Raw genomic sequence first — 70557 nt, 5'->3', positions numbered from 1 at the left:
AGCCCTCGCACTCTGCTCCTCTAACACCGACCCACCCGACCTCCAGTTCCCATCCGGCAGACCTCTGGCCTCCCCATCTTCGAGGCCTTCCTAAAAAAAAATCACACCTCCTCCAGGGAGCCTTCCGCGATTAACCTTTCCTCTCCTCATTCTATGCCCATCCCCCCACCTAATACCGCTCCCGCACTTCGGAAATGCTCTCCCACCCCCAACATTTACGTACCTGCCTTTAAGCTTCTTTGCCTTCCCCCTATCTGTAATTTATTTCTGTGTCCGTCTCCCCCGCGAGACTGTAAAACTCCTCGAAAACAGGGATCGGGTCTGCCGGCTCGGTCGTACACTCCCGAGAGCTCAGTACAGAGCTCAGCACCGAACAAAGCTAGTCGATACGCGCTATTGATTAAAAATCGATAATAGTAAGTACGGTACTTCTTCGGCGCTTACTCTGTGCCAAGCACCGCGCTAAGCTCTAGGGTAGATACGAGATCGTCGCGTTGGACCCACTCCCTGTCCCACACGGGGCTCGTCGTGTATACATCTACGATTCTATTTATCTATTTTGTTGGTATTTGTTAAGTGCTTACTATGTGCGGAGCACTGTTCCAAGCGCTGGGGTAGATACGGGGTCATCGGTTGGTCTCACATGAGGCTCACGGTCTTGATCCCCGTTTTCCAGATGAGGTCACTGAGGCACAGAGAAGTGAGGTGACTTGCCCACAGTCACGCAGCTGCCAAGTGGCAGAGCCGGGATTCAAACCCGTGACCTCTGACTCCCAAGCCCGGGCTCTTGATGGAATTGATGCCTGTCTATGTGTTTTGTTCTTTATCTGTCTCCCCTCTTCTAGACTGTGAGTCCGCCTTCGGGTAGGGATTGCCTCTATCTGTTGCCGAACTGTGCTTTCCGAGCGCTCGGTACAGTGCTCTGCACCCAGCAAGCGCTCAATAAATACGATTGAATGAATTTAGGTAGGAGGAAGTGGGATTTAAAATCCCCATTTTCCAGACGAGGAAACTGAGGCCCAGAGAAGAGAAGTGACTTGCCCGAGGTCCGATAGCAGACAAGCGGCAGAGCCGGCATTAGAACTCAGGTCCTCTGACACCCAAGCCGGGGCTCTTCCCATCAGGCCGTACTGCTTCTCCATCGATTGAATGGAGAAGAAGTAAATTGATCGAATTTACCTTCAGGGTAGGCAGTAAAGCACCAGATTCGTCTCGGCTGGAAGCTTCGAGGCCAAAGGGACCCTGATTTCTGGTAAGCGGTGGTGGGAGTAGGGGTAGGGAGTCACCTTACCGTGTACGTGCGTGTGCGCGCACGTGTCTGCGTCTCCTCCTGGGCCCCGGGCAGCTGGGCTTTCCCCTCCTTCCCTCCCTCCCTCCAGCCCCGCAGCTTCCAGAAGCGACGGGACCCCGTCCCGATTCCGAAAGAAGTCAATTTCCCTGGAAAAACTGACAGGATCCAAGCCCCTCTCTTGCAACGCCTAGGTCATGCACCAAGCTCCTAGGGTTAGCTGAAAAATGTCTGTGTGTGTGTACTCGGATTGTCAGTGGTAATAATAATAATAATAACAATAATGGTATTTGTTAAGCGCTTAACTATGTGCCAGGCACCGGACTAAGCACTGGGGTGGACGCAAGCAAATCGGGGCGGACGCCGTCCCTGTCCCACATGGGGCTCACGGTCTCAATCCCCATTTTACAGCTGAGGGAACTGAGGCCCGGAGAGGCGAAGCGACTTGCCCGAGGTCACACGGTAGACAAGTGGCTGAGCCGGGATTAATAATGTTGGTATTTGTTAAGCGCTTACTATGTGCACCGTTCTAAGCGCTGGGGTAGACCCAGGGGAATCAGGTTGTCCCACGTGGGGCTCCCAGTCTTAATCCCCATTTTACAGATGAGGGAACTGAGGCCCAGAGAAGTGAAGTGACTCGGCCACAGTCACACAGCTGACAAGGGGCAGAGCCGGGATTAGAACCCATGACCTTCTGACTCCCGGGACCGTGCTCTAGCCGCTACGCTATGCTGCTTCTCACAGGGGAATAGGTGTGTGTGCGCGTGGACTCGTATATTCAGCGGGGGACTGCGTGTGCATTTGTATATTCATTTAATCGTATCTATCGAGCGCTTACTGTGCGCAGAGCACTTGGAAAGTCCAATTCGGCAACGGATAGAGACAATCCCTACCCTACAACGGGCTCACAGCCTAGAAGACAATGGGCTTTGTGTGTGCATGTGTGTGTGTGCTCAGTGGGGGAGTGTGTGCACGTCAAGATTAGACTGTGAGCCCATCGTTGGGCGGGGACGGTCTCTACCTGTTGCCGCATTGTCCATTCCGAGCGCTCGGTCCAGCGCTCTGCACATAGTAAGCGCTCAATCAATACTATCGAATGAATGAATGAAAGATGTGCGTGCAACGGGCCGGAATTAGGCCGTGGACATGGAAACGTTGTCCCGCCCCGCTCCCCTTCGAAGCGGCCCGGCCAGGTGTGGGTTGAGGGGTCTTCCCCGGCCGCAACCCGGCCAATCCCACGGATTCGTCCCGGGCGCGGGGCCCCGCTCCGTGCCAGGGGCTGGAAACCGGCGGGGCCGGCGGGCAGCGGGGGAAGGAATGGTGGGGCCCAAGCGGGGCAGGGCCCGGAGCCAGGGGAAGATTGGGTTCCCACTGTGACAAAGAGGGCTCTGTGGGGAGGAATCGGTGGGCCTCTGTCCTCCGTCTGCACACACAAACCCCCTCTGTCCCAGCCCATCCCCTCCTGCCGAGGGCACCGACCCGAAAACCCTCCATCCGGGCGCCGCGGACGATGTAGCGCCCGCAGCCCGTCCCCCCTGGGGCATTTCCCTCTGAAGTTGGCTCCGTCGGTCAGCCGGCCGGTCGTACTTATAGGGCGCTGACTGCGAGCAGAGCACTGTGCTAAGCGCTCGAGAGAGTACATTAAAAAACAACAGACGCAGCCCCCGCCCGCAATGAGCTTACAGGCTAGAGGCTTGATGATGGTCCCTCATTCATACATTCAATCGTGTTGGTATCTGTTAAGCGCCTGCTACGTGCCGAGCGCCGTTCTAAGCGCTGGGGGAGATACAGGGTCATCGGGTCGTCCCACGTGAGGCTCCCGGTTAATCCCCATTTTCCAGATGAGGGAACTCAGGCCCAGAGAAGCGAAGCGACTCGCCCACGGTCACACAGCTGACAGGGGGCAGAGCCGGGAGTCGAACTCACGACCTCTGACTCCGAAGCCCAGGCCCTTTTCCACCGAGCCACGCTGCATCTACTGAGCGCTTACCGTGTGCAGAGGGAGAGCTTATAGCCTGGAGGCTTGATGATGGTCATCCATTTATTCCTATTTATTGAGCGCTTACTGTGTGCAGAACACTGTCCTGAGCGCTTGAGAGTACGATTGAAAACAACATAGACACATTCCCTGCCCAGAATGAACTTAGAGTCTAGAGGGAGAGCTTAAAGTCTGGAGGCTTGATGATGGTCATCTATTTATGCCTATTTATTGAGCGCTTACTGTGTGCAGAGCACTGTACTAAGCACTTCAGAGAGTACAATGAAAACAAGATAACAGACACAATTAAAGGAGCAGCGTGGCTTAGTGGAAAAAACACAGGCTGGGGAGTCAGAGGTCGTGGGTTCTGATCCCAGCTCTGCCACTTGTCAGCTGGGGAACTCTGGGCCACTCGCTTTACTTCTCTGTGCCTCGGTTACCTCATCTGTGAAATGGGGATGAAGACAGTGAGCCCCAAGCGGGACAACCTGATCCCCTCGTATCTACCCCGGCGTTTGGGACAGTGCTTGGCACATAATAAGCACTTCACAAATACCATCATTACTATTATTATTCCCTGCCCACAGTGAGCTTACAGTCTAGAGGCTTGATGATGGTCATTCGTTCATTGGTATTTGAGCACTTACTGTGTGCAGGGCACTGTACTAAGCGCTTGGGAGAGGATGATACAACGATAAACAGACACATTCCCTGCCCACAACGGATCTGAGCTGAGTTTTCAGGGATGGAGGATGAGGGCATCAGTGGGAGGGGGGGGTATGCCGCGGCTGCCTGGAGAGGTCTGGGAGGGAGAACAGGGGAGTGGGAGAAGCTCAAGGGTGGGGGGTGGCTCAGGGGGGTTTTAATTTTAGAAGCAGCGTGGCTCAGTGGAAAGAGCCCGGGCTTGGGAGTCCGAGGTCATGGGTTCGAATCCCGGCTCTGCCACTTGTCAGCTGTGTGACTGTGGGCAGGTCACAACTTCTCTGGGCCTCAATGACCTCATCTGCAAAATGGGGATTAGGACTGTGACCCTGTATCCACCCCAGTGCTTAGAACAGTGCTCTGCACATAGTAAGCGCTTAACAAATACCAACGTTATCATTATTATTATTATTTGGGGGGGGGGTAGGGGGTATGATATTTTGTAAGTATTTACTGTGTGCCAGGCACTGTAGTAAATGCTGAGTAGATACAAGGTAATCAGGGGGTTAACAACCCACCGGGGGCTCACAGTCTTATTCCCCATTTTACAGTCGAGGTAACAGAGGCACAGAGACGTGAAGTGACCTACCCAGGGTCACGCCGCGGCCAAGTGACGGAGCCGGGATTAGAACCCAGGTCCTCCCGGCTCCCGGGCCCCGTGCTCGCTGCTGTTTGGGAAGAGGTTGGAGATGGCCAGGCAGGGACTGCCCTACTTTGGGGGTGAGTCTCCCAGCCCCATCTCACTGAGATGGTAATAATAATAATAATGACGTTGGCATTTGTTAAACACTTACTTTGTGCCAAGCACTGTTCTAAGCACGGGGGGAGATACAAGGTGATCAGGTCGTCCCACGTGGGGCTCACAGCCTTCACCCCCATTTTCCAGATGATGCAACGGAGGCCCAGAGACGTGAAGCGATTTGCCCAAAGTCACACAGCCGGCAAGCGCTGGAGCCGGGATTAGAACCCATGACGTCTGACTCCCGAGCCCGGGCTCTTTCCACTGAGCCGCGCTGCTGGTGAGACTCTGAACCCCCTACAGGGATAAAGACTCCTCAGGGAGGGTGGAGTGGGGTTGATGGGGGCAGGTGTGGCTAGGAAGGACAGGTACCAGAGGGGAAACGGAGGAAGGGAGGAGGAGAGGGGTGTCGGGGAGAAGTTTGGGGGGGGAGGACAGAGGGCCGACTCTGGGGAGGAGGTGTCCCAACGGGCCAAGAAGCCGGGATTGGGGAGAAGCTTCCCGCCAGGAGCAGGAAAAGAGGAAGCGGGGAGAGGGACAGATCCCTTCCACCTGCCCCTTCCTCCGGAATCCAGAATTTCCTACCATTCCCAGCGTCCTACAATCAGGGCAGAGAGGTCTCCCTTTAATAAACAGTGATGGCACTTGTTAAGCGCTTACTACGTGCAAAGCACCGTTCTTTGGGACCCCCCCCCCCGCCCGAGCCTACCCCTGCCCCTCGCCAGTTCAACCCATACCGCAAGCGTCGTCATCATCCGAGATCTTTTCATCCCTCCCAATCCCGCCTCCGGACTCTTTCCGGATTCATTCATTCGATAGTATTTATTCATTCAACGGTATTTATTGAGCGCTTACTACGCGCAGAGCACCGTACTAAGCGCTCGGAATGGACAAATCGGCAACAGATAGAGACGGTCCCTGCCCTCTGACGGATCCAGATCCGCTCACCGGGCAGGGAAGTTGAGGTGGATGGTATTTGTTAAGCGTCTACCATGTGCCAGGCACCGTTCTAAGCGCTGGGGTAGATACAAGGTAATTTCAGGTTTGTCCCACCTGGGGCCCACGGTCTTAATCCCCATTTTACTGAGAGAAGTGACTCTCCTAAAGTCACGCAGCTGACAAGGAGCGGAGCCAGGATTAGAACCCACGACCCCCGACTTTCCACTGAGCCACGCCGCTTCTCACGAATCGGGGAGCCGCCCGGCCCACCAAGCCCTCCTCCTCCAGGAAGCAATACTGGAAGCAAACTGGAATCGGCTTCTACTCGGCCTCGATATGAGGAAAAGTCCCGAAATGGGCTTCCTGGGTGATGGGGCCTCTAGACCGTAAGCTTGTTGGGGGCAGGGAATGTGTCCTACTAATTCTGTTATACCGCTCTCTCCAGGACAGTGCTCTGCGCATAATAATAATGTCGGTATCTGTTAAGCGCTTACTACGCGCAGAGCACCGTTCTAAGCGCTGGGGGAGATACAGGGTCATCGGGTCGTCCCACGTGAGCCTCGCGGTTAATCCCCACTTTCCAGATGAGGGAACCGAGGCCCAGAGAAGTGAAGTGACTCGCCCGCGGTCACGCGGCCGACGAGCGGCAGAGCCGGGAGTCGAACCCGTGACCTCTGACTCCGAAGCCCGGGATCTTTCCGCGGAGCCGCGCTGCTCCCCCACAGCGCCACGGTACATACGATTGACCGACGGATCTTTTTTACGGCATTCGGTGAGCGCTCACTACGTACCGGGCACCGTGTAAGCGCCAACCTAATCGGGCTGGACCTGTCCCAAAGGGGGCTCACAGCCCGAAGCCCCACTTTCCAGATGAGGCAACTGAGGCCCAGAGAAGTGAGGTGACCTACCCAAGGTCACGCAGAGCAGGCGAGCGGTAGAGCCGGAGTTAGAACCCAGGTCCTTCTGACACCCAGGCCCGGGCTCTACCCATTAGGCCACATCACCGCTTCTCTAATTGACTTCTCTGATTGACTGGGCCGAAGGCAGGAGCTGTCAGGGCCGGTGGAGATGATAAATGTTGGTATTCGTTAAGCGCTTACTATGTGCCGAGCACCGTTCTGAGCTCTGGGGTCAATGCGAAGTCAACGGGTCGTCCCGCGTAGGGCTCGCAGTCTTCATCCCCGTTTTCCAGATGAGGGAACTGAGGCACAGAGAATTTAAGTGACTTGCCCAAGATCACACAGCTGGCAAGCGGCAGAGCTGGGATTAGAACCCAGCTCCTTCCACTGAGCCACGATGGCCCGTGTCCTGCCCCGAGGGTGTTCAGGTCAGTAGAGGGATGGGGGAAATCCTGAATTCTGGGCCCACCCCCTTCCCCGTCGTCCCACCACCAGGCAGAAGCTGAGGGTGGGAAGGGGCTTCCCCTGCATCCCACCGCTCCGAACGGTGCCGATCGATCGATCGATCGGTCGCCGGATCGCAGGCGACATTCTGGGAAAAGACCAGAAGCCTGCCTGCCTGGGACAGAGGATAAAGACTTCCTCGGGCCAGGGCTGAGACGGGACACCGGCATAGCCTAGTGGACGGAGCACGGGCCCGGGACTCGGAAGGTCATGGGTTCTAATCCCGGCTCCACAACCTGTCTCCTGTGTGACCCCGGGCAAGCCGCTTCACTTCTCTGGGCCTCAGATACCTCATCTGTAAAATGGGGATTGAGGTGGCGAGTCCCGGGTGGGACAGGGACCCGATTACCTCGTATCTACCCCGGTGCTTAGAACGGCGCCTGGCACACGGTAAGCGCTTAACGAATACCATAATTATTATCATTAGCTTCCCAGACCTAGTGAAATCTCACCTCAGTGAACGGCAGGAGGTCCCGCTCCTGAGGAGACTCACGTCCGAATCCAGTCTGGCCCTTTGAGGCCCTGCTTTGGTGCACGGCCTAGTGACTCTAAGCCCGTTGTGGGCAGGGATTGTCTTTCTTTATTGCTGAATTGTACTTTCCAAGCGCTCAGTACAGTGCTCTGCACACGGTAAGTGCTCAATAAATACTGATCGAAAGAAAGAATGAATGAATGAACGAATGAATGGCAAGAGCACGGGCTTGGGAGTCGGAGGACATGGGTTCTAATCCCCGCTCCGCCGCTCATCTGCTGGGTGGAGTCGCTTCACTTCTTCGGGCCTGTTATCTTGAAGCGGCGCGGCTCGGTGGAAAAAGCCCGGGCTTGGGAGTCGGAGGTCATGGGTTCGAACCCCGGCTCTGCCACTTGCCAGCTATGTGACTGTGGGCAAGTCACTTCTCTGTGCCTCGGTTACCTCATCTGGGAAACGGGGATGAAGACTGTGAGCCTCACGTGGGACAACCTGATTCCCCTGTGTCTACCCCAGCACTCAGAACAGTGCTCTGCACCTAGTAAGCGCTTAACAGATACCAACGTTATTGTCTTTCGAAGGGGGATGAAGACTGCGAGCCCCACGTGGGACAACCCGATGACTCCGTGCCTACCCCAGCGCTTAGAACAGTGCTCGGCACCTAGTAAGCGCTTAACAGATACCGACATTATTAACATTATTAACATCGACATTATTTCACTCGATCGTGTTTACTGAGCGCTTACCATGTGCACGACATCGCGGTGAGCGCTTGGGAAAGTACAATACAACGCTGAACAGCGACGGTCCCCGCCCACTACGAGCTCACGGTCTGGAGTGAGGCCTCTTCCCTCCTCACCCATCCCGGGACGGATGGGCGGGCACTGGGGGCTGCGTGCTAATGAGTGGGCCGAGCTGGCCGGGGTGGTCTCTGCCCACCCTGCCGGACCCCTCGCCCCAAGACCGACCCCGAACTGGGGGCAAGAGGGAAAGCGGGTCCCGGGCCGAGGGGGGTCTCCGCTGCCCCCGGGCAGGCACGGGGCCACGCGTAACGGATGGACGACGCGGATAAATGAAGACGCAGAAGATTATGTAAATACACGGCGGCCTCCCGGGTCGGCATGGAAACGCTGCCAGCCTGCGGCCACCTCCCGGGGTTACGAGGCCAGCGGGTCCTGTGAGCGGCCCTCCGTGCTCCGCCTACAGAAAGCGCTCGATAGATAGGGCCGCGGGACGTTTGAAGGTTGCCCCTCTGGACCATCTAAGACTCTCGACTTTTCCTTCTCTATCCCCGCCTTTCCTCCGGTGGACCTTACCTGTTATCCTCTCTAGACTGCAAGATCGAGATGGGCAGGGGAGGTCGACCACCCGTGTCGTATTAAGTACTCGAGCGCTTAGGACGGCGCTCTGCATCCGGAGAGTGCTCGGTAAATACGACCCATCGATTCTCCTTACTTATCCTCGCACCGTTCCCGCTACAACCCAGCCCACACCCCGCTAATCCCAAACTATCCAGGTTCCCTGGCTCTCCCCTCATCCACCGTCGACCTCTCCCTCCTGCTTGGAACTCTCTCCCCTTCTGTATCTGACAGATCGCCATTTTCCCCGCCTTACCGAAGTCTTCATCTCCTCCAGGAAGTCTTCCCTGACTGACCTCGCGTCCATTTTCCCTCCCTACCGCCCCAACCACGTAATAATACTGATAAATTACTGATTGTGGTACTTGAGCGCTTACTACGCACCAGGCGCCGTTCTAAACGTTAGGGTATATATATATGTTGATCAGGTTGGACGCGGTCCCTGGCCCTCACGGGGCTCGCGCTCTTCATCCCCATTTGACGGATGAGGTGACTGAGGCTCCGAGAAGTGAACTGCCCGAAGTCAGCCAGCAGACGGGTGGCGGAGTCAGGATTAGAACCCGGGTCCCGCTGACTCCCGGGTCCGGGCTCGATCCATTAAGCCACGCTGCTTCCCGCTGTATATCGTCCCAACCCCTAAGCACGAGTACTTATCCAACCTCTACCCGTATACCGATCAATAAACTGACGGTATTTACTGAGCGCTTACGGTGCGCAGTACACTAAACCAAGCGTCTGGGAGAGTACAACAGAACACAGTTGGCAGATATATTTCCTACCCATAAGGAGCTTACAGTTTAGAGGAGGTGACACTCATTAATATAAATACATTACGGATATGGATGTACCCTTATACCCGGTTGCTTCCTTTTCCTGAAATTCATTGGAACGTCTGTTTCCCCACCAGAATCTAAACTTCCAGAGGGCAGGGAATGTGTCTACCGACTCCACTGAATTACCCTCCTCCAAGCGCTTAGTACAGTGCCCTGCACAAAGTCAGCACTCAATAAAAGGGCCTGGGTTCTAATCCTGTTTCTGCCACTTGTCTGCCGGGTGACCTGGGGCCAGTCACTCCACTTCTCTGGGCCCCAGTCACCTCGTCTGTAAAACGGGGATGAAGACCGCGAGCCCCATGGGGTCCGGTGTCCAACCTGACTACCTCGTATCGATCCCAGCACTCAGAACGGTGCCTGGCACACGGTAAGAGCTTAACGAACGCCAAAACAAATAAATGTGGGCAAGTCACTTAACTTCTCTGTGCCTCAGTTCCCTCATCTGTAAAACGGGGATTAACTGCGAGCCTCACCTAGGACAACCCGATTACCCTGTATCTCCCCGGCGCTTAGAACAGTGCTCTGCACATGGTAAGCGCTTAACAAATACCGACATCATTATTATTAAATACAATAGATTGATTGATTGATCGAATCGCCACGGACGGCTCACCCACAGATCCTTGTGCCGAACTGTGCTGGGTGACCTCAGGCAAGTGGCTTCACTTCTCTTTGCCTCGCTTTCCTCATCCGTAAAATGGCGACTCAACACTCCCACTTAGACTGTGAGCTCCACGGGGGGGGGGGGGGAGGGACTGCGTCCAACCTGATGATAAACTCGTGTCTATCCCGGGGCTTAGAACGGCGCTTGACACGCAAAAAGCACTTCACAAATACCATTAGAACAACAAAAAAGCTCAGCCATTCGATCATATTTATTGAGCGCTTACTGAGTGCAGAGCACTGTACTAAGCGCTTGGAAAGTACAGTTCAGCAATAAACAAATCCCTCTACTGTATACTCTTTGTGGGCACAGATGAGGTCTATCTATGCTATTGTCTCGTACTTCCACTTTGCTCCTTTAATGCTAATATTCTCACCGTTCCTCGATCTCGTCTGTCTCGCCACCGTCCCCGTGCCCACTTCCCGCCTCTGGGCCTGGAACGCCCTCCCTCTTCCTATCCGCCAGACTACTCGTTTTGTTGTCTTTCTCCCCCATTTAGAGCGTGAGCCCGTCGTTGGGCAGGGACGGTCTCTGTCTGTTGCCGAATTGTACGTTCCAAGCGATCAGTACAGTGCTCTGCTCATAGTAAGCGCTCAATAAATACAGATGAAGGAATATCGACAATGACTCTCCCCCCATTCAAAGCCTTCCCGAAGGCCCACCTCCTCCAAGAGGCCCTCCCTGACTCAGCCCTCCTTTCCTCTTCTCCCGCTCCCTTCTGCGTCGCCCCGTCTTGCGCTTTCTTCACGCCCCCTCCCAGCCCCACAGCATTTACGTTCACATCCGTCATTTTATTTCTATTGATATCTGCCCTCCCCTCTAGACTGTAAACTCATTTTTGAGCAAGAAGCGTGTCTGTTTATCATCATATTGTCCTCTCCCAAGCTCTATCCGCTAGGCTGCTTCTCATTTCCGGTTCTGACCTCCTAGAGAGAAATCGGTCGAAGCTCGATTTCTCTCTCGCCGTATCCTTTCACGACCGCCCCGGTTCCTCCCCGGGGCGGTGAATTTTCCGACCCCCGAGGTCAGGTGCCTGGGAACCCAACAGGTTCGCTCTCTATCTGAGAAACTCTCTGGCCCTGCTTTAAAATATAAAACCCCTGGGTTCCCTCTCCTCGAAGTCTCGGCTCGGAGGCTGAACGCCTCAGCTAGGCCTGGGCTCAGAGGCGGTGGCCGTCCCCGCTCGCTGCTCGGGCCTCCCAGAGAGATGGCCGGCAATCAATCGATTATAATAATGACGTCGGCATTTGTTAAGCGCTTACGATGTGCAGAGCACTGTTTTAAGCGCTGGGGTAGATACAGGCTAATCAGATTGTCCCACGTGAGGCTCACGGTCTCAATCCCCATTTTCCAGACGAGGGAACCGAGGCCCAGAGAAGTGAAGCGACTCGCCCACAGTCACACAGCTGACAAGCGGCAGAGCCGGAATTCGAACCCACGACCTCCGACTCCCAAGCCCGGGCTCTTTCCACTGAGCCGCGCTGCTTCCCACGCCGCTTACTGTGTCCAGAGCACTGTACTGACCACTTGGGAGAATACATTGTAACAATTTAACCGACACACTCCCTCCCCACAGAGAGCTTACGCTGTAAAGGGAGAGACAGACATTAATATAAATAATTTAATTACAGATATGGGCGTAGGCGGTGCTTAACGAATACCACAGTTATTATCAGTATCATTGCTATTATTACTAGCAGACCCCCAGAGCCCTCGGCCCTGATCCAGAGTCTGCCCCAGAGGCCTTCTACCAGAACCTCCGCCCCCCGAATCCTCACCCCCGGGGTCCCCTTTTTCAGGACAATCACAGTGACATTAATGCTACCGTTAAGCATTTACTATGCGCCGAGCACCGTTCTAAACGCCGGGGTAGATACGACAGCGGCCAGACACATTCCCTGCCCGCAACGCCGCTCTTCCGCTGCCGGTCACGGCTGACCCGTGAGGCCCCCGGGGGGCCGTGGACTCCAGCCAGAGAGGAGACCTCTCGCGCCCGCGGCAGCTACGGAAAAACCGGCCCGGGGCGGAGGTTCTGAAAACGGCAGCCCGCCCGCCGGTCTCCCTTGGCAATTTCCCTCCGTGAAGGAAAAACACCACGCGTTTTTATTTTCCGCGGGGACGGAGGGCCCCGGGCCGCGGTGCCGGCCTCTCCTCGGTCGAGCTGGCCCGGGCCCAAGGCGGTCCCGCCGACACCGCCCGCCCGTGGGGTGCCGGGCGGCGGACCCCTCCCCAGCGGATCCAGTCGCGGGGGACAACGCTGAGGTGATCCCCGAGGAACGGGGGCCGCGCGGGGAACCGAAGGGGGGACCGCCGGTCCCCCCCCACCCCGGCAGCGGGGAGCCGGAGGGGGTCCCGCGGGCCGGCCCGCCTGACTCCCAAACCCCTTCGCATCCACGGCCAAACGGTTCGCCCCCCCCCCCCCCCCCCCCCCACCGCGCTCCTAAACGGCCAAGGGGCCGCCGGGCGAATGGCCGTAGCCGGGCACGGGGTCCGTTTCCTGGGGGCCGACGGCCCACCGTCCCGGTCCCCCGCTCCGCGGAGTCTCAACCCTCAGCCGGGGGGAGGCAGACGGGGGCGTCGGGCCCGGCGGCCAGCTCCGCCAACCTCCGGGCGCACTCCCGCTGCAGCCGCGTCAACCGCCTCTGCAGGCGAGCCGCCTCCCCCCTCAGCTCGGCCACCGCTTGCGCGGCACTGACCCCGGGGGCCTCCGTGGCGGGGGGCGGGGGGCCGCGGCCCCTCCCGGCCGGGGCGGACGCCTCCCGGAACACCAGCCGGTGCCAGCCGTGAAGCCGCTCTCTGGGCCGGTCCTCGACGTCCGGGGCTTCTGGCGGGGCCTGGAAGGGGCGCGCCGAAGTCAGTCCCTGCGGGCGCCTACCACGGCCAAGCTGGCCCGTCACCAGGCGCCCCCCGGGTCCCCGGGGCCGGAAAACGGGCGGCCCGGGAGGCGCCCGGACGCCCGGGCCATCCTCCCTCCTCCCGCGCGGCGTGCCACCGTTGGCTCCAGAGGGACGAGGCCCGGGAGAAGCCAAATCCCCGCGCCCATCCCCGTGTCCGTGCCGCCCATCCACCCACGTGCAGGTCCTTACGCCCACGTGAGGTCACGCGGGCGCCTCTCCGGGAATCTCCGTGTGGGTCAGGGGACAGCCCGGGGGCCCCCCAGAAGTGGAAAGACCCAAGGGGGAGTCTCCCACCGGCGGTCAGCCCGCTCGTGCCCCTCCCCGGCCCCCCTCGAGCCTCACCCGCTCCGACGGCGTGGCCTTCGGGCAGGGCAGCAAGGCAGACACGTGGCATCTCAGGGCCTCCAGCTCCTCCGTCACCCTGGCCATCTCCTCAGAGACGTCTGCGGAGCCGGGGCGGCCCGCGGCCGCGCCCGTCGCCTCCTCGGGGTCGTCTCCGGGGCTGGGGACCGCGGGGTCTTCCTGGCTGGCGTCCCACACCGTCTCCTGAAGATGACGATAACTGCGGTATCTGTTCGGCGCTGCGTACGTGCCAGGCACCGTACTGAGCGCCGGGGCGGATACAGGCGGATCGGGTCGGACACGGTCCCTGTCCCACGTGGGGCTCGCATCCCTAGTTCCCATTTTTTTTTTTTTTTTTTTTAAAACAGAGGAGGCCTAGAGAAGTGAACTGACTTGACTGAGGTCACACGGCAGACGCGTGGCAGAGTTGGGATCAGAACTCGGGTCCGCCCGACTCTAAGGCCGCTTCGCTAAGTTCGGGCTGTCCCGAGTCCCGAGCCGAGGTCCCGTCTAGCCCCGCTGTTGGTTCCCGGGTCTCCCTGGAGGGTCTCGGACCCTCGAAAAGGGTCCCCCCAGTCTTCCCCGGCAAGGAGGACCCGCCCTGCGACCCTCAGGGCGGGACAGAGGGCGCTCCGATCCCGGGAGTTCACACGACCGTTCCGGCGGCCGGAACGGAACCTCGTTTACGGCGCGTTTCTCGAGTGAGACGGACGGTCCGCGTACGCCTCACTCCTGAAGCCTCAGGCCGAGGGGTACGACTTCTCCTGATCGCTGAGCCCAGTTCAAGGGGAAATCTGCAATTTGAACACGATATCTATCGAGTGGAAAAATGAAGTCGTTTGCAATTCACTCGCCGGCAAACGGGAGCCGTTGCCAAGTTACAAATAAAGCTCGGCGGCCTTCCTTTGACAAGTCATTTAAGTTACAACGAAATATAGGATTGCCGCGTGCGTGAAAACTCCATAAAGGAGACGGAGCTCGGAGCCGGCGGGGTGCGATACGGCTGGCGCGGACGCGGGGAGATCGATTCCCCGGGCCTCTGGTTTCCGAGTCGAGCGGCGCGAGACGTCCCGAATGTGAAGCCGCATAGCTTATTGGGGTCAGAACACGGGCCTGGGGGTCAGAAGGTCATGGGTTCTAATCCCCGCTCCGCCCCTCCTCTTGCTGTGTGACCCTGAGCGAGTCACTTGACTTCTCGGGGCCTCGGTTCCCTCATCTGTCGAATGGGGATTGAGACCGCGAGCCCCACGGTGGACAGGGACCGTGTCCAACCCGATCTGCTTGTATCCACCCCGGCGCTCAGTACGGTGCCTGGCAAACGGTAAGCGCTCAATAAATACTATCACGGTTATTATTAGTATTATTATTATTATTATTACTAACGAGGGAGAGGCGATCTGGACGGGATTTGGAGGTCAGAGCACTGATGTTCCGTCGGAGGCAAGCGGCACGGGCTCAAAGAGCTGCCCAATCTCTGAGAAACAACGTGGCCTAAGAGGTGGAGCGCAGGCTTTGGAGTCGGGAGGACCTGGGTCCTGATCCCGGCTCCGCCACCGGTCTGCCGTGCACTCACTTCATTCATTCGATCGTATTTACTGAGCGCTTACTGTGTGCAGGGCACTGTACTAAGCGCTTGAGTACCTCGGGCAAATCACTTCACTTCTCCGGGCCTCAGTTCCGTCACCTGTAAAATGGGGATTAAGGCCGCGAGCCCCACGTGGGACAGGGACTGCGCCCATCTCATCTTGTATAATAATGACGACGACGACGGCATCTGTTAAGCGCGTACTACGTGCAAAGCACCGTTCTAAGCGCCGGAGAGGATACGAGGTGATCAGGTTGTCCCACGTGGGGCTCCCAGTCTTCATCTCCATTTTACAGACGAGGGAACTGAGGCCCAGAGAAGTGAAGTGACTCGCCCCAAGTGACACAGCTGACGAGCGGCGGAGCCGGGATTCGAACCCACGACCTCTGACTCCTAAGCCCGGGCTCTTTCCACTGAGCCACGCCGCTTCCCACCTACCCTAGCCTTGGGTACGGGGCTCGGCACTTAACGAATACCATTAAAACGAAGGTCTCAGAGCAGGGCCCCGGGACTCAATTCGAGGTCTTACCATCCACTTCCAGTACACCAGCTCCAGGCGCTTCCACTCCAGAAAGGCTTCCAGGCGAGAGTTTTCGACCTCCAACAGCCGCAACAACTGTAAACACAGATCCGGTCCGTCATTCCCTTCTCGGGGTCCTCGGAAGCAGATCCACCTCACCGGCCCGTCGGAGGGAAGAACAAACCAGATGGCTCAGACCCTGACTGGCCGCCGCTCTAATAATAAGGTCGGTATTTGGTAGGCGCTTACTCTGTGCCGAGCACCGTTCTAGGCGCTGGGGGAGATACGGCTGGGGTCAGCAGGTTGTCCCTGGTGAGGCTCACGGTCTTCATCCCCATTTTCCAGATGAGGGAACTGAGGCCCAGAGAAGTGAAGCGACTTGCCCACAGTCCCACAGCTGACAAGGGGCAGAGCCGGATTCGAACCCATGACCTCTGACTCCCAAGCCCGCTATGACAGCCAGAGATCCCGCCTGGCTCGGAGAGGGGGCGGGGGGATCCTCGCCAAGCGCAGAGGCCTCTGGGAGGTGAGACTGTGAGCCCGTCAATGGGCAGGGATTGTCTCTGGTGCCCAACTGTCCATTCCAAGCGCTCAGTACAGTGCTCGGCACATAGTAAGCGCTCAATAAATACTATCGAATGAATGAAGGACTCCTGGGAAACGTCCGGTTGTCCCTCCTGGAGGCTCTGGGCCGCCGGGAAAATGGGGCTCGCTGGATGGACGTGGCAACGACGGGGAAAATAAAGAGCCCCCTTTGGCTCCTTCACAGTCGATCGGTGCTACGTATTGAGCGCTTACTCTCGGCGGAGCCCTGTACTAAGCGCTTGGGAGAGTCCAACACAACGGAACAATAATAATAAATAACAATAATTTAATAATTTAGGTATTTGTTAAGCGCTCACTACCTGCCAGAGTACTGTTATGATAATAATAATGATGGCATTTGTTAAGCGCTTACTATGGGCCAAACACTGTTCTAAGGGCTGGATAGATACAAGGTGATCAGGTCGTCGCACGTGCGGTTCAGTCTTCATCCCCATTTTCCAGAAGAGGGAACTGAGGCCCAGAGAAGAGAAGTGACTTTTCTCCAAAGTCACACAGCTGATAGGTGGCAGAGCCGGGATTCGAACCCACGGCTTCCGACACCCAAGCCCGGGCTCTTCCACGCCGCTTCTCCCATGAATGAACTGAGCAGACGCGTCCCCTGCCCGTAACGGGCTTACAGTCTAGAGGGGAAGACGGGCTACTGCTCTTGTCCGTCCGCCTCCCCCGATCAGACCGTAAGCCCGTCGAAGGGCAGGGACCGTCTCTCTCTGTTACCCACTTGTCCATTCCAAGCGCTTAGTACAGTGCTCTGCACGTAGTAAGCGCTCAATAAAGACTACTGAATGAACGAATCCCCTGCAGCTCCGCAAACCGCCGTCGACTCCCGGGCTAACCGGCAGCGGTCATAAATTAGGCCGGTGGTGACAGTGCGAGGAAACCCTAGAAGAGCGTTCTTCAAACCTCCCGGAACATCCCGTATCGGCCGGGGGGCCCACGGATTACTTTCCAACCCCAGAAATCCGCGTCCCCGTTTCCTTCGGGCAGAACTCCGGGATAAATTCTCTATCGGCCCGAGAGATCGACGGCGTTTCCGCCGCCCAGAGGATCAAAGGAAAGCGGTGTGGCTTAGTGGGTAGAGCCCGGGCCTGGGAACCAGAGGGATAATAATAATAATAATAATAACGTCGGTATTCGTTAAGCGTTTACTATGTGCAGAGCACCGTTCTAAGCGCTGGGGGAGACACAGGCTGATCGGGTCGTCCCACGTGAGGCTCACGGTGGATCCCCATTTTACAGGTGAGGTGACTGAGGCCCAGAGAAGTGAAGTGACTCGCCCACGGTCACCCAGCTGACGAGTGGCGGAGGCGGGATTCGAACCCATGAACCCTGACTCCCAAGCCCGGGCTCCTCCCACTGAGCCGCGCCGCTTCCCCCGACGAATAAAGGGAGCCGGTCTGGGTGACGCGGGAGGGAGTGGGAGGAGAGGAGAGGAAAGGAGGGCGCGGTCAGGGAAGGCCTCTTGGACGAGACGAGCCTGCAGGCTAGGTGGGGAAGCTGGGCTGAGACGGGGGTTGAGCGGAAGGAGCGAGTCGGGGTAAGGCAGAAGAGAGGAGAAGAGGAAAGGAGGGCGTAGTCAGGGAAGGCCTCTTGGAGGAGATGGGCCTACAGTACGGCTCTGAAGCGGGGAAGAGTCATTGTCTGTCAGGGATGAGGAAGGAGGGCGTTCTGAAAGATCATGCTAATAACGCTGGTATCCGTTAAGCGCTCACTACGTGCCGAGCACCGTTCTAAGCGCTGGGGTAGACCCGGGGGAATCGGGTCGTCCCACGTGGGGCTCACGGGCTTCATCCCCATTTTACAGATGAGGTGACCGAGGCACCGAGAAGTGAAGTGACTCGCCCAGAGTCCCACAGCTGACGAGTGGCCGAGCCGGGATCCGAACCCATGACCTCTGACTCCGAAGCCCGTGCTCTTTCCACTGAGCCGCGCTGCTTCTCGGAAGCGGCTCGGGCTCCCAGTCTCGAGGGGACCGCCTGGGAAAAGTGAAGTGACGCGCCCAAGGTCACTGAGCGGACAAGAGGCGGAGGCGGGATTCAAACCCAGGTCTTTCGGACTCCCGGGCCCGTGCTCCGTCCGCCGGGCCACGCTGCTTCGCAGTAGAGATAGTAACGATAACGTTGGCATTTGTTCAGCGCTCCCTACGTGCAGAGCACGGTTCTAAGCGCTGGGGCGGGGGGGGGATACGCGGTCATCAGGTCGTCCCACGTGAGGCTCACGGTCTCGATCCCCATTTTACAGATGAGGGAACTGAGGCACAGAGGAGTGAAGTGAACTGGCCGTTCTTATTATTCACACTGGTAGTCCCATCCCCAACCCCCCGGCCAAGCCGCTCACGTCCCCCGCGTCCCCCTAGGGAGCAAGGCGCGTGTTGGGACACGGGAGCGGCTGTTTCCCACGGGGGGACGCCCCCCCCCCCCCCCCCCAACTGGGCTGCCGCGGGGTCGGCCGGGGCCCCCCCGGCAGCCGGCCGGGGCCTCCGGGCGGCGCGGACGTTTCCCCGATCGGGACGGCCGGTCCCCCCCCGGGGTTCCCGACGGAAGAGGGAAGGACGTCGGTGCCGCGTGACCGAGGGTCTCCAAGGGCGCCCGCGGCTTTCCCACGAAATCCCGACGCCGGGGCCGAGGCGGCTTAGCGCGGAGGACTGGCTTCGAAATCCCGCTGGGAGCGCGGGGCTCCTGACGATTAGAGGCCTACGAATTTACGCCAATCGATTCACGTGCCCTCTCCGGCTCCCAACGTGGGCTCCGCCTGCCCGTCGTCCCGGCCCGCGCTCCCCGCCACCCGCGCCATGCCAACAGGGGCCCCGCCACCGCGCCGTCTCCGACGCTCTCTGTGCCGCCGCTGAGCGGCTAAGTGCTCCGTTCCCCGCACCAGACCCGGGCTCGAAAATAACCCCGGCACCGAGACGGCCGCCTTCCTACACGCCTTGGTTTTCCCCGAGCTCGGAGGCTTTAGCGTTTAAGGAGTCTGTGTCGGGGCGGGGGCTTCGGAGGGACGGGTTATTCCCATCCGCGGGCCACTCTGGAGTCAGAGGGTCCGCCGACGCCCTGATTTAGACGGCGGCGAGCCTGCCCTTTTAAGGAGCCTGACGGGTGACCGGCATCCGCCATCAGGGTGAGGCAGGGGTCTCCGGTGGCCCCTCAAACCCACACGCCTCCTCCCGGCCCCGTAACGGATACAGCCCGGGCCCGGGAATCGGAAGGTCGTGGGTTCTAATCCCCGGCTCGGCCACTCGTCCGCCGCGTGACCTCGGCCGCCTCCCTCCTCGGTGACCGCACCTTTAGAAACGGGGATCGAGACGGCGAGCCCCGGCTGGCCCGTATCCATCCCGGCCCTTAGGACGGTGTCTGGCGCATAGGAAGTGCTTAATACCGTAATCACAAATTGTTAGGCGTCGGGGCTCGGCGAGGGCAGGGAGCGCGTCCGTTTATTGTTGTGTGGTTCCCCCCCAAACACTCAGTACGGTGCTCTACGCACGGTAAGCGCCCAATAGATACGACGGAATGAATAAACGAACAGAGAAAGAGCCAGCCAGAAGGTAGATGTTTCCCAAGCCCTCGGACGCGACGGCTGGGCTCATCGAAGCTCCGTTGATCGATCGATCGATCGGTCGATTAATGGTATTCACCGAGCACTTGACTGTCTGCAGGGCACCGCTCCTCTCCCTCCGAGGCGGGGGAAGGAGAGCCCAGAAGGAGAATCTCTGACGGAACCACAGACCGTCTCCCGCCTCCAGTCCCTAGCTGGGGGGGGGGGGGGGGGCCCACGGAACCAGGTTGAGAGGAGAGATTGGGGCCGGAGGCTCGGAGAAGCAGCGCGGCTGGGCTTTGGAGTCGGAGGTCATGGGTTCCAATCCCGGCTCGGCCACTTGTCAGCTGTGTGACTGCGGGCGAGTCACTCAGCTTCTCGGCGCCTCGGTTCCCTCATCTGTCAAATGGGGGGGAAGACCGTGAGCCCCGCGTGGGACGACCCGATTCCCCCGTGTCCACCCCAGCGCTCAGAACGGCGCTCGGCACACAGTAAGCGCTTAACAGATACCAACGTCGTTAAGACCGAGCCCTCGGTCTCTCGGAAACCCGGGGATGCTGCCCGCGTTCCTTCCGAGCCCCCCGGCCTCACCCTCTCAGGCGAAACGGGCATCGCGGAGCGCCTCCGTGGCCCAGCCCCGGCTACCGGTGTTTCGGTCCAGGGCAGGCAACCGCTCGGCGGGACCTCAAAGGGGAAGCGGCCAACGGTCTGCCCCGTCCTCGAGGACCTCCGGTGGTTGCCCGCCCACCCACCTCCGCGTCAGACAAAAACCCCTCTCAGCTTTAAAGCCGTCCCTCCCCTTGCCCCCTCCTCCCTCGCCTCGCTTCTCTCCTTCTCCGACCCAGCCCGCCCGCCCCGCTCCTCTCATGCCAACCTCCTCGCCGTACCTCCATCTCGTCTATCCCGCCGCCGACCCCTCGGCCACGTCCCGCGACGCCCTCCCTCCTCGTAACCGACAGTGACTCGCTCCCCCTTCGGAGCCTGGGCATCTCCTCCAAGAGGCCTTCCCCGACTGAGCCCTCCTTCCCTCTTCTCCCCCTCCCTTCCGCCTCGCTCGCTTTATTTATCCCCCTCCCAACCCCACGGCGCTTATCTCCAGATCTGTCATTTATTTATTTCGGTCGACGTCCACCTCCCCCTCAAGACCGTAAACTCACCGTGGACAGGGAATGTGTCCGTTGACTGGCGTCGACAGCGCTCCGCACACGGTAGGCGCTCAATAAATATGACTTACGGACCAGGAAAGGAATCTCCCCCGACCCCCCCGGAGAGATACCTTCCACCTGTGTTGCGGGGAGGGAGGGAAGGAGGCAGGCCGGGAAACCTAGAAAACGGAAGCCGAGGGTCTCGACCTCCACGCCCGCTGCCCATGTGGCATGGCAGACACACAAGGGGTGACACGGGAACCGACGCGGTCGTTTCCCTGGATCGTCGCAGAATCCCGAGGGCAGAGGAGCGACACCTTCCCATTTCCCGGCTTCCTCCGCCCTTCCCGGGAGAAGAGGCAGCCGGATCCGTATATGACCGAGGACTCCCCTGGCCACGGGTGACGTGAAACGCACCGGCGAGACCCGCCCGCGGCGGGGAAGGGCCCGGAGGGGTTGGGTGGCACATGCCAGAGAGACGAAAACTGGGAAGCAGCAAGGTCTAGTGGAAAGAGCACGGGCCCGGAGGTCGGAGGACGCGGGTTCTAATCCCGGCCGTGCCGCGTGTCCGCCGCGTGACCTTAGGCAAGTCACTTCACTTCTCCGGGCCTCACTGCGCCTCGTCTGTGCAGCGTGAGCCGCACGTGGGCCAGGGACCGTGTCTGACCTGACTACCCTGTACCTACCCCAGGGCTCAGAACGGTGCTTGGCACGTAGTAAGCGCTTAACAGATACACTATTATTATTATTGCTATCGTTATTATCATTCGCGGAAGTTCGGGCCCCAATTATTTGGGCTATTTTTAGTCCCCCTCCTGCTGGGCCGTGGGACGCGGCCCCATTCGAAGGATGACTCTGCTTATCGCCAATGAAGTCGTTCTGCGGTTCAGGTATTCCTTCGGCGTCTTGCCTGCTGTGAGCGCTTAATATTTAAAAGCGATGATTAAACGGACGAGCCACGGAGCTGGCACTCTCCTCGGCATATCTGTAAAGGGCACCGGCGAGAAACATCCACAGAGAGGAACGGGAACCTCATCTCGGCCGCAAGACGGACATCAAGGCGTCCTCGCCTTCAAGGGTCTGGCTGGCGGAAAACCATCCGCTGGCGACGGGGCGGGGAGCTCTCGTTCCCATTACGTTCCCGAGACCCGCCCCTCTACGAGGTACCTATTTATTCGTAACTCTTCGTCCCCGTACCCCGTGTCTTCCGAAGATTTCCGTCCCCACTCGGCCCGGGTCTCCTTTTCATTCCTTCAACGGTACCTATTGAGCGCTTCCTAGGTGCAGAGCGCCGAGCGCACGGAACGCACGATTCGGCAACAGATAGAGACGATCCCTGCCCGTCGACGGGCTCGCCGTCTGAACGGTTGGTTCCCCAGGAAAACGGAATCGCTTCACCGCGCCGTGGCTCAGTGGCAAGAGCCCGGGCTTGGGAGTCAGAGGTCGTGGGTTCCGATCCCGGCTCCGCCGCTTGCCTGCTGTGTGACCTCGGGCAAGCCACCTAACTTCTCGGTGCCTCGGTTCCCTCATCTGTAAAATGGGGATTAAGACTGTGAGCCTTGTGAGGGACAACCCCAACACTTAGATCAGTGCTTGGCACACACTGTTTAACAAAATACCATCATTATTATTAACTGCGATCCCCGTGAGAGACATGGACTGATTCCAACCTGATTATCTTGCATCTCCCCCAGGGCTTAGAACAGGGCCTAGCACATAGTAAGCACTTAAATACCATAATAATAATAATAATTATTATTAACTGTGATCCCCACGAGGGACATGGACTGAGTCCACCCTGATTACCTTGCATCTCCCCAGAGCTTAGAACAAGGCCTGGCACCTAGTGAGCTCTTAACCAATACCATACTTATTATTATCATTACTATTATTAACTACGATCCCCACGATGGACATCGACTGAGTCCAACCTGATTACCCTGCATCTCCCCCAGGGCTTAGAACGGGGCCTGGCACACAGTGGGCACTTAACAAATACCGTCATTATTACTATGATCCTCACGAGGGACACGGACTGAGTCCAATCTGATTACCTTGCATCTCCCCAGGGCTTAGAACGGGGCCTGGCACAGAGGAAGCGCTCCACAGATACCACGGAAAAAAAGCTCTAAAGAGATAAATAAATTAGAACGGCTCCAGCTCCGTCCCCAGAGTTTTAGTCCAGGGACACCACCATCTCTCTAGAACTCAGCCCTGGCCCCCGCTCTCACGGACTGAGCTGTCTCCTAGGTCAGAGGAGGCAGAACCTGGACAACAGAGCCCAGGCAAGGACCAGAGTTCTTCAGCTGGGATCTGGGCCTGCTTTCTCCTGCCTTTTCCAACAGGAGATACGGTGGGTCCGCAGGAGACAGAGTAGGCCCTCGGTTCGATCTGTTTCGATTTAAAGCTGAAGCCGCTGAGGGAGCTATAAGAACGAGAGCAACCCATCCGACGAGCCCCGATCCTTTCTCCTCCGGCTGCTTCAGTCACATTAAACCCAGCCTGCCGGCAGACCCGGGGCCAGGTTCGTTCCACTCGATCGTATTTACTGAGCACTTACCGCGTGCAGGGCACTACGCTGGGCGCTTGGCAGAGTACGATGTAACAACAGAGAGACACATTCCCCGCCCGCAATAGAGTAATAATATTTGATAAGCACCTACTATGCGCCCGGCCCCGTTCTGAGCACCGGGGGAGATGCAAATTAATCAGTCCTTGTCCCGCAGGAAGCTCCCGGTCTAAGTAGGAGGGAGTAATAATAATAATAATGATGATGGTATTTGTTAAGTGCTTACTATGTGCCGAGCACTGTTCTAAGCCCTGGGGTAGATACGGGGTGATCGGGATGTCCCAAAAGGGGCTTCCAGACTTAATCCCCATTTTACAGATGAAGTAACTGAGGCACAGAGAAGTTAAGTGGTGCCCAAAGTCACCCAGCTGACAGGTGGCGGGGCGGGGATCAGAACCCATGACCTCCGACTCCCAAGCCGGGGCTCTTTCCACAAAGCCGCGCTGCTAAATCCCCCTTTTATGGATGATGTAACCGAGGCCCAGAGGAGTGAAGTGACTCGGTCGAGGTCACGCAGCAGGCAAATGGCAGAGGCGGGGTTAGAACCCAGGTCCTCTGACTCCCAGGCTCGCGCTCTTTCCGCTAGGTCAAGCTTTTCTCCGCAAAGGCCGGGCCGGGGGCCGGGGGGCGGGGGAGACGACCCCCGGCCGCCCGCCCACCCTCCCTCCTACAGAGCAGGAGGCCACGGTTTCCCCCCTAAAGCAATAAATGCCCTGCGTTCCCGCCACGCCCGGTGACAAGTCTGGGCCCGAAGCTTTTTGGATGCTGAGGAACGGCTGGCCTTCGACCTACGCCGCCGCGACGTGGCCTCGCGGATAGAGCGCGGGCCCGTCGGGGTCATGGGTTCCGATCCCGGCTTCGCCACACGCCTGCTGTGTGACCTTGAGCAGGTCGCTTCACTTCCCCGGGCCTCGGTTCCCTCACCAGTAAAACGGGGACTGAGTCTGCGAGCCCCACGTGGGCCGGGGACCGTGTCCGGCCTGACGACCCTGTATCTACCCCGGTGATTGAAACGGTGCTTGGCACGCACAGTGGGCTCTTAACAAACCCACAATTGTTATTATTATTTTTATTAATAATGATGGTAATAATAAGTCATTGCCCCTGCCCAACCTCCGGCAGTGGTAGGTGCCCTCCTGCAGGGGCTGTAAATGACCTCATCTCAAACCGAAGTCTTGGAAAATCACCCCTCGGGGTGGGGAAACGGCAGGAACTCTCTCCTCTTGCAAAAAGACTTAATAATAATAGTTATAACTGCGGTACTCGTCAAGCCCTTACTGTGTGTCAGGCACCGTACAGACGCTGGGATGGAGACAAGCAAATGGGGTCGAACGCGGTCCCTCCCTGGCAGGGGGCTCGCAATCCCCATTTACAGATGAGGTAACTGAGGCCCAGAGAAGTAAAGCGACTCGCCCGAGCCCGCAGAGCGGACAGGTGACGGAGCTGGGATTAGAACCCACGACCTTCTGACTCCCACACTCCCCAACTCCCCACTACGAGAAGCGGCGTGGCCCAACGGAAGGGGCCCGGGCTCGGGAGTCAGAGGTCGTGGGTTCTAATCCCGGTGCCGCCACCTGTCAGCTGTGTGACTTTGGGCAAGTCACTTCGCTTCTCGGTGCCTCAGTTACCTCATCTGTAAAATGGGGATTAAAAACCGTGAGCCCCACATGGCACAACCTGATCACCTTGCATTCCCCCCCCCCCAGCGCTCAGAACAGTGTTTGGCACATAGTAAGCGCTCAACAAACACCATCATTATTATTATTACTACTCCGCGCTGCTTGTCTTGCAGCGCGGCCACACGTTCCCACGCGGATCTCCTCGCTCGCTGAGGAACGAGCGGTACGAACGGCAATCCGGGACGAGGCCCCGGGCCTCCCTGCCTGGAAATCACCGGGGAACGGTTTCTCCGGCGGGACTCGACGACGCCAGCGGGCCCAGCGGTGACCCTCTGCCCCGGGGAAAGCGGGGGAGTTTCACCAAAAAGCGGAGGGGGGGGGGGGGGGAGGTCGATCCACTTCTTTCGATTTCAGCCTAATTAGCCCCTTTGGGACCTCGTACGATTTCAGCTCTCGTTAATTCAGATCCCTCAGCTGGATCGCCCGGTGCATCAGAAGGCTCCTCTCGCCCACGTCGCCTTTTGGGCTAGAAGAGCAGTGAAGGAGGAGTGGCGGGGGGCTAATGGGGAGGATTTGAGGCCGCGAAGAGGCTCGGGGGTCGGCAGGGTATTTTTCTGAAAACCCTTGAATCGCCCCCGTCGTCTGTCGACCCGGCTTCCCGGCGCCGATGCCTCCTTAAGGGCCAAGACGGACCGCCCGGCCGGGGAAGCTGAACTTCTCTCCGTTCATCCGATCGTATTTATTGAGCGCTTGCTGTGTGCAAAGCGCTGAGTGGGCAGAGCGCGAGCCCGGGGGTCAGAGGGCCGTGGGTTCTAATCCCAGCTCCGCCACCTGTTTGCTGTGTGACCTTGGGGAAGTCGCTTCACTTGTCTGGGCCTCAGTGACCTCAGCTGGAAAATGGAGACCGTGAGCCCCACGAGGGACAGGGACTGCGTCAACCCGATTAGTTTCCAACAGCCCCGGCGCTTAGTACGATGCCCGATACACGCTAAGTGCTTAACAAATACGGCGATTATTATTCTTCTAGGCGGTTTAATGCTCTGAGGCTTGAGCGCAGTCGATCGTATTTATCGAGCACATACTGTGTGCAGAGCATCGAACTAAGCACCGGGGGGACTCCGATATGATAAACGGACACATTCCCTGCCCGCCGCGAGCTTACAGTAGAGGACTAATTTACACTCTAGCTGACAGTCTAACACAAACATTCATTCCCAGACTAAGCCCCCCTTTCCCTCCGTTCCTCCTCCCCTCCCCATCGCCCCGACTCCCTCCCTCTGCTCTACCCCCCTCCCCGCCCCACGGCACTTGTGTATACGTGGACATATTTATTATTCTATTTATTTTATTAATGATATATATTTAGAATTCTTTTTATATTGATGCTATTGATGCCTGTCTACTTGTTTCGTTCTGTTGTCCGTCTCCCCCATTCCAGACTGTGAGCCCATTGTTGGATAGGGATCACCTCTATTTGTTGCCAAATTGTACTGTCCAAGTGCTTAGTACAGTGCTCTGCACACAGGAAGCGCTCAATAAATACAGTTGAACGAATGATCGAACAAGTCAAGCCAAAGCCTCTGAGGTGAAGGGCCAAGGTACAGGATGCGGCCCCTCTCGGCTGTCCGCTCGACGTGGGCGGGGAACGCGTCTGCTACTTCTGTCGTATCGTGCTCTCCCAAGCGCTCAGTACGGTGCTCTGCGCGTAGTAAGCGCTCAATAAATACCACCGATTATTGTCTCCGCCTCCTCAGTCTCAAAGGGCTTCCCATCTGTTCTTAAACAGGGATTCTCTCTCCGGAAACCCCTCAATCCGCCGAGTCGCCAGCCGAACCGGACGTTGGGTGGGAATGGCTTGACCCCCCCCCCCCCCCCCCCCCAGGCTGGACGTTATCAACTGAGAAGGTCTGCCGCCTTTTTCTATCTGTTAAGCGCTTACTATGTGCCAGACACCTAGATAAGAGCGAATCAGGGTGGACACAAGTCCACGCCCCACGTGGGGCTCCCGGTCTTCATCCCCATCTTACAGATGAGGAAACCGAGGCACAGAGAAGTGAAGGACTTGCCCAAGATCACACAGCAGACGAGAGGCAGAGCCGGGATTAAAACCCGGGTCCTTCCGGCGGCCGGTCGGTGGTATTTATTGAGCGCTTAGCGTGTGCAGGGCGCTGCAGTAAGCGCTTGGGAGAGTCCAACACAAGAACAAACGGACATTTCTGACTCCCAGGCCCGGGCTCTATCCCTTACGCCACGATGCTTCACTACCGTCTTGTTTCTGTCTTGTCCTGCTTTGCTTTGCTGTCCGTCTCCCCCGTTTAGACCGTGAACCCATCACCGGGCGGCGATGACGTCTATCTGTTGCCAAACTGTCCATTCCAAGCGCTTAGTACAGTGCTCCGCACACAGTAAGCGCTCAATAAATACTACTGAATGAATAAGAGACCCTACCTCCTCAGAAAATGGCTGGATTCCCCGGCCCCGACTCGCCGGGGCTAGATGTCTCCAACAGGAGAAGCTCGCTGCTTTCTGAACCTGTTGAATCCCGCGGGACCGTAGCCAAGGGTTTCCCGATAATCCGTTGCGCATAATCACCTTTAAAGAGATTATGCTCTCGGTTCAGGTGCTGGCATCTCAAAAACACTAATTCCAAACAATCTCTTCCACTTCAGGCACTGGTCCAAATTTAAAGGAGTGGCGGGGCCTTCCGTCTATCGCTCCCCACAAAACAAACGCTCGATAATTACCACTGATGGATTCATTAATAGATATAAAAACAAGCCCTCAAAAAGGTCGTTCTATCAGTGGGGACCACACTAACGCTAGCTACCAGGACCAAGCCCCCAGCCCCCACAATAACCGTGGCATTTGTTAAGCGCTCACTTTGTGCCGGGAAGTGGACTAAGCACTGGGGTGGATTCGAGCGAGTCGGGTTGAATACGGTCCCCGTCCCACATGGGGCTCACGGTCTCAATCCCCATTTTCCAGGTGGGGAACTGAGGCCCACAAAAGCGAAGTGACTTGCTCAACGTGTCACCGCGGACGAGCGGCAGAGCGGAATTAGATCCCACGACCTTCTGACTTCCAGGCCGGTACTTTATCCGTTTCGCCGCGCTGTGCCTGCCTTCCCCACTTGACTATAAAATTTTGTGGGCAGGGATTGTGCCTTCCGACTCTATTGCACCGCATTCTCTCAGGCACTTAGTACGGCGTTCTGCATACAGTGAGCGCCTTCTCCTCTGCTCCCCCTTCCCCTTCCCTCAGCACTGCCCTCATTTGTATATATTATTTATTACCCTATTTATTCTGTTAATGAGATGTCCATCCCCTTGATTCTATTTATCGTGATCATGTTGACTCGTTTTGGTCCGTCCGTCTCCCCCGATTAGACCGTGAGCCCGTCATTGGGCAGGGACTGTCTCTATCTGTTGCCCCAACTGTACATTCCAAGTGCTTAGAACAGTGCTCTGCACATAGTGAGCGCTCAATAAATACTACTGAATGAACGAAAGAAGCAGCCCGGCCCGGCGGACGGAGCACGGGCCCGGGAGTCGGAAGGATCTAATAATGACGGCATTCGTTACGCGCTTACTCTGTGCGAAGCACCGTTCAGATCTGCAGTCTAACGGCGGCTCTGCCACTTGTCCGTTGGGCGGCCTTGGGCAAGTCACTTCTCTTCTCTGGGCCTCAGGGACCTCGTTTGGAAAACGGAGAGACCGTGAACCCCGTGTGGGACAGGGACTGTTTCCCACCTGAGCGGTTTATATCTAAGTGCGTGCCCGGCATAGAGTAAGCGCTTAATACCATTAAAAAGATTAACAGCATTGACTGATTGATAAGAAATCGGTATCTGCCCCTCTTAGGGTCACAGGAAGTGAGACGCGGAGCAACGAAGAGCCTCGTCCATCACCCCGAACCTAAAGCCAAACTCACCCCGATCCTCAAATCTGATCCCTCCTCATCCCTAACTCTGCCGCCGAGGAGTTTCCCGACCCTCAGGAGCGGCCGATCCTTCCGGGTACCTGTCCAACTCTTCGGGAGTCTAATCGTCCCTCATGGGGTGGGTTGATTTCTCTCTCACGACGTTGGTATTTGTTAAGCGCTTACTACGCGCAGCGGTTCTAAGCGCTGCGGTAGATACAGGGTAATCAGGTCGTCCCACGTGAGGCTCACAGTCTTAATCCCCGCTTTCCAGGCGAGGTAACTGAGGCACCGAGAAGTGAAGTGACTCGCCCACGGTCACGCAGCTGACGGGTGGCGGGGCCGGGAGTCGAACCCATGCCCTGTGACTCCCAAGCCCGGGCTCTTTCCACTGAGCCGCGCTGCTTCTACGCTCGCTCGCAGAATGGGTTGATTTCTTGATTCACAAGTTCTCAGGCAGGGGCAATCCTAGGGAATTGCCCCCATCCCCTAGGCTTTGGGAGTCAGGCCTTTCCCAGGGCAAGAGGCAGAGACACTTGGATTGGGACACCTGGGGGGTGGAGGAGCGGAAGGAAGGAGGAAGCGTGGAAGGGAAAGGAGAAGAAGACCAATAAATTACTTTCAAATTACTGATCTCATTTTTGCCCTCACTGTTAATCAAGAGCAGCAGCGTGGCCTAATGGAAAGAGCCCACGCCCGGGAGTCAGAGGACGCGGGTTCTAATCCCAGCTCTGCCTCATGTTGGTTTTGTGACCCTGGACAAGTCGCTTCATTTCTCTGGCCCCTCGCTTACCTTATCTGTAAATAGATCATCTTTATTATTATTAAAATGGGGATTAAGACCGGGAGCCCCATATGGGGACTGTGTCCAACTTGATTTAGAGAAGCAGCGTGGCTCAGTGGAAAGAGCCCGGGCTTGGGAGTCGGAGGTCCTGGGTTCTAATCCCGCCTCCGCCACTTAGCTGTGTGACCTTGGGCAAGTCACTTCGCTTCTCTGGGCCTCAGTGACCTCATCTGGAAAATGGGGATTAAGACTGTGAGCCCCACGTGGGACAAGCTGATGACCTTGTATCCCCCCCCCCGCCCAGCACTTAGAACAGTGCTCGGTACATAGTAAGTGCTTAACAAATGCCAGCATTATTTTTATTATTATTACTGTTACAGTGCACGGCACGTAGTAAGTGCTTAACAAATACCATAAAAAAAATATCGATCAACGGTATTTCTTGACCATTTACTGTGTGCACAGCAATCCTGGGAGGTAGGTAGATTTTTTTTCCTCCTCATTTTGCAGACGAGGTCTTCCCCTCTAGACTGTAAACTCACTGCGTGCAAGGAACGTGTCTGTCTGCTGTTACACCGTACTCTCCCAAGAGCTCAGTACGGCGCTTTGCACACCGTAAGGGCTCCATAAATACGACTGAGGTGATGAATGAGGAAACCGAGGTACGGGGAGGTCCAGCGACCGGCCCACGGTCACCAGCGGGCCGGAGGCAGAGCTTGAGTTCGAACCCTGATCCTCCAGGTTCTCCCGCTTCCAGACGACGCTCTTCCACCACACCACGCCGCCTCCCCCCCGTGCCCGGCCCGAGGCAAAATGAAAACACAACCCCAGTCTCGGTCTGTGAACCGGAGGGCTGGCTGGAAAACGTCTCCAATGAGCCCCGAGAAAAAAATTAAATAAATGTTGGTATCTGTCAAGCGCTCATTACGTGCAGACCACCGTTCTAAGCGCTGGGGTAGGTAGATACAGGGGAATGAGGTCGTCCCACGTGAGGCTCACGGTCTTCACCCCCATTTTCCAGATGAGGGAACTGAGGCCCAGAGAAGCGAAGCGACTCGCCCACAGTCCCACGGCTGACAAGGGGCGGAGTGGGCATTCGAACCCATGACCTCTGACTCCCAAGCCCGGGCTCTCTCCACGGAGCCACGCTGCGTGGCCTGGTGGATTGAACCCGGGCCCGGGAGCCAGAAGGACCTGGGTTCTAATCCCGGCTCCTCCACTCGTCTGCTGTGTGACCTCGGGCGGGTCGCTTCACTGGGCCTCAGTTCCCTCATCTGTCGACTGGGGATTAAGACTGGTGAGCCCCAGGTGGGACCGGGACCGGGTCCAACCCGATTAGCTGATGCTTCGTACCGAGGCTGGCACGCAGTAGGTGCTTAGGAAATACCGTTTTAAAAAAAAAAAAGGTCGGACTCCAACGATTCTCTACGGTCTCAGGGCAGCTGCCGAGATGGCTGAGCCGGGATTAGAAGAACGCTGCCGGCAGGGGGAATTCACAGCCCATTCCCAGGATCCTCCAAGGGATTAAAGATAATCCAGAAGCCCGGAAGCCTAACCAGGCCCGATCGACCCTCGCAGCTGGGAACCCCTTCCCCCGGCCTCCGCCGAAACCTAAACCCGTCTCCTCTCGCTCTCTCCGGGAGGAAGACGGGGAACGGCCGCTCTCTTTAATTACCCTTCTCATCCCCGAAGAGACCCTTCGTCTCCCCCGTCCGCTCCCCATCATCAGCCTTCTCTCTGCTCCGGGCTAAAAAAAAATCCCGGCTTCTCAGTGCGAGGTGACAGATCATCAGGAGGCAGGCGGCAAGCGCAATACTTCCCAAGCAATGTCGGAACCAGAGGTCGGATCCCTGACCAAAGAATCGGAGTGAGGGGTAGGATTAGGGCACGGGTAAGGTCGGAAAGAGCACCGCAGAGAGATCTGGGTTCCGGTCCCGGCTCCGCCACCGGCCTGCCGTGTCGACACTTCACTTTTCTGCGCCTCGGTTATCCTCTCCTGCAAAAATGGGGCTAAAATCCTCCTTCTTCCAGGGACGGTGAGCCCCACGTGACAGATCTGACTGCCTGGATTGTGCCTCCCCCATCTTGCAACACAGTGCTTGGCACACAGTGAGTGCTTAACGAATACCACCGTAACGATCGTTAGTAAGGAACCGAGTTAGAGGTAGGCTCATCCTTCTCTCAAAGCGTCAGCCCCCGATAGCGCATCCCATCTTCTTCTGCTGGTTTACAACCAATCGGTCAGCAGGTCAATCGTTTCTGAGCACTTACAGTGTGCACAGCACTGTACTAAGCGCTTGGGAGGGTACATTACTAGAACAAGCAGACCCGTTCCCCGCCCACGGCGAGCTTACGGTCTAGAAGGGGAGAGCCGACCCCTCTCCGCTAAGACCGTCCCACTCTCCATGGGAAGCAGCCTGGTCTAGTGGATAGAGTCCGGGGCTGGGAGTCAGGAGGACCTGGGTTCTAATCCCGGCTCCGCCGCTTGTCTGCTGTGCGATCTTGGCAAGTCACTTCACTTCTCTGGGCCTCGGTTCCCTCATCTGTCAAATGGGCATCAGGACTGTGAGCCCCAGGTGGAACATGGACTGTGTCCAACCTGATTACCTTGTATCTGCCCCAGTGTCTGGCACCTAATGATGGCATTCGTTAAGCGCTTACTATGTGCCAAGCACTGCTTTAAGCGCTGGGGTACAGATCCAAGGTAATCAGGTTGTCCCACGTGGGGCCCACAGTCTTCATCCCCATTTTCCAGATGAGGTCAGTGAGGCGCAGGGAAGTGAAGTGACTTACCCAAAGTCACACAGCTGATAAGTGGCGGAGCCAGGATTAGAACCCACGACCTCTGACTCCCAAGCCACGCGGCTTCATTCGTTCATTCAATCGTATTCATCGAGCACTTACTGTGTGCAGAGCACTGTACTAAGCGCTTGGAATGTACAAGAGAAGCAGCGTGGCTCAGTGGAAGGAGCCCGGGTTTAGGAGTCCGAGGTCATGGGTTCTAATCCCGGCCCCGCCGCTCGTCAGCTGTGTGACTGTGGGCAAGTCACTTCACTTCTCTGGGCCTCAGTTCCCTCATGTGTAAAATGGGGATGAAGACCGGGAGCCCCACGTGGGACAACCTGACGACCCCGTATCTCCCCCGGCGCTTAGAACAGTGCTGGGCACATAGGAAGCGCTGAACAGATACCGACATTTTAATTACAATCCGGCAACAGAGACAATCCCCGCCCAACAGTGCTTAACAAATACCGTTAAAAAGGAAAAAAAGAGAGGAACATGCCTCGCCTTTATCCTGTGCTCTTCAACTGTGTGACTGTGGGCGAGTCGCTTCACTTCTCTGTGCCTCAGTTCCCTCATCGGTAAAATGGGGATTAAGACTGTGAGCCCCACGTGGGACGACCCGATTCCCCTGGGTCTCCCCCAGCGCTCAGAACGGTGCTCGGTGAATACCGACATTATTACCCAGTAGAAGACACCAGTCTCCTCTGGCTCCGATCGCTCCCGAATCTCGGTCCTGGGGCTGCGATTCAGTTTGCGTTAGGAACGGAGAGAGAGGAAGAAAGAGAGCGACAGCACGGGCAGAATATTTCCAAAAGGGCCAACGTCAGCCATCCTCGTTCCCAAAGCCGGGGCGGGTGTGCGTAATAACGCAAATTCCCCCACGCCATCTCGGCTGACCTTCGAGGGGGCAGAGGGTCCGAGGCCCGGGACTTTATTAAAGGTCATCGGTGTTCACCGACTAAGAGGATTGATCTGATTAAATCATTAGACTAACTGAAGGGGAAGCATCAGCTGCCCGTCAGCAGCGGGGTGGGGGGGAGGGGGGGGACGGAGGGTTCGGACCCAACGATCCCCGGTTTCAACCGGGCCTTCCGTTCCGTGGTTAGTCAATTACCGGCGGTGATGAGGCTTAATTAAGTCGCCGGGGAGCCGGGCGAACAGAAGCAAGGCGGTGGGCTCCGACGATTTTCGACGCCGCGGAGGCGGAACCGCGCCCGGCCTCCCCGGGCCGAGATCACCTTTCGCAACCCGCGGGCAACGGAGGTTATGACGGTTGGAATACCAGTGGAATTTATAATAAAAATAATAATGATAGTATCTGTTAAGCGCTTACTACGTGCAGACCACCGTTCTAAGCGCCGGGGGAGATACGGGGCCATCGGGTCGTCCCACGCGAGGCTCACGGTCTTCATCCCCACTTTCCAGATGAGGTGACTGAGGCCCGGAGAAGTGAAGCGCCTCGCCCACAGTCACCCAGCTGAGAGGTGGCGGAGCCGGGATTCGAACCCATGTCCTCTGACTCCCAAGCCCGGGCTCTTTCCACGCTGGGCAAGTCACCTCACTTCTCCGTGCCTCAGTGACCTCATCTGGAAAACGGGGATGAAGACGGTGAGCCCCACGTGGGACAACCTGATTACCTTGTATCTATCCCAGCGCTCGGCACATAGTAGGCGCTTAACAAATACCATCGTTATTTTTCTTATTGTCCTCGACTCATCGCTCTCATTCAACTCACACAGTCAAGGACCGCACTAAGCCGGGGGGGGGGGGGAAGGTACGAGATCATCAGGTCGGACACAGTCCGCAGCGCCCACGGAGCGGGATGGTCTTCCTCCGGCAAGAGACCGACAGCGGCCGCGGGCGCAGTCAGGGGCGCGTGGGGTCTAGTCGACGAGCGGGACGTCGCGGACGACTGGCCGCCGCCAGTCGCCGCGACGTGAGCGTCCTCCCCATCTGACGCCCCCGTAGGCCGCTTGACCGGTTCGGATGAACGAAGGCACCTGAGGGTTTATGCGGTCCACAGATCGGGTCAGAGAGTCAATTAAAAAGCCATTAAATGGAAACCGATTAAAGCAGCGGCCAAAAAAAAAAAAAAAAAAAAATCCAGAGTTCGCCACCCAGAGCTGGGCCCGGCGAATCCGCGCGGGGTGGCGGGAATCGCGCCCCCGGGATGGAGTGGGAAGCCTTTGCCGAAAGCAATCTGTTGCCGCTCAATCTCGACGGGCCGAAGTGAAGCGCGTCCATTAAAACCCAATCGACGGATCCTCCCGGCGCCGAGGACGGTATCGCTCGACCGCCCCCGGACGTCCCCGGAGCGTCGGAGCCGGCGCTTTCGGACGGAACCCGGCTCTCACGCCTTCCCCATTCGTCGCCCCCACGCTTCTCGGCTCAGAGATTCCCGCGTCCGCCCGACGGAGAACCGCCCCGGCCCCGGGGCTCCCTCGAGATGTAAAGTGGGGCGGGCCAGCCTAGAAAAGCAGTGACAATCCCCCACCAATGATGATAACGGTAATTATTAATAATCACGGTATCCGTTCTGCGCTGACTACGTTCCGGGCACCCAAGCGCCGGGGTAGATATAAACTGATGGGGTTAGACACACGTCCCGCGTGGGGCTCGGCCTTAATCCCCGTTTGACAGACGAGGGAACTGAGGCCCAGAGCAGTGAAGTGACTTGCCCGAGGCCACACAGCAGACTAGTGGTGGAGCCGGGATTAGAACCCATGACCTTCTGACTCCCACACCGGTGCTCTATCAGCGTGGCTCAGTGGAAAGAGCGCGGGCTCGGGAGTCAGAGGTCACGCGTTCCGAGCCCGGCTCCGCCGCCTGTCAGCCGCGTTGGTATTTGTTAAGCGCCTACTCTGTGCCGAGCACTGTCCTAAGCGCTGGGGTAGACACGGGGGAATCAGGCTGTCCCACGTGGGGCTCACGGTCAATCCCCGTTTTCCAGATGAGGGAACTGAGGCCCAGAGAAGCCAAGCGACTCGCCCACAGTCCCACGGCTGACGAGTGGCAGAGCCGGGGATACGAACCCGGGACCTCTGACTCCAAAGCCCGTCCTCTTTCCACTGAGCCACGCTGCTTCTCGTGACCTTGGGCGGGTCCCTTAACTTCTCGGGGCCTCAGTTACCTCCTCTGTCAAATGGGGATTAAAAAACTGTGAGCCCCACGTGGCACCACCCGATCACCTTGAATCTCCCAGCGCTCAGAACGGCGCTTTGCACGTAGTAAGCGCTTAACAGATCCCACCCTTTTTTACTGGGCCACACTGCTTCCCTACCGCCACGTCCCCCGCTCCAGATTTCTCCCGTCGAGGCCAGCAGCCCCAGATCCCTTCATTCATTCGATCGCATTTATCGAGTGCTTACTAGGTGCCCAGCACTGGACTAAGCGCTCCGTGCACCGCCCCCTCCCAGTGACCCCTCTCCCCCAAAGGAAGGGAGGAACAGAGATGTGGCCGGTGACTAGCCACATCCACGCCCGCCTGCTGCGTGACCCTGGGCAGGTCATTTCACCGCTATGTTCCTCGGTGACCTCATCTGGAAAATGGGGATCAAAAGCGTGAGCCCCACGCGGGACAACCTGATCACCCCGCATCTACCGCCGCGCTTAGAACAGTGCTTGGCACGTAGCGGGCACCTAACAAACACCTTAATGATAACGGTAATAACTCCAAGGAGCAACGGCAAGAAAAGACCTCGCTCGGGCCGACTCGGGATGGGATTCGGAATGATCTCGGCCCCTCTGCCCGATTCCTCTCGAACCCTCGATGATCATAATGACTGTGGTATCTGTTAAGCACTTACTCTGTGCCAGCCGCTGTACTGAGCGCGGCGGTGGATAGCTGGTCACGATCCCCGCCTCGCGTGGGGTTTACAATCTCAATCCCCGTCTTCCAGATGAGGGAACCGAGGCCCAGAGAGGCGAATCGACTCGCCCGAGGTCACAGCGCAGAGCCGGGATCGGGACCCACAGTAACGTTGGTATCCGTTAAGCGCCTACTAGGTGCCGAGCACCGTTCTAAGCGCCGGGGCGGATACGCCTCAGGTTGTCCCACGTGAGGCTCCCAGTCTTAATCCCCATTCTCCAGATGAGGTGCACCGAGGCCCGGAGAAGTGAAGTGACTTGGCCACGGGCACGCAGCTGACCGGTGGCAGAGGCGGCATTCGAACCTACGACCTCTGACTCCCAGGCCCGGGCTCTTCCCGCTGATCCCCGCTGCCCGTGACCCCCTGCCTCCCAGGCCCGGGCTCTAGGCACTACACGGCGCGTAAAGATCGCATCTTTATCCTCTACTGCACGCTGCGAGGTGCCCGGTCCAACATTCCGCCTTAATGGAAATTATCGATCGATTGGAGGAAGGGCTCGTATAAATAATCCCGAAGAAATCGGAGGCCATCCGATCCGGCATCGCCCCCGGCCCCTGGATCCGAGTCCTTTCTCCGTATCGCCTACCCAGACAGCTGAGAGCCGGTTCTTTTGCGTCTGTCTGCACCCCGGCGGGGAGGCGAGGAAGACTGGGATCGTGGGACACCAATCCAGGCCCCGATTCCCCATCGATGGGGGGGGGGGGGGGGGGGGAGAGGAGGAGCGCGCTCCGAGTCTGTTCCGTGACATCCAGCTGCTGCCGAAATCGCCCTCTCTCCTGAAACGAAACCCCCCGGGGTCCGCGGAGGGCTCGCCGGGCCATTAGCGCCACGGCAATTACGGGTGACAAGCCGACGCCGGCCTTCCGATTCGGGCCCCATTTCGACTAGGGAGAGACCCGCTGCCCAGGAAACGGGTGTCCGGGACCCGAGGGGCCGCGTCCGGCTAACGTCCGGCGCGAGACGTCGAGCCCCGGGGGGGAGGGGGGTCGGGTTTCCTTCCCGGCGGGAAAGCGAGGGCGGAAGGGGGGGGGGGGGGGGTCGGTCTCGGCTGTTGGACAGCCGGCGCGGACACCGAGCCCAGGTGGCGTGGCTCGGTGGGGCGAGCCCGGGCTTGGGAGTCCGAGGTCATGGGTTCGAATCCCGGCCCCGCCGCTGGGCAGCTGTGTGACTGTGGGCAAGTCACTTCACCTCTCTGGGCCTCAGTGACCTCATCTGGAAAATGGGGATGGAGACCGTGAGCCTCGTGTGGGACGACCTCAATCCCCTGTATCTACCCCAGCGCTTACAACAGTGCTCTGCACATAGTAAGCGCTTAACGAATACCAAATACTCTTACTACTGACCCCCCCGACCACCACTCGGAGGCGAGAAGGTGTCCAGGACTGCGCCTGGGGGGACCCAGGCTCCCAGAGGCCCGGCCCCCCCCCCCCCCCAACTTTTCCCACAATCTCCCGCTCCGCTCACGGGGGACGCGGGCTAGGGCCGACCTGATCTGCTGGCAATAACGACGTTGGTATTTGTTAAGCGCTTACCATGTGCACAACGCCGCCTGTATCTAGCCCTGCGCTGAGCGCAGTGACTGGCGCACAGTCAGTGCTTATCGAACACCGCCGTGATCGTTAAGGGTTCGAGAGAAACCCGGCAGAGGGGCCGAGAGACGTCAGCCGAGCCCCCGTTCCGAATCCCATCCCGAATCGGCCCGAGCGAGGTATTCTTCTCGCCGTGGGTCCCTGGGGTTATTGTTATTATGGCGTTTCTCGAGCGCTTACTACGTGCCAAGCACCGTTCTGAGTGCCGCGGTAGATACGGGGTAATCAGGTTGTCCCACGGGGGGCTCACGCTTTTAATCCCCATTTGCCAGATGAGGTCACTGAGGCAAAGAGGAGTGACTTGGCCAAGGTCACGCAGCAGACTAGTGTGGACGTGGCTAGTCACCGTCCACATCTCCGCTCCTCTGACACTTACTCCAGAAAAGCATCCGGGATGATGTCGCATTAGACTCTCTAGGACAGGAATTGTGTCTTCTGCTGCTTCTCCTTTTTCCCGGGGGCACAGTACAGCACCTGGCTTCCGGTGGGCGCCCAGCAGAGTGCCCTGATGATGTCATCTGTTAAGCGCTTACTATAGGCCAGGCACTGTACCAAGCGGCGGGGTGGATACCAGCCAATCGGGCTGGACACAGTCCCCGCCCCACGTGAGGCTCGCGGTCTCAATCCCCATTTTGCAGAAGAGGGAACCGGGGGCCGGAGAAGCGAAGTGACTCGCCCAAGGTCACAGAGCAGACAAGTGGCTGGAGCTGGGATTAGAACCCACGACCTTCCGGCTCCCGGGCCCGGGCTCGATCCATTATGTCACGCCGCTTCACCGCCCCCTTGTAGACACCCAGTGCAACCTTCTGCAGGGGATTCGGCAGACGCCGGGGACGTTGATCCGCCCTAAAGAGACCACCCCCACCCGCTTCCAAGTACGAGGGCCTCAAGCAGCGCGGCTCAGCGGGAAGAGCCCGGGCTTGGGAGTCAGAGGTCGTGGGTTCGAATCCCGGCCCCGCCGCCTGTCAGCTGTGTGACCGTGGGCACGTCCCTTCACTTCTCTGTGCCTCAGTGACCTCATCTGGAAAATGGAGACTGTGAGCCTCACGGGGGACAACCTGACGACCCTGCGTCTACCCCAGCGCTTAGAACAGTGCTCTGCACATAGTAAGCGCTTAACAGATACCAACATTATTATACCACCCCCAGAAAAACCCCAAAACCCAATGAGAAGCAGCCTGGCCCAGTGGAACGAGCACAGGTCGGGGAGTCGGGAGATCCGGTGCTAATCCCAGCTCCGCCACTCGCCTGCTGCGCGACCTTGGACAGGTCAGCTAAGCCCCTTTTCCCCTCCCCTCAGCACCGTGCTCAACTGTAGATATTTTTATTCCCTTATTTATTTTGTTAAGGAGGTGCCTATCCCCTCGATTCTATTTATCGTGATGACGCTGTCTCATTTTTGTTTCGTTCTGTTTCGCTCTGCCAATCTGTCTCCCCCGCTTAATAATAACGGTGGCATTTGTCAAGCGCTTACTATGTGCAAAGCACTGTTCTAAGCGCTGGGGGATACAAGGTGATCAGGCTGTCCCACGTGGGGCTCGCAGTTTTCATCCCCATTTCACAGATGAGGGAGCTGAGGCCCAGAGAAGTGAAGTGACTCGCCCGAAGTCACACGGCTGGCAAGCGGCGCAGCCGGGATTAGAACCCACGACCTCCGGCTCCCAAGCCCGGGCTCTTTCCACTGAGCCACGCGGCTTCTCTGTGAGCCCGTCACTGGGCAGGGATGGTCTCTGTCTGTCGCCCAACTGTCCATTCCAAGCGCTTAGTCCAGTGCTCTGCACATAGCAGGCGCTCAATAAACACTACTGAATGAATGAGGTCGGTTCACTCCTCTGCCTCGGTTTCCTCAGCTAGAAAATGAGGATTCGATACCTGTTCCCTCTCACCCCCCCTTGGATTGTGACCCCGTGTGGGTCAGGGCCCGTGACCGATGTGACTCTGACTTAGGTGACCCCCCCCCCCCAGACTGTAAGCTCGTGGTGGGCGGGGAATGCGTCTGCTATATTGCCGCGGCGTACTCTCCCAAGCGGTCAGTACGGTGCCCTGTACCCAGTCGACGCTCAATGAATACGACCGATTGATCGTATCTGCCCCGGCACTTGGCGCAGAGCTTGGCACACAGGAAGAGTTTAACAAATACCACAATTACTATTATTACTACTACTCTTGTTACTGCCAGAGAAGCAGTACGGCGAGGCGGAGAGAGCGCAGGCCCGGGAGTCGGAAGGACCCGGGTTCTCGTCCCGGCTCTGCCGCTCGCCTGCTGTGTGACCTGGGGCAAGTCACTTCAACTCTCCGGGCCTCACCTGTAAAATGAGGATCGAGTCTGTGAGCCCCATGCGGGACAGGGACCGTGCCCGACCCGCCGCGCTCGTATCCACCCCAGCGCTGAGAACGGCGTCCGGTACCCCGTAAGCGCTTGAACCGATACATCATCGTCGTTATCATTATTATTATCCGTCGGGGATCTGGCCCCCTAAGAAAAATTAACTTCCTCTTCAGCAAGCGCGACCCCTTCTCAGAGCAACCGAAAGGACGCTTGTCTGCGTGGGAACCGGGGACGAGCGTCGGCTCTCCAAAGGCTCCAGAGCCCCCACCGCCGCTCGATACAAGGTCCCAATTCTCCGGCTGCCTTTTCCCCTCTGGCGCCGACTCCGGAATTCGGTGGGTCTCCCCGCGGCTGACAGAGAGGCCCTCGGATCCGCCAGACGGAGGGAAGCGGGGAGAGACGGGGGGCACGGGCCGAGGGGAGAGGGAAGGGGGGGAGGGGATAAAACACCCTTCATCCCGGGACCTCGACGCAGCCTGCCGGGATCGGGCCTCGTCCGGCACACCTGGAGGGGGTGGAGGAAAGGACCGCCTTCTACCGGCGGAGAAGCGGGGTCCCCAGGAGGGGATCATCATCACCATCACTATGCTGGTACTTGCTGAGCGCTTACTACGTGCCGAGCACTGCTCTGACCGCTGGGGTGAGTACGTGGCGTCCCCGTCCCACACGGGGCTCACAGTCTCAATCCACCGGGCTCCCGGTTGACCTGGACCAGGGCCATTTTAATAACAATAATAATCGCGTTGGTATTTGTTAAGCGCTTACCGTGTGCCCAGCACCGTTCCAAGCGCCGGGGTAGACTCAGGGGAATCAGGTCGTCCCGCGTGGGGCTCACCGTCTTCGTCCCCATTTTCCAGGTGAGGGAACTGAGGCACCCAGAAGTGAAGTGACCTGCCCAGAGTCACAGGGCTGACAAGTGGCCGAGCCGGGAGGCGAACCCACGACCTCCGACTCCAAAGCCCGTGCTCTTTCCGCTGCGCCACGCCGCTTCCCCGTTTTGCAAACCCCGGGGTCAGCGCGGGAGGAGATTTCAACGAAGACGAGAGCCAGTCACCAGCCCGCGCCCACGGGACGGGCCCGAACCCCTCGCCATTTCCTGGGGCTCCGGGACACGCGGAGTGAGTGACCCGCAGCTGCTGAGAAGACCGGATGAAGCTCTCCAATGGTCCCGAGCCATTTAAGATAAGCACTGCGTCCCGGGGCCCCGAGCCGTTTAGGGCGACTCTGACACCACCCGTCCCGATGCTACCAAAACGGGGTCAGGCGCTGTCCGAGCACCCGGCTAGGTACTAGCTGGTGAGTTTGGACGCCGCCTCTGACCCTCATGGGGCTCACGGTCTTCGTCCCCATTTGAAAGATGAGGTAACTGAGGCCCAGGGAACCGAAGTGACTTCCCCGAGGTCACACGGCAGGCGAGTGGCGGAACCGGGATTAGGACTCGGGTCCTTCGGACTCCCAGGGCCGGGCTCTGTCCGCTGGGCCACACTCCTCGGTATCCATCCGGAGCCTTCCCGACGCCCGCGAGAGGACTCCTGGGTGGCGGGCCCCAGACGCTCCAGAGGCTCCCGAACGACGCGAGGGTCTGCGGTGCGGGTCGGGGGGAGGCTCAAGGGACCCCACGCTGGCCACCCTCCGCTCTGCTGCCCGGATCGTTCTTCTACAGAAACGTTCTGGACACGTCACCCGGCTCCTCGAAAAACTCCAGCCCGTCCACTTCCCCGTCGCACAGGAACTCCTCACCGTCGGCTTTAAAGCGGTCCGCCACGTTGCCCGCTCCCGCCTCCCCTCGCGCCTCTCCCTCTGCGACCCAGCCCGCGCACTCCGCTCGAGTGCCGACCTTCTCCCTGGGCCTCCGTCTCACCTGTCTCGCCGCCGACCGCGGGCCCCCGTCCCGCCTCTGGCCTGGAACGTCCTCCCTCCTCCAATCCGATGACGGCCACCCTCCCCCGCTTCAGAGCCTTAATGAAGGCCCACCTCCTCCATGAGGCCTTCCCTGACGGCGCCCTCCTTTCCTCTTCTCCCTCCCCCTCCCGCGTCACCCTGACTTGCTCCCTTCATGTCTTCCCGGCCCCACGCCACACCCATATCTGCCCCTCCGGCCCCTTCAGACCGTGAGACCGCTGCTGGGCGGGGATCGTCTCTATCTGTTGCCGAACTGTACATTCCAAGCGCTTAGTACAGTGCGCTGCGCGCAGTAAGCGCTCAGTAAATACAATTGAATCGACGAATCTGCCATTTATTTATTTCTATTTATGTCCGTCTACCCCTCGGGACTGTAAGCACGCTGTGGGCAGGGAATGAGTCTGTTTCCTATAATACTGTACTCTACCGAGCACTCTGTACAGAGCCCTGCACACGGTAAGTGCTGCGTAAATACGACTGAATGAATGAATGATAATAATAATAATAACGTTGGCATTTGTTAAGCGCTTACTATGTGCAGAGCACCGTTCTAAGCGCTGGGGGGGGGGGAGATTCAGGGTGGTCGGGTCGTCCCACGTGAGGCTCACAGTGAATCCCCATTTGACAGATGAGGGAACTGAGGCCCAGAGAAGCGAAGTGACTTGCCCACAGTCACACGGCTGACAAGTGGCAGAGCTGGGATAATAATTATGGTATCTGTTAAGCGCTTACAATGTGCAAGGCACCGTACAAAGCACTGGGGTCGATACAAGCAGATCAGGTTGACCACAGTCCCTCTCCCACATTGGGCTCGGTCTCAATCCCCAACTTACAGATGAGGTAACTGAGTCCCAGAGAAGTAAAGTGACTTGCCCAGGGTCACACAGCAGACAAGTGGCAGAGCCGGTAATGAGTGAATGAATGAATAAGGCTGCTGGGCACCACCCGCAGGCGCTCGGTACAGTGCCCTGCACGCAGTGAGCGCTCAGTAGTAACGATGGCATTTGTTAAGCGCTCACTCTGTGCCGAGCACCGTTCTAAGCGCTGGGGTAGAGACAAGGTAATCGGGTCGTCCCACGTGGGGCTCACAGTCTTCATCCCCATTTTCCAGATGAGGTGACTGAGCACAGAGAAGTGACTTGCCCAAAATCACACGGCCGACAAGTGGCGGAGCCGGGATCAGAACCCACGACCTCTGACTCCCAAACCCGCGCTCTTTCCATGAAGCCACGCCGCTTCGCAATAAATACGATCGACTGATGGGGACGGAGGGGCAGCTCCTCCTTCCCGGGGGGGGGGGGGCTCTCCCCGGTACCCCACCTGCCCTCCCCCCCACCTCCATCCCGCCCCGGCCCACGGGGGAACCTGGGCGGACTCCTCACCTGTCCGCCGTTCTCCGGCCGCCTGATCAGGTCCGTTTCGGAGACAGATAAATGGCCAATGGATCGGTCCGGGTGGCAACCTCGCGTGTACGAGTGGATCTGGAACACAGACGCACCCCCCCCCCACCGACGGGTTGGCACAGAAATGGATCTCGTGAGGCAAAGTTGGGGGGCAGATGGGTTCGGCAACCCACGCGTCCGTTTCTCCTGAGCAGGTCGGACGCCGTAAGGGGCATCTTGTTGGTATTTTTTTGTTAAGCGCTTACTATGTGCCGAGCACTGTTCTAAGCACTGGGGTAGACATAGGGGAGTCAGGTCGTCCCACCTGGGGCTCACAGGCTCGATCCCCATTTTACAGATGAGGGAACTGAGGCACAGAGAAGTTAAGTGACTCGCCCACAGTCACACGGCCGACAAGTGGCAGAGCTGGGATTCGAACTCATGAGCCCTGACTCCGAAGCCCGGGCTCTTTCCACTGAGCCACGCTGCTTCTTGGACGGAAAGCAGCGTGCCTTAGCGGACAGAGCAGGGGCTGGGCGTCCGAATGACCTGAATTCTAATCCTGACGCCGCCATCTGTCTGCTGGGTGACCTTGGGCGAGTCCCTTCACTTCTCTGGGCCTCCGTTTCCCCATCTGTCAAATGGGGACGAAGACCGTGAGCCCCACGTGGGACAGGGTCTGTGTCCAACCTGGTTAACTGGTATAATAATAATGATGATGGTGGTTTTTTAAGTGCTGTGTGCGATATTCTAAGCGTCGGGGTAAACACGGGGTCATCTGGTTGTCCCCGTGGGGCTCGCAGTCTTAATCCCCATTTGACAGCTGAGGTAACTGAGGCACAAAGAAGCTGACTTGTCCCGAGTCACACGGGTGAGCCAAGATTAGAACCCACGACCTCTGACTCCCAAGCCCGTGCTCTTTCCACTCAGTCACGCCGCTTCTCTACCCCAGTGCCCGGAACGGTGCTTGGCACACACGGTAAGTGCTTACTAAGGGCTGCGATTATTTATCCCGATTTATTTCTTAATCGGCGGCGCCAGGCCGGACCGCTCGGCAGGTCGGCCAGCTCGGGACTGCATCTCCGAGAAGACCGGGCCGCTCGGACGAAGTGGACGACGACGGTCCGCAAGGACGGTCACGGTCAGCGCCCCTGACTACTTATAATCATAGTAGCTTTTACACGTTTGTAGACCAAAACAGGTCACAGCCAGTTGCTGTCCCACTCGGGGCTCCCCGGCAAAGGGGAGAGAGAACAGGCACTGAATCGCCACTCTGCAGATGAAGAAACTGAGGCACAGAGTCCCGAAGTGACTTACCTAAGGTCACCCAGCAGGCGAGACCGGGAGGAGGACCCGGATCTCCTCACGCCCAGCCCTGTACTCTCTGCCACTCAGTCGTGCTTACTGAGCGCTCCCTGTGCGCAGAGCGCTGTACTAAGCGTTGCTTCTGCAGCTGGGACTGAGTCCGGGCCACTTATTTCTCTAGGCCGTAGCTAGGGACCGAGAGGAGAAGCGGGCGGGGGCGGTTCTCCGGGGGCCGGTTGCCCCCCGACCCTGGGAAAGCCCGTCCCCGGGCACCTGAACCTCACAAACCCCAAATCACTCGCCCGGCCACACCGCGGGCAGACGTGTGACCTTGGGGAAGTCCCTTGACTTGCGGAGCCGAGGTCGGAAGCCAGGTCCCCTGACTCCGAGGCCCGGACTCTTTCGACCGGTCCGTGCCGCTTCGCCTTCCTGAAGAGCGGCCTTGCTGGCCGGAAATCACCCCTTCCCCGGGAACCGTCCCGGGGAAGCATTTCGGGCCGCCGACCCGTCGCGGAGGTGGCCTGGGGGCCGGGAAGACTTCCCGCCCGGCAGCCCCGGGGCCGGCGGAAACGGGGCCTCTCCGTCGATCTCCCTCCCCCCGGGAGCTCCGGCGAGGCTGCGCCGGCCCGTCTCCGCCGGGTGATTAACGTCTCCCGCCGCGGGACGGGGGATATTCATGTCTTTCCTCTCTTCCTTCTAATTCTGGATCGCCCTACGGTGGGAATTGGGAAGATACGGTCCACGCAGCGACGCTCGGGAGACGGCCACGCTTCCAATCCCCGGGAGGGCCCTCGGTGGCCGACTGATTGACGATTCGGCGGGCCTTTCGTTCAATCTTATTTCTTGAGCGTGTGCAAAGCGCTGTACTGAAGCGGCGTGGCTCAGTGGAAAGAGCCCGGGGTTGGGAGTCAGAGGTCACGGGTTCTAATCGAGGCGGCGCCGCCTGTCAGCTGTGTGACTTCGGGCGAGTCGCTTCACTCCTCTGGGCCTCTGTTCCCTCGTCTGGAAAATGGGGATGAAGACCGGGAGCCCCACGTGGGACAACCTGATCAGCTCGTATCCTCCCCGGCGCTTAGAACAGTGCTTTGCACATAGTAAGCGCTTAACAAGTACCGCCACTATTATTATTAAAGGCTTAGGAGAGTACAGTACAACAAGAGACGCGTTCCCAGCCCACCCGGAGCTCACAAGCCGGGACGGAGCCGGGATTAGAACCTGAATCCTCTGCTCCCCAGCCCTGCGCTCTAGCCATGGGGCTGCACCGCTCTCCCTGAGGAGCGGTGTGGCCTAGTGGAAAGAGCCCGGGCCCGGGAGTCATAGGACCTGGGTTCTAATCCCAGCTCCACCCTGTCCCCGCTGCGTGACCTTGGGCAGGTCACCTCACTTCTCTGTGTCTCTGTGACTTCGTCTGTAAAACGGGGACTCAACAGCTGTTCTCCTTCCTACTTAGATCACGAGCCCCGTGTGAGACGGGGACTGTATCTGACCTAATTATTTTGTCTCTTCCCCAGGGCTTAGATTAATAATAATAATAATAAATAATAATGTTGGTATCTGTTAAGCGCTTACTATGTGCAGAGCACCATTCTAAGCGCTGGGGTAGACACAGGGTCATCGGGTTGTCCCACGTGAGGCTCACGGTGAATCCCCATTTTCCAGATGAGGGAACTGAGGCACCGAGAAGCGAAGTGACTCGCCCACAGTCACCCAGCTGACGAGTGGCAGTGCCGGGATTCGAACCCATGACCTCTGACTCCCAAGCCCGGGCTCTTCCCACTGAGCCACGCTGCTTCTCTGTAATGATGTCGGTATTCGTTAAGCGCTTACTTTGTGCCAAGCACTGTTCTAAGCGCCGGGGGAGATACGAGGTAACCAGGTTGTCCCACTTACGGTCACGGTCTTCATCCCCACTTTCCAGATGAGGTAACTGAGGCACGGAGAAGCCAAGTGACCTGCCCAAGGTCACGCAGCTGACAAGCGGCGGAGCCGGGATTAGAACCCATGACCTCTGACCCAAGCCCAGGCTCTTTCCACTAAGCAGGGCTTGACACGTAGTAAGCACTTAACAGATATTAATAGGTTTGGGCAGGGCCAAGGCAACGTGCTGTGGCCGAGACCTCAGGGCACACGATTCATTCATTCAACAGTATTTATCGAGCGCTTACTATGTGCAGATCATGCCCCCCCCCCCCCCCCATCGGGTTAGTCGATCGTATTTATTGAGCACCTACCGGGTGCAGAGCACTGTACTAAGCACTTGGGAGCGCACAACGGAACGGTAAAAGACACATTCCCCGCCCACGGTGAGCGCACAGTCTAGGACGCAGCACGGCGCGGTCGACAAGAGCCCACGCCTGGGAGTCGGGAGGTCGTGGTTTCTAATCCCGGCTCCTCCACTTGTCCGCTGTGGGACCTTGGACGAGTCACTTCGCTTTGCTGTCCCTCAGTTACCTCATCTGGAAAACGGGGATTGAGACTGCGAGCCCCACACGGAACGGGGACCGTGCCCGACCTGATCTGCTTGCATCCACCCCGGCAATTAGTCCAGTGCCCGGCTCACGGTGAGCACTTGACAGACAGCATCATTATTATTAACGGACACATTCCCTGCCCACGGTGAGCTTACAGTCCAGAGGACGAGCCTAATAACAGTAATGGTGTTTGCCAAGCGCTTGCTGCGTGCCAAGCACCGCGCTAAGCACTGGGACAGATACGAGGGCATCGGGCCGTCCCCCGTGGGGCTCGCGGTCTTAATCCCCCTTTTCCAGACGGGGTAACCGAAGCCCAGGGGAGCGAGGCGACTCGCCCGAAGCCCCTCAGCCGACAAGCGGCGGAGCCGGGATTGGAACCCAAGACCCCCGACTCCTGCCACTAAGCCAGGCTGCCAGAGGATCGCTTAGAGCCTGGGGATCGCTCCCGAGAGACCCATCTGACCCAAACACGGCCCGTTAAGGAACCACTCTCGGGTGTCATCCGTCTAACTCTCCCCAGGAGCCCGGGGCGGGGAGCCGGGGCCGACAGATTCCGTTCTCGAAGCCACCCGGAAGCCGAATCCGGGATCGGCGACCCGGCTCCCTCCTCCCCGCTGGCTTCCTCCCTCACACGGCTGCGACGAACGAGCGAGCGGGTCGCTCCCTGGCGATGACTTCCTTGCGGAGCTGAATTCTCTCCTGCAGCATCTGAGAAACCTACACCCTCCGTTCTCACAGCCCACACTCATTTTTCCTTAGACGGGGAACCCCCCGTGGGACGGGGACCGGCTCTGATCTGATTCCCTGGTATCGACCCCGGCGTTCGGTACGCTCCTTGGCGCATTCGTTCTTTCAATCGCATTTATTGAGCGCTTACTACGTGCAGAGCGCTGTACTATCGAATGAATGAATAAGCAGCGTGGCTTAGCGGAAAGCGCCTGGGCTTGGGAGTCAGAGGTCACGGGTTCTAATCCCAGCTCTGCCACTTGTCTGCCGTGTGACCTCGGGCAAGTCACTTAACTTCTCTGTGCCTCAGTTACCTCATCGGCAAAAATGGGGATGAAAAAATGTGAGCCCCACGTGGGACAATCTGATTATCCTCTATCTACCCCGGCGCTTAGAACAGTGCTCTGCACATAGTAAGCGCTTAACAAATACCATATTTATTTAACCACTGGGGTGGATTCATTCCTCTTCAGTGAGATTTACTGAGGGCTTACTGCGTGCAGAGCACTGTACTAAGCGCTTGGAAAGTACCAGCTGGTGAGAAGCAGCGTGGCTCAGTGGAAAGAGCATGGGCTTTGGAGTCAGAGGTCACGGGTTCGAATCCCAGCTCCGCCACTTGTCAGCTGTGTGACTTCGGGCGAGTCACTTCACTTCTCGGTGCCTCGGTCACCTCATCTGTACAGTGGGGATGAAGACCGTGAGCCCCACGTGGGACGACCCGATTCCCCTGTGTCTACCCCAGCGCTTAGAACGGTGCTCGGCACATAGGAAGCGCTTAACAGATACCAACGTTAACGTTATTATTACAATTCGGCCACAGATAGAGACGCTCCCCACCCAACAGCGGGTACAGGCGAATCGGGTCAGACGGTCCCTGTCCCACGTGGGGCTCGGTCTCACGCCTCATTTCACAGAAGAGGTCAGTGAGGCACAGAGAAGTGGCGGGACCTGGGAGCAGACAAGTGGTGGTGCCGCAATTCGAATCCACCACCTTGACTCCCAGGCCCGTGCTCTGTCCACTATAATAATAATAATGTCGATATTTAAGAGCTGATGATGTGCAGAGCACCGTTCTAAGCGCTGGGGTAGATACAGGGTAATCGGGTTGTCCCACGTGGGGCTCACAGTCTTCGTCCCCATTTTACAGACGAGGGAACCGAGGCCCAGAGAAGTGACTTGCCCACAGGCACACAGCTGCCAAGTGGCAGAGCCGGGATTCGAACCCGTGACCTCCGACTCCCAAGCCCGGGCTCTTTCCGCTGAGCCACGCCACTCCGCCGTGTGGCAAGGAGCGGGCCATTTGCCGAGGCCTTGCCTGCTCTGTTAGATGGGAGTCTCCTGTGCTTAGGGACAGCAGAAGCAGGATGAAGTGGAGGAAAGAACGCGCAGGTCTGGGAATCGGGAGACCTGGGTTCTAGTCCCAAGCTCTGCCAATGGCCCGCCGCGGGACCTTGGACCTCAGTCTCCTCATCCGTAAAACGGACAGCCAACCCTGTCGTGGCATACTCTCCCAAGCTCTCACTGCAGGGTTCTGCCCATCGCAAGCACACAGTAAGACGATGACGGTGAGAAAATAATCCTTGCCTCACCCGCTCTCCGGGGATGTCGCGATGATAAAATGGGAGAAGAAAATGTTCCGCAAAAGTAAGCGCGCCACACAAATCCACTTTCGTGGACGAATCCTAGTGGAAACAGCAGATTCTCCACAACCGGGTCTGAGCACCCTGAGCCGTAAAGCAAGCGCCGGAAGCGACATGGCCCGACGGAAAGAGCGGGAGTCAGAGGACCTGGGTTCTAATCCCGTCTCTCCCACGTACCGGCTGTGTGACCTCGGGCCAGTCGCCTCTCTGTGCCTCGGTTCCCTCCTGGGCCTTATGGAGATTTGATACCTGATTTCCTTCCGCCTCAGACTGCGAGTCCCACATGGGACCCGATTATCTTGCTTCTACCCTAGTGCTCCATACAGTGCCCGGCACATAGTGAGCGCTTAAATACCGCATCTCAGCTTCCTGCTTCCAGACCCCCGCCGCCAACCGCTCCCCGCCTCACCCTACTCTCTCTGCCCCGTCCTCTTCTCGAGGGACCCCGTGGTGCCAGCGAGAGAGGGGGAGAAAAGCCACACGCCGAACCCCGGGATGCCGTGGGCGGAGAAGCGGAGTGGCCGAGGGAGCCCTCGAGGAAAAGAGGAACAGCCTGCTTGTCGTCGGTTTGGGCTTCGCGGAACGGGGGAAGATCTTTGAGGAGATGAAGCCTACGTGGATTTTAAACTCCTGTGGAATTTTAACAAGGCCCATATGGGCGAGACGGATCCCGGGGGTGGGGGGGGAGCCAATTAATTTTAATCGCCCACCATCTGCCCGACCGTTCCACGCGTTTCCGAATCCGCCGTTCCCTTCCGTCGCCGGCCTCTCCGTCGATGCCTCCGGCTCCCCGAGGACTCGCCGGGTTATTGCCGCCGTAGCCTGGCGCGGGTTTCGACCAAAACAGATCCCAACGGGGTAGGACAGCTGTGCCGGTCGACTCCCTCTAGGCCGTAGGCTCGTTGCGGGCAGGGAATGCGTCTGCTTATTCTTATATCGTACTCTCCCGGCGTTCAGCACCGTGCTTTGCACACAGCAAGTGCTCAATAAATACGACAGTGAACGAACGCTCCACACGGCCTGAGTTCGGAGAGCAGGCCAAGGGCAAGTGAGGCAGGGGACAAACAGAATCCTCCGTCGCCCCGTTAATAACTGGGATGTCTGCCAAGGGCTTAGGCGTCAAGCGCTGTACTAAGCGCCGGTAGAAAGAGCGCGGCTCAGTGGCAAGAGCGCGGGTCTGGGAGTCGGAGGAACCGGGTTCCAATCCCGGCTCCGCCACTTGTCCGCTGCGGGACCTTGGGCAAATCACCTCACTCCTCTGTGCCTCGGTTCCCTCTTCCGTCAAATGGGGATTAAGACTCTGCGCCCCACGTGGGGCAACCTGATTATCCCGTATCTACCTCAGCGCTTAAAAGAGTGCCCGGCACGCAGTAAGCGATCAACAGATACCATCATCGTTATCATTATACCAGATAATCGGGTCAGACAGGGTCCCCGTCCTAAGTAGAAGGGAGAACAGGTATTAAATTCCCATTCCACAGATGAACTAACTGAGGCCCAGAGAAGCGACTCAACCAAGGGGTCTCAGCGGCTAAGTGGCGGAGCCGGGATTAGAACCCAGGTCTTCTGACACCCAGGCCCGCGGTCCTCAACTGGACCAAGCTGCATCCATCACCCTGACGCCGGAAGGGACCCTCCCGGTCCACGTGGCAGCTTTCGCACACGGCTCCCGAAGGCTTCTGGATAGAGGGTGAACTTGAAGCCCCCTGGGTTGGCACCGGGCCTTCCCCGGCTCCACTAGGGAGCCGTGCCCTCGCCACCCGGCGCCACCCCTCCCCAGAGGCGCCTCGCCCCGGGCGGCGAGGCCCGGCCCGCTCCTCCCCGGGGCAGAGTCTCGGGTCTCAGTTTGTCTTTGTGAGATTTCATCCGGGCGGGGCCCCTCTCCGTTCCCGAGAGAGGGGATCCTCCTCCCGCCAGCAGGCCGGCCACCCGGTTTCCCCTCAGATCCCGGCCTCGCGCTGCACCCCGAGGATCCCGTTACCCCACGGCCCCTCCCGCTTCCAGCCCGCCTCGGGAGCCGAAGGCTCGAGTCATTCAGTCCACGAAGCTGAGGGGGTTCGCCGGGTAGGCGATTAGAGCAGCGCGGCTCAGCGGGCTTGGGAGTCAGAGGTCACGGGTTCGAACCCCGGCTCGGCCCCTTGGCAGCCGCGTGACTGCGGGCGAGTCACTTCGCTTCTCGGTGACCTCATCTGGAAAGCGGGGATGAAGACCGGGAGCCTCACGGGGGACAATCTGATGACCCTGTATCCACCCAGTGCTCGGAACAGTGCTCTGCTATTAACAAATACCAACATTATTATTATTAAAAGGCCAATAAGATAGGCTCCAGCGTGGTCAGAGAAATCCTTCCTACCCGCCCTTCTCCCTCGACCGGTTCATTCCCCTCTTGGCTAACGGAAGCCCGTCCGTTCATCGAGGTGACTCTGGCCAGGGAGGATAAAGGCCCCCCTTCCCATCCGAGTCCAAACGTCTCCGGAGAACCGTTCGGGAGCTGAATTCGTCCGGCCAAGAAGGGAACGAGGGCAAGATGGGTCGGACTCCTCCCTCTTCTTCCCCCCGGCCCCGGCCCACATCGCATCCTGGACACTCGTCCCAGTTTCTTATCCCGCGGGGAGCCGGGCGGGAGAAATCAGCAGCGGGGTCCAGGAGGGTTGGGATTAGATCCCTGCTGGGTCACTACGGGGATGGAGAGGGGGGAGTGAGAGGCGCTAGCGTGGCTTAGTGGAAAGGGCCCCGGCTTGGGAGTCAGAGGGCGTGGGTTCTGATCCCGGCTCCGCCACTTTTCTGCTGTGTGACCTCGGGTAAGCCACTTCCCTGGGCTTCAGTTACCTCATCTGGAAAAGGGGGATTAAAACCGTGAGCCCCCCGTGGTGGGGAGAGTCGGGGATGGTGGTGGTGTACGCTGAGGAGCAGCGTGGCCTAGTGAAGAGAGTCCTGGGCCTGGGTTCTAAAGCCGGCTCCGCCGCGCGCCTGCTGCGTGACCTTGGACGGGTCGCTTAACTTCTCTGGACCTCGTCTGTAAAATGGGGATTCAATACCTGTGCTCCTTCCTACTCAGACTGTACATCCTGTGTGTCGATACATTGTATCTTCCCCAGTATTCAGAACGGTGCTTGACACAAAGTAAGCCCTTAAAAAATACACGATTATTATTATTACTATTTTGGGTACCTGGAGGAAGAGTCGGGGACGAAAAGGGGAGAACCATTCATTCAGTCGCATTTATTGAGCGCTTACCGTGTGCAGGGCACTGTACTAAGCGCTTGGGAAGTACAATTCGGCAACAGATAGAGACGATCCCTACCCAGCAAAGGGTTCACGGTCTAAAACGGGTGTTGGCCGCTCCACCCCAAACCACAAAAGTACGAGTCCAGGAGAACCAAGAGCCACGGTTTCCCCAAGTATCCCGGCGGTCCCCGTCCGAGCCCGAGTCCTGGGTTGGCTAGACCGAGGGGCAGTGTGGCTTCTTAAGAGCTCCTTCTGGGTACCAGTTCTGTTGTACTGGATTTTCCCAAGTGCTTAGTACAGTGCTCTGTACCTAGAAAGCGCTCAACAAATACCACTGATTGGGTCCACTTGCTAACAATTACAAAGCACTGTCCAGGACGGGTTATCACGGGCTACCGTCTCTAGACTGTAAGCTCCCTGTGGGCGGGAAATGTATCTACCAATTTGGTTCTACTGTGCTCTCCCACGTGCTTAGTACCGTGCTCTGCACACCGTAAGCGCTCAGTAAATACGATCCGTCGATGATTCATAATGGAGTATTAGGAGTATGGTGAGAATGGAATAATGGAGAATAGAGTAAGAGAGTACACCGAAAAGCAGCACGGATCGAACACGGGCCCGGGAGTCAGAAGGACCTGGGTTCTAATGCTGGCTCTGCCACTTGTCGGCTGTGTGACCTCGGACAAGTCACTTCACCTCTCTGTGCCTCGGCTCCCTCCTCTGTGAAATGGGGATTGAGACCGTGAGCCATCTGAGGCAGAGGGACTATGTCCAACCCAATTACCTTGTATCTACCCCAGCACTTAGTATAGTGCCTGGCACATAGTAAGCACTTAATAAACACCACAGTTATTATTTTCCCCATTCAACCACGTGTGAACCCGAACAGGGTCGAGGGAAGCTGCCTCAGAAAGACAGTGGCTCTGGACTGTAGGTTTGTTGTGGATAGGGAATGTGCCTGTTTATTGCTCTACTGTCCTCTCCCAAGCGCTTAGTACAGTGAACTGCACACAGTAATGGCTCAATAAATCCCACTGAATGAACGAATGGACTGTTGTCATGGGTCCTTATTCATTCAATCGTATTTATTGAGCGCTTACTGTGTGCAGAGCACTGGACTAAGCGCTTGGAATGTACAATTTGGCAACAGATAGAGACGATCCCTGCCCTATTAGTGAGGGATCGGTGCCCTGCACCCAAAAGCTGCTCAATAAATACCACTGATTGATCGACTGGAAGCAGTTTTCACACCCCAGTCTCCCTGGGGCCCGAGGCCTCTAGGGGTCAGCTGGTGGGGGGGGAGAGGGGGAGGAAGAGGAAGAGGGAAAAGGAGGGAGAGGGAGAAGGAGGGAGGGAGAGGGAGAGGGAGAAGGAGGGAGGGAGAGGGAGAAGAAGGGAGGGAGAGGGAGAAGGAGGGAGGGAGAAGGAGAGAGAAAGAGGGCCAAGTGGGGAGGGAGAGGCGGGGAGAGAGGGAGAAAGAGAGGGAAAGGGAGAGAAGGAGAAGGAGAAAGAGGGAGATGGAGGGAGAGAGAGGGAGAAGGAGGGAAGGAGAAGGAAGGAGGGAGAAGGAGGGAGGAAGAGGAAGAGAGGGAGAAGGAGAGAGGAAAAGGGTGAAGGGGAGAGGGAGAGGTGGGGAGAGAGGGAGAGGTGGAGAGAGAGGGAAAGAGGGAGAGGGAAAAGGAGGGAGGGGGAGGGAGAGAGAGGAAGGAAGAAAGAGGGAGATGGAAGGAGAGAGAGGGAGAAGGAGGGAAGAAGAAGGAGAGAGGGAAAGGAAAAGAGGGAGAGAGGGAGAGGGAAAAGGAGGGAGGGAGAAAGAGGGAGATGGAGGGAGAGAGAGAGAGAGAGAGAGAGGAGGGAGGGAGACGGAGAGGAAGCGGGTCCAGGGCGACCCAGGCCCCGCCTACCTTAGCCAGGAGCCCGCACTGCTCCTGCTGTCCCGCGTGGAGAGCCCGCCACCGGAACCTCAGCTTCCCGGCCAGCCACTGCACAGATCGGATGTCCACTTGGCCTTCGGGCCAGGGGCCCGCCGGCTCCGGGCCAGCCCGCGCTCTCCCGAACGGTTCTTCGCACTGGAAGCAACAAATATCGTAATCCATTATAACTGTGGTATTTGGTGAGCGCTTACTACGTACCCAACGCCGTACTTGGTGATGGAGTAGGTACGAGCTAATCAAGTCCCGCATGGGGCTTGCAGTCTAGGTACGAGGGAGAAGGGGGACTGAATCCCCATTTTACAGATGAGGGAACTGAGGCACAGAGAAGTCAAGTGCCTCACCCAAGGTCACAAGGCAGGAAAGCGGACGAACGGGAATTAGAACCCAGGTCCCGTGACTCCCAAGCCCGTGCTCTTACCGCTAGGCCACACTGCTTCTCAGCAGTAGTGGATGATTAAGTAGATGAGTAAGACTGTGAGCCCCACGTGGGACAACCTGATGACCTCGTGACTACCCCAACACTCAGAACAGTGCTCGGGACATATTAACGAGTATCGAAATCATCATCATTACCATTATTAGTGGAACGAGCCCGGGTTTGGGATTCAGAGGACATGGGTTCTAATCCTGGCTCCGCCACTTGTCTGCTCTGTGACCTCGGGCAAGTCACTTAACTTCTCTGGGCCTCAGTTACCTTATGGGAAAATGGGGATTAAAACTTGGAGAGCCCCAAGTGGGACAACCTGATTATCCCGTATCTATCTCAGCACTTAGAACATAGAAAGCACTTAATATTATAATAATAATAATAATAATAATAATAATAACAACCCAACTGCACATCAGGCTCCTGGCCACCAGGGGGCTTTGGGCAGACGGCAGCTCCAGGAGAAAAATAATTATTATTATGGTATTTGTTAAGCGCTTACTATGTGCCAAGCACTGTGCTAAGCACTGGGGTGGATACATGTAAATCGGGATGGACACAGGCCCTGACCCACATGGAGCTCACAGTCTCAATCCCCATTTTACAGACGAGGTAACTGAAGCCCAGAGAAGTGAAGTGACTTGCCCAAGGTCACACAGCAGACAAGTGGGGGAGCTGGGATTAGGACCCATGACCTTCTGACTCCCAGGCCCATCCTCTATCACTACACCAAGGTGCTTCCCGTGGAAGTCGGAAGGATCTGGGTTCTAATCCGGGCAGCAGCGTGGCTCAGTGGAAAAGAGCCTGGGCTTCGGAGTCAGAGGTCAGGAGTCCGACTCCCGGCTCAGCCGCTTGTCAGCTGTGTGACCGTGGGCGAGTCGCTTCACTTCTCTGGGCCTCGGTGACTTCATCTGGAAAATGGGGATTAACCGTGAGCCTCACGGGGGACAACCTGATCACGCTGTATCTACCCCAGCGCTTAGAACAGTGCCCTGCACATAGTAAGCGCTTAACAAATACCAACATTATTAATCCCGGCTCCGCCACGTCTGCTGCGTGACCTTTGGCAAGTCGCTTCACTTTTCTGGGCCTCGGTTCCCTCCTCCGTCAAATGGGGATGAAAACGCGGAGCCCCACGTGGGACGGCGACCGTGTCCAACCTGATGAACCTGCGTCTACCCCAGTGCTAGGCACATAGTAAGCGCTTAAGAAGGGCCATAACTCTTATTAAGAAGTCCCCGGCGGCTGCCTCCGGTCCCGCCGGCCATCGGGAAGTTCACCGGCAGCCCCGTCCGGCCCCAGAGTGACCAGTGCCGCTCTCCACCCCCGGCTGTTCGGGGCGGGGGGAAGAAATGTGGGAATGGGGGCTCGTTTGGCCGCCGTAACAGGAGCCAAGCGCCGGCGAGGGGCCCGCAACGCATCGTTAGCGCGGTTAACTCGGCCCCCGTAGGCCTCCCCCGCCTCCAGATCAAGTCTTCAAACTGGCCGGGGAGAGGGTCCGGGCCCCAAAGCAAGCTGGAGCCAGGGCGGACTCAACCCGAAGCCCCGGGGCCCGGGCCCGGGCCCTTCCTGCCCCTCCACCCCCTGCGGACGAGCGCTGACGGTCTCGGGGCGAGCACTGGCGGCCCCGCGACGAGCGCTCGTGGTCCAGGGCCGGGGAGCGGGGGGGGGGGGGTTGACCGGCCCCCCGTCTGCAGCCCTGTCAGCCCTTGAGATAATAATGGTGGTATTTGTTAAGCGCCTACTATGTGCAAAGCACTGTTCTAAGCGCTGGGGGGGATACAGGGTGATCAGATTGTCCCACGTGGGGCTCACAGTTTTAATCCCCATTTTACAGATGAGGTATCTGAGGCCCAGAGAAGTTAAGCGACTTGCCCAAAGTCACACGGCTGGCAAGCGGCAGAGCCGGGAGTCGAACCCATGACCTCTGACTCCGAAGCCCAGGCTCTTTCCGCTGAGCCACGCGTTTTTTGTTATAATAAAACCTACTAATTGTGGTATTCGTTAAGTGCTTACTACGTACCGAACGCTCGACGGTATTTACTGAACACTCCCTAGGCGCAGGGCACGGTACTAAGCGGTCGGGAGAGACCAACAGGACGAGCAGACACGTTCCCTGCCGGGAACAAGGTTACAGTCTAGAGGGGAAGACAGACTTTAATACACAATAAATAATTTATAATACATAATACATAATTCAAAGATTCATCTAGAAGGGCGACGGGGCTGGGGCGAACATCAAACGTTCTCCGTGTCGGGCCGGGGGAGGATTCGGCCCCAGGGAAGCGGCGAGGCTTAATGGCAAGAGCCCGGGCTCGGGAGTCGGAGGATGTGGGTTCTAATCCCGGCTCCGCCACTTGTCCGCTGGGGGACCTCGGGCAAGCCACTTGACTTCTGTGTGCCTCAGTTATTTCATCTGTAAAACGGGGATGACCACTGGGAGCCCCGGGTGCGACAACCCGATTACCTCGTTATCTACCCCAGCGCTTAGAACGGGGCTCGGCACATAGTAGGCGCTTAACAAGTACCATTAAAAAAAAAAAAAAAAAGCCACAGAGAATCCGCACCCCGTCCCCACCCAGGCTTCCTGCACCCCTTCTTTCCCCAAACACAAGGCTGAGGTTTCTCGGGGAGCACAGGCCGGTGGAGAGGGGCCAAGGACAACTCTGTTGCCAAACTGTCCATTCCAAGCGCTTAGTACAGTGCTCTGCACCTAATAAGCGCTCAGTAAATACTATCGAATGAGAAGAACACCCCTTGTCAGAAGTGGCAAGGAGCCACGGCTGAGGTCGCCCGTTCAGAGTCCAGACTCTATTCACCCGTTCGTTTTCTTTCGGTCGCATTTACTGAGCGCTTACCGTGTGTGCAAAGCACTGTACTAAACGCTTGGGAGAGTACACAACAACCAACGGACCCATTCCCGGCCCACGACAGAGCTCACAGCCCCGTGGCCGAGCCCGGGCGCCTCAGCCCCACGGGCAGAGTCACCGACCCACGAGACCCAACCTCCGCCTTCATGGGGCCCCGGGCTCTCCGGAACGACGGTGCCACTTGATAGGCGCTTACGGCATAAGCTCCCCCGAGCGCCGAGCACAGTGCTCTGCACATAATAGGCGCTCGATAAATACGACCGACTGACCCGATGACTGTCTGCCGTGTGGCCTTGGAAAAGTCACTTCACTTCTTGGTCCCTTAGCTACCTCATCTGTAAAATTATTATTATGATGGTATCTGTTAGGCGCTTACTACGTGCCAAGCACTGTTCTGAGCGCCGGGGTAGATACGAGGTAATGGGGATTGAGACTGTGAGCCCTACGCGGGATCCGGTCCGATTTGCTCGGATCCAGGGCGGCGCTTAGTACGGTGCCTGGCAGGCAGTAAGCGCTTAACAAATACCACGGTTATTATTATGAGAAGCAGCGTGGCTCAGCGGAAAGAGGCCGGGCTCAGGAGCCGGAGGTCCCGGGTTCTAATCCCGGCTCCGCCGCCTGTCAGCGGTGTGACTTTGGACGAGTCGCTTCACTTCTCGGTGCCTCAGTGACCTCATCTGGAAAATGGGGATGGAGACTGTGAGCCTCACGTGGGACGACCTGATCACCCCGTATCTTCCCCAGCGCTCAGAACGGCGCTCGGCACGTAGGAGGCGCTTAATAATAATTATGTTGGTATTTGTGAAGCGCCTCCTACGTGCCGAGCACCGTTCTGAGCGCTGGGGGAGATACGGGGTCATCAGGTCGCCCCACGTGAGGCTCACAGTCAATCCTGTGCACTGTGCACTGGAAAGAGCACGGGCTTTGGAGTCAGAGGTCATGGGTTCGAACCCCGGCTCTGCCACTTGCCAGCTGTGTGACTTTGGGCAGGTCGCTTCACTTCTCGGTGCCTCAGTTCCCTCATCTGTAAAATGGGGATTAAGACCGCGAGCCCCACGTGGGACGACCTGATTCCCCCGGGTCTACCCCAGCGCTTAGAACGGTGCTCGGCACATAGTAAGCGCTTAACAAATACCAACATTATTATTATTATTATTATAATCCCCATTTTCCAGATGAGGGAACTGGGGCACAGAGAAGTGACACGCCCACACACAGTGGCGGAGCCCGGATTGGAACCCGTGACCTTCACAGATACCAACGCTATTATCATCATCGTATCTAGCCCAGGGCTTAGAAACCGGGCAGGTAGCGCGTGCCGAACGACCGGCACAGAAAGGCAGCGCGAGGCGGGCGCGGAGGCGAGGGGACCCACCGTGCAGAGGCGGAGGCGGTCGGCCGCGGACGCCCTGGGGTGCGGCAGGAGGCCGAGCGGCAGGCGGGCGTGCTGCAGGAGCCACGAGAAGGCCAGCAGCAGCTCCCGGCTCCCGCGGGATCCGTCGGGGGGCAGCCGGTACAGCGCCCGCCGTCCGTACCCGTGGAACCACAGCGCGGCCTTGACGAAGCCGACCTGGCGGGCTGCGGGGAGACGGGAGACGCCGGTGAGACGACCCCGGCCGGAGCCCGGGCGTCGCGGGTTCTGCTCTCAGCTGGGTGACTTGGGGCAAGCCGCTTCGCTTCTCTGGGCCTGTGACCTCACCGACCGCGAGCCCCACCCGGGACAATCTGATAATCCTGTACCTCCCTCAGCGCTCGGAACGGTGCCTGGCACACAGGAAGCGCTTGACGAAGACTATCGTTATTATTCTTAGTATTACCCCCTCCGTCTCGGGGAGCCGGAGCAAGGTGGTCTCCGCCACGGCGGAATAAGCAGGCCGGGCCAGAGCCGCCCCCAACCCGGGGACGATGGAAGACCAGAAGGGGAGGCCATCCTGACTACTGGGAGGACCTGGGTTCTAATCCCGGCTCCACCGCCTGTCTGCCGTGGGACCTCGGGCAAGTCACTTGGCCTCTCTGTGCCTCGGCTTCCTCATCCGTAAAATGCGGACTGAGGCTGGGAGCCCCGTGTGGGACGCAGACCGTGTCCAACCTGATTATCTGTATCTATCCCAGCGCCTAGTACAACGCCTGGCCCATAGTAAGCGCTCAACAAATGTCATTTTTAAAAAAAAGAAACACCCCGCCCCTGGAGGCCAGAGGAGAGGAGCTCTGCAACAACCCGGACCCTCGAGACACCGCCCCGGCCGGCCCACCTTTCCTAAACCGTAAACTCGCTGTACGCGGGGAATGTATGTGTTACGTTATCCTATTATCCTCTCCCAAGTGCTTATCACAGTGCTCTGCACAAAGAAAGGGTTCAGGTGACTGCTAATAATTATAATAATTACGGTATTCGCGCTAGTAGGGTATTTAACTAGCACGACTGCCAGCTACAGACAAGCAGATTGGACGGTGTCCCCCCCAGATGCCTCGTATCCACCCCAGCGCTTAGTACAGCGCTTGAGAAGCAGCGTGGCTCGGTGGAAAGAGCCCGGGCTTTGGAGTCAGGGCTCATGAGTTCGAATCCCAGCTCTGCCACTTGTCGGCTGTGTGACTGTGGGCGGGTCACTTCACTTCTCTGGGCCTCCGTTCCCTCATCTGGAAAATGGGGATGAAGACCGTGAGCCCCCCGTGGGACGACCTGATTCCCCTATGTCTACCCCAGCGCTTAGAACAGGGCTCGGCACATAGTAAGCGCTTAACAAATACCAACATCATTATTACAGGGCTTGGCACAAAGTAAGCGCTTAAATATCAGAGTTATTCCGATGAAGCAGAGTGCGGTGGGCCGTGGGCCGCGCCGGGCAGTGGCCTCCCGCTCATTTTTTACCTATCGTTTCGGGCTGCTCCACCGGGCCCGAGCCTCTTTCCGCTTCCGCGTGGATTTGCTTGAGGACGGAGAACAACAACTTCCAGAACTCAGCTGCCTGGGGGGCACAGAGACAGCATTCATTCATTCATTCAGTCGTCTTTATTGGGCGACTACTGTGCGCAAAGCACTGTACTAAGCGTTCGGAAGAGTACAACAACAGACACATTCCCTGCCCACAATCTAGAGGAAGGGGAAGACATCTATATAAAATAAATAAATGACAGATATATACGGATGTGCTGTGGAGCTGGGAGGAAGAAGGGAGTAAGTCAGAGTGATGAAGAGGGAGTAGAAGAGCCCAGCGCTTAGAAAAAAAACAATGTCGGTATTTGTCCAGTGCTTACTATGTGCAGAGCACTATTCTAAGCGCCAGGATAGATGATGATAATAATAATAATAACGTTGGTATTTGTTAAGCGCTTACTATGTGCCGAGCACCGTTCTAAGCGCTGGGGGAGACCCAGGGGAATCAGGTTGTCCCACTTGGGGGTCACGGTCTTAATCCCCATTTTACAGATGAGGTAACTGAGGCACCGAGAAGTCAAGTGACTTGCCCAAAGTCACACAGCTGACGAGTGGCCGAGCCGGGATTCGAACCCATGACCTCCGACTCCAAAGCCCCTGCTCTTTCCACTGAGCCACGCTGCTTCAGGGTCATCAGGTCGTCCCACGTGAGGCTCAGTCTTCATCCCCATTTTCCAGATGAGGTCACTGAGGCCCAGAGAAGTGAAGTGACTTGCCCACGGTCACACGACCGACAAGTGGCGTGGCTCAGTGGAAAGAGCCCGGGCTTTGGAGTCAGAGGTCGTGAGTTCGAATCCCAGCTCTGCCACTTGTCGGCTGTGTGACTGTGGGCGAGTCACTTAACTTCTCTGGGCCTCAATTCCCTCATCTGTAAAATGGGGATTAAGACCGTGAGCCCCACGTGGGACAATATGATTCCCCTGTGTCTACTCCGGCGCTTAGAACGGTGCTCGGCACATAGTAAGCGCTTAACAAATACCAACATTATTAAGTGGCAGAGCCGGGATTCGAACCCACGACCTCTGACTCCCAAGCCCGGGCTCTTTCCACTGAGCCACGCTGCTTCCCTGCTCCGGCGCCCAGGACAGTGCTCGGCCCATAGTGAGCGCTTAACGGATCCCGTGATTATTATTATTGAGAGGAGGGAAGGCTTCCTGGAGGAGACGTGCTCATCTCCCGCACGGGACAGGTGGGCTCCAGCTCCAGAATGGCAGGCCAGCGATTTCCTCGAGGCTTCGCTAGGTTGGGGGCAAGAAAATGGGGACGGGTCTACCTCCCCCGGGGCGGGGGAAAGGGGGCTTCCGACGGGCAACCTGATCGCAGGAAGATCAAATCCAGGGATGGAGGGGGGACCGAAGCCGGAGAGATCCCCCGGGGGCCGGGGAAGTCCCAGGCCAAAGGCAGAGCCCAGGATGAGATCCTGACTCCGCCACACGTCCGCCGCATGACCCTGGGCGGGTCATTTCACCAGGGCTCAGAGTGCTCCGGCGCTCAGAACGGTGCCCGACACACAGTAAGCGCTTAATGCCATCATTATCCGTAAAATGGGCATCGAGACTGGGAGCCCGGAGGGACTGCGTCCAACCGATTTGCTTGTATCCATCCCAGCACTCACTACGGTGCTTGGCACAGAGAAAGCGCTTAACAGACACCACAATTATTAATAACAGTACTAATCAACTGGGCTCTGTTCCAAAAATGAGGAAAAAGGGTACAGGGGGAGGGAGGGGAAAGGAGGAAAGACCTCAGGCCTGCTTTGACCTTAGATAAGTCGTTTTATCTTTTCTGGAGCTCAGTCTTCTCGTCTGTAAAATGGGGATAAAACACCCGTCCTCCCTTAGGCTGTGGGCCTCACGTAGGACAGGGACTGTCGGTTTCACCTGTCTTCTCTCTGCTGCTGCTGCTGCTGCTGGGCACGTAATTAATAATAATTATGGCATCTGTTAAGCGCTTACTATGTGCAAAGCACCGTTCTAAGCGCTTACTATGTGCAAAGCACGGTTCTAAGCGCCGGATGAGCGCCTAACAAAATAAAGATTAGGGGAAGCGGTACAGACTAGGGGAAAGAGCGTGGGCCTCGGAGTCAGGGGATCCGGGTTCTAATCACAGCTCTGCCAAGAGTGTGCTGTGTGACCTTGGACAAGTCAGTTGACTTCTCTGCCACTCAATCTCCTTAACTGTTAAAATGAGGGTCCGACACCTGCGCCTGTTACACTGTACTCTCCCAGGCGCTCAGTACACAGTTCCGCACACAGGAAGTGCTCGGTAAATACAATCCGACGGACTACAGACTGGGAGCGCCAAGTGGGACGGGGCCCGTGATCGCCTAAAGAATATTGTAAAAGTAAGGGGGGGGGGGAGAGGGAGGAAAGGGGGGGGAAATGACAGAAAGGGGGGAAGGGGGAAACGGAAGAGGGGAGCGCTTGGCATACGGTGAGTGCTCAATAAATACGAATGAATGGGAAAAGGGGGGAAAGGGGAGGGAAGGAGGGGGAAGGAGGAAAGGGGGAATAGGATGGAGGGGGAGGAGAAGGGAGAAGGGAAAAGGGGAAAAGGGGAGGGGGGGAGGAAGGGGGCAAGTGAAGGGGGAAAGGGGGAAGAAAGGGGAAAAGGGAAGAAAGGGAGGGAAAGGGAGAGGGGAGAAAAGGGAAGAAAGGGGGAAGAGAGGGGAAAGGGAAGAGAGGGAGGAAAAGGGAGAGGGGAGGAAAGGGCAGAAAGGAGCAAGGGGGAAGGGAAGAAAGGGGAGAGAAGGAGGGGGGAAGGGAGAAAGGAGGAAAAGGAAAGAAGGAAGGGGGTAGGAGAGAGGGAAGGGGAAAGGACCAAGGGGGGGGCGGATAGGGAGAAGGGGGAAAGAGGGGAAAGGGGGAAGGGAAGAAACGGGGAATGGGAGAAGGGAGGAAGGAGGAAAGGGAAGAAAGGGGAGAGAGGGAGGGGGAAAGGGGGAGAGGGAAGAAGGGGAGGAAGGAGGAAAGGAAGAAGGGGGATGAGGAGGAGAGGGCAAAGGGCGGAAGGGGGGAGGGAGAAGGAGAGGAGGGGCAAGGGGAGGAAGGGGGAGAGGGGAGAAAGAGGGAGGACGGAGTGGGTGGGGGCCCCGTGTCCCGCGTGCGTCCGTCCGTCCGCCCTCCCGCCCTCCCGCCCGTCCGTCCGCCCGCCCGCCCGCTGCGCTCTCACCGGCTCCGGCCCGTCCCGCCGGGCCCGGCCGAAGCTGTGGGGTGCGGGGCCCCCGCCCAGCGCCCCGCTCAGGGCCCGCAGCGACGCGCACACGCGGCCGCCCCCCCGCCGGCCGCCGCCCCGGCCCCTCCCCCCGGCCGCCCTGCTCTCCTCCTGGCGCCCCCCCGGCCTCGGGCCTGCCCCCCCCCGCTGGGGCCTGGCCTCCTCCGGCCCCCCTGGCCTCCCGTCTGCCCTCCTCACGCCCGCCCTCGTCTCCTCCTCAGGCCCCCCTGGCGCTCTGTCTGCCCTCCATTCGTCGTGGCCCTCTTCCTCCGGCGCCCCCGGCCTCGGGCCTGCCCTCCCCCCCTGGGGCCCGGCCTCCTCAGACGGCCCCCTCCTCATGTCTGCTCTCCTCGAGCCCCTCTTCCTCCCGCCCGCCCTCCTCAGACCCGCCCGCCTCTCCTCATTTCCTCCCCACGGCCGCCCTCCCGGCCTCATTTGGGCCCGTGTTCCCGCCCACCCTCCCGCCTCCCCTCAGACCCCCTGGCGCCGCCCCTCCCCCTCCCCCTCCCCCCCCGCGACGGCTCCCGCCACTCCGGCGCCCTCGGCCAATCCCAGGCCTCCGCGCCCGCCTCCGGACCCGCCCCCCTTCGCCCCGGCCAATCGCCGCCGCCCTGACCACCGGCCCGCGCCGCGCGCCCCGAAGGGCGGGAAACCACACGGGCACGCCGGGGGGGGGGGGGAGGGGGGAGCCCGGCCTCCATCGCCCTCTGGCGGCCGAGGGGGGAACAGCGGGAAGTCGACGAGGGGCGCTCAGCCAGCTTCACTCATTCGGTCCTATTTATTGAGCGCTGACGGGGTGCAGAGCACTGGACTGAGCGCTTGGAATGCACAACTGGGCGGCAGAGAGAGACCATCCCTGCCCGACAACGAGCTCACAGTTCCCGCCTCGGCCCCGGTGTTGCCCGCGTTTCCCCACCAGGGGGCGCGCGGGTCCCACGGACGCCCCCGCGACTCATTCATTCATTCATTCATTCATTCATTCATTCATTCATTCATTCATTCGTATTTATTGAGCGCTTACTGTGTGCACTGTATTGAGCGCTTGGAATGCACAATTGGGCGACAGATAGAGACAATCCCTGCCCGACAACGAGATCACACTCTACAAGGGGGTAGACAGACATCAAAGCAAAGCAATAATAATGATGTTGGTATTTGTAAAGCGCTCACTATGTGCAGACCACTGTTCTAAGCGCTTGGGGGAGATACGGGGTCATCAGGTTGTCCCACGTGAGGGTCACAGTCTTCATCCCCATTTGACAGATGAGGTACCTGAGGCACGGAGAAATGCTGGTGTTCGTCAAGCGCTTACTACGTGCAGAGCACTGTTCTAAGCACTGGGGTAGATACAGGGGAATGAGAAGTGAAGTGACTTGCCCACGGTCACTCAGCTGACAAGTGGCAGAGCCGAGAAGCAGCTTGGCTCAGTGGAGAGAACCCAGGATTGGGACTCAGAGGGCATGGGCTCGAATCCTGACTCTGCCGCTTGTCAGCCGTGTGACCTCGGGCCAGTCACTTCACTTTTCTGGGCCTTAGTTACCTCATCTGTAAAATGGGGATGAAGACTGTGAGCCCCATGTGGGTCAGGGATTCTGTCCAACCTGATGACCTCGTATCTATCCCAGTGTGTAGAACAGGGCTTGGCACAGAGTAAGCGCTTAATAAATACCATAATTATTACTATTATGTGCCTATAAGCATGATAGTGCTTATATGAAGCACTGTTACGGTATTTGTTAAGCACTAGAGAAGCCTCGTGGCTCAGCAGAAAGAGCCCGGGCTTAGGAGTGGGAGGTCATGGGTTCTAATGCCGGCTCCACCACCTGTCAGCTGTGTGACTTCACTTCTCGGCGCCTCGGTGACCTCATCTGTAAAATGGGGATTAAGACTGAGAGCCTCACGTGGGACAACCTGATTACCCTGTATCTACCCCAGTGCTTAGAACAGTGCTCGGCACAGTGTAAGCGCTTAACAAATACCAGCATTGTTGCTGTATTGTACTCTCCCCAGCGCTTAATACAATGCTCTGCACTCAGTAAGCGCTCAATAAATACAATTGAATGAATGATAGGCCCTAATCAATAATAATAATAATAATCCATGTGAAACTGTTAACACTTATTAAGTACTAAACACTGTACTAAGTGCTGGGGTAGGTATAAGGTAATTTGCTTGGTCATAGACCCTGCCCGACAAGGGGATGCCAGACTGCGCCTATTGACTCCCATTTTCCTTTCTTCCGCAATGTGGAACAGGGACTGTGTCCCACGTGTTTAACTTTTATCTACCCCAGAGCTTAGTACGGTGCTTGCCACCTAGTCAGCTCTTAACAAATCCCACAATTTTAATCATCATTATTGTCGTTGTTGTTTGTTAAATGCTTACTGTGTGTGCAGCACTGTTCTAAGCACTGGGGTAGATACCAATTAATCAGATCAGACACAGTCCCTGTCCCACATCCTAACTTTCTTCAATGCTCGCCTTCTCACAGGATCTCGATCTCTTCTATCTCGCCGCCTTCCCCTGGCTCCCGTCCTGCCTCTGGCCTGGAACGCCCTCCCTCCTCAGATCCCACAGAAAATTGCTCTTCCCCCCCGCTTCAGAGCCTTATTGAAGGCCCGGCTCCTCCATCTTCGCCACCCCCATCTTCATTCATTCATTCAATTGAGCGCTTACTATGTGCAGAGCACTGTACTAAGCGCTTCAAATGTACAGTTCGGCAACAGATAGAGACAATCCCCGCCCCGTAACGGGCTCACGGTCTAAACGGAGGAGACAGCCAAGCAAAACAAAATAAGATAACATCATCAAGATAAATAGAATCAGGGAGCGATATATGCCTCATTAACAAAATAAATAGGGGAATAAATAATATATACAAATAAGCACAGTGTTCTGGACAGACCCCAACCCAATGCGTCCGGCTTTGCCTCAAGCACACGTTGGTCCCTTTCGCTGTGTTCAACTGCATGTGTTTCTGGGTGTGATCCAGGTAGACCCTGCTAGGAAGCAGCGTGGCCTAGTGGGTAGAGCCCGGGCCTGGTAGTCGCAAGGACCTGGGTTCTAATCCCAGCTCCGCCACTTCTCTGAGCCCCTCGTGGGGTAAAGGACTGTGTCCAACCCGATTTGCTTGTATCCATCCCCTTGCTTAGTACAGTGCCCGGCACGTCGTAAACCCGTAACAAATACCACGGTTATTACCTCGGGCATGTCGCTTTGCTTCTCTGGGCCTCAGTGCCCTCATCTGTAAAATAGGGATTAAAACTGTGAGCCCCACATGGGACAGGGACTGTGTCCAACCTGATTAGCTTGTACCCACCCCAGCACTTGGAACAGTGCTTGACACATAGTAAGCGCTTAACAAATACCATCGTCGTCAACTTCCTTGGCTTCTGTCTCTGCTCTTCCTCCCCGGGGTCCGGCTGCCTGGAAAAGACCGTGGGGTTGGGGGGGGGGGGGGGGCGGGAGAGGTTGGGTGGAGAAGACCCCCCTTGGGAGGAAATTGGCCCCGTTCTAATGACCGGAGGCCCCAGGGCAGCGAGGGAAACAGTCAGTCAGCCCAGCCCGGAGAACTTCAAAAACATTTTCCAAAGCATAACAAACACTTGTAGTAAACAGCCCCTTTAGCCCTGAGAAATAATAATAATTGTGGTTTTGTTAAGCACTGACTAGCCTGGCATAGAGGATAGCGCATGGACCTGGCAATCAGAAGGTCACGGGTTCTACCTCCAATTCTGCCACTTGTCCGCTGTGTGATATTGAGCTAGCCACTTCACTTCTCTGTGCCTCAGTTGCCTCAACTGTAAAATGGGGATTGAGAGTGTGAGCCCCACGTGGGACAAGAGACTGTGTCCGACCCGACCCCAGAGCTTAGTTCAGTGCCTGGCACATAGTAATTGCTTAACAAATACCATAATAATAATAATTATTATTATTATGTACCAGGAAATATATTAACACTGGGGTGGGTAAAAGTAAATCAGGTTAGACACAGTCCCTTGTCCTATACATTTCCTACTGCTCATACTTGCTCCTTCATTCATCCTTCCTCTCTTCCCCACAGCACATATGTATCTGTTTGTGTATATATATATATATCTGTAATTTGTTTATTTATCTATTTGTTTATTTATATCAATGTCTGTCTCCCCCTCTAGACTGTGAGCTCACTGTGAGCAGGGAATGTATCTGATGTTATATTGTCGTCTCCCAAGTGCTTAATAAACTGCTTTGCACAGAGTAAGCACTCAATAAATACGATTAATAACAACGGGGCTCACAGTCTTCATCCCCATTTTACAGATGAGGTTCCTGAGGCCCAGAGAAGTGACTTGTCCGAGGTCACACACCAGACAAGCGGTGGAGCCGGGATTCGAACCTATGACCTTCTGACTCCCAGGCCCTGGGGCTCTAGCCACTAAACCAAATCCAACTGTATCTCAATCCAATGAGACATCAAAGAGGGAGTTTCTCTCCTCAAGAAAGCGGGCATATGGCAAACTCTGGCCAATCAATCAGTCAATAAATGGTGTTTATTGAGTGCTTACTGTGATTTGTACATTCCAAGTGCTCTGCACATAGTAAGCGCTCAATAAATACTATTGAATAAATACTATTAAATACTATGGGCTTGGGAGAGTACAATATAACATAATTGGTAGACACGGGGAGACGGACATTAGTATAAATAAACTCTGGATTTGTACATAAGTGATGTGAGGCTGAGGGAGGGGTGGATACGGAGAGCATATCCAAGTTCAAAGGAGGGAGACTGCAAGCTCGTTGTGGGCAGGGAATGTGTCTGTTTTATTGTTCTACTATAATAATAATGATGATGGTATTTGCTAAGCGCTTATATGCCAAGCACTGTTCTAAGCGCCGGGGGAGATATAAGGTAATCAGGTTGTCCCACATGGGGCTCTCAATCTCAATCCCCATTTTACAGATGAGGTCACTGAGGCCCAGAGAAGTGAAGTGACTTGCCCAAAGTCACACAGCTGACAAGTGGCAGAGCCGGGTTTAGAACCCACGACCTCTGACTCCCAAGCCCATGCTCTTTCCATTAAGGCACACATTGTACTCTCCCAAGCGCTTAGTACAGTGTTCCGCACGCAGTAAGCAGTGTGGCTCAGTGGAAAGAGCCTGGGCTTGGGAGTCAGAGGTCATGGGTTCTAATTCCGGATCAGCTACTCATCAGCTGTGTGACTGTGGGCAAGTCACTTAACTTCCTTGTGCCTCAGTTCCCTCATCTGTAAAATGGGGATTAACTGTGAGCCTCACGTGGGACAACCTGAGTACTCTGTATCTACCCCAGCGCTTAGAACAGTGCTCTGCACATAGTAAGCGCTTAACAAATACCAACATTATTATTATTATTATTATTATTAAGCACTCAGTAAATACAATTGACTGTGCTTGGCCCCCTCCCAGTGAGTCCCAGCTCTAGCCCCTAGGCCAGTCCCAGCCCAGCCCCCAACCCCCATCCCCATCCTCAGTGGTAGCCCAATCTAGGTCCCACATTCACAACATTTTTCCAGCTCCCTGTGGGCCTGGTAAGAGCCAGTCACCGAGTTTCTCAGGCCCTCGAGTGTCAAGAGAAAAATAGTAACAGGCAGTGGGGCTGGGAGTGGGGATGGGCAGGCGGGGCGGGGAGGCTGGGAATCCCTCCCCGGTCACCTGGGCCGCTGGCGTTGTTGGTCAGCCCCGCCTGGGCATTCCTCTACGCATCCAGCCGTGGGCCTTGACTACGGAGGATGGAGGAAACTCCCAGCGGCTACATAGGAGGGAACACGGCCGGGGCCAGAGCTGGGACCTGGTCTCCATTAATTCGGGCAAGGATGGGGCATAATAATAATAATAATGATAATGTTGGTATTTGTTAAGTGATTACTATGTACAGAGCACTTTTCTAAGCACTGGGGTAGATACAGGGTAATCAGGTTGTTCCCTCAGGAGGCTCACAGTCTTAACCCCCATTTTACAGATGAGGCAACTGAGGCCCAGAGAAGTGAAGTGACTTGCCCACAGTCACACAGCTGACAAGTGGCAGAGCCGGGATTCGAACCCA

The 70557-nt window shown here is 57.5% G+C and overlaps 1 protein-coding gene across 1 annotated transcript; it reads right to left on the bottom strand.

Annotated features, from left to right (window-relative positions):
* Positions 1 to 12806: 12806 nt before the first annotated feature.
* Positions 12807 to 64829, bottom strand: TEDC1 (tubulin epsilon and delta complex 1). The gene is made up of 8 exons (XM_029050024.2): positions 64449 to 64829; positions 61212 to 61308; positions 59718 to 59920; positions 55016 to 55180; positions 43742 to 43840; positions 15727 to 15813; positions 13613 to 13816; positions 12807 to 13207 (listed from the first exon to the last, which is right to left on the bottom strand). The coding sequence occupies exons 1-8, from the start codon at positions 64827 to 64829 to the stop codon at positions 12917 to 12919; spliced, it is 1527 nt and encodes a 508-aa protein (XP_028905857.1). The 3' UTR covers positions 12807 to 12916.
* Between the last annotated feature and the right edge of the window lie 5728 nt (positions 64830 to 70557).

Source organism: Ornithorhynchus anatinus, chromosome 1 (genome assembly GCF_004115215.2).
Source record: "Ornithorhynchus anatinus isolate Pmale09 chromosome 1, mOrnAna1.pri.v4, whole genome shotgun sequence".
Taxonomy (NCBI): domain Eukaryota; kingdom Metazoa; phylum Chordata; class Mammalia; order Monotremata; family Ornithorhynchidae; genus Ornithorhynchus; species Ornithorhynchus anatinus.
This window is presented reverse-complemented; position numbering and strand designations above follow the sequence as displayed.

What these genes read in the sequence shown, in the direction of transcription:
- TEDC1 (XM_029050024.2), bottom strand. Translation starts at nt 64,829, where the DNA reads ATGAGGAGGGGGCCGTCTGAGGAGGCCGGGCCCCAGGGGGGGAGGGCA. An exon ending in ACCGCCTCCGCCTCTGCACG is followed by an intron (nt 55,181 to 59,717) that starts GTGGGTCCCCTC and finishes TGTTGCTTCCAG; the next exon opens with TGCGAAGAACCGTTCGGGAG. An exon ending in AGGCCACGCCGTCGGAGCGG is followed by an intron (nt 13,208 to 13,612) that starts GTGAGGCTCGAG and finishes CGCCCCTTCCAG; the next exon opens with GCCCCGCCAGAAGCCCCGGA.